A 69,082-nucleotide genomic window follows, 5' to 3' on the forward strand; every position below is an offset into this window, starting at 1 on the left:
GAGTACCCTTGACCTGTTCCAATTGTGATGGGACAATCCCCTCCCCCAATTCTTGGGATCCACTGCCATCCTTCCAAGGCAGGCCCTCAGCAAGCTGGAAGAACAGGAGGCAGCCTTCTGTCATCAGTTCAGAGATGAAAGAGTTTAATCCAGGAACACCTGGCCGTGTGTGTGTGGGTGTGGGGGTGTCTAGTGGACAATTAACTTTCAAGCAGAAGAGGGGGGTCCTTCTCCCGCCCCATCCTCACGGATCCATAGCCCTTACGTTAGTGATGGTGTGGACACACTGGAACCCTTGTTCGTTGCTAGTGGGAATATAAAGCGGCATAGTCGCTGTGGAAAACAGTTTTACATTTCCTCAAAAAGTTAGAAGTAGCAGCAAGTCCACCTTCTAGGCAGGTACCCCCCCCAAAGAATTGAAAACAGGTGTTCAGGCAAATACTTGTCCGTGAATGTTCACAGCAGCGTCATTCATAACGACTACAAGATAGAAGCAAACCCAAATGTCTATCAGCTGATGAAAGGAGAAGCAAAATATAGACTAGCCAGACAGTGGAATAACACGATAATACCCACGCAGAGCAATGAAGTCGAGATACAAGTCATCCCGTGCATTACTGCCAAACCTTGCACATGCTGTGCTAGGTGAAAGAAACTGGACACACAAGGACACCTATTCTATGACTCCGTTTCCATGAGATGTCTAAAATATGTGAATCCACAGAGACAAAAATTAGGGTGGTAGTTGCCCGGGGCTGGAGCAGGTAGGGCTGAGAGGGCATGGGTTTTCTTTTGGGCTGATGAAAGCGTTTTAGGGCTGGATACAGGTGATGTGTGCACAACATCATGAACGTACTCAAGGTCACTGAATTACACACTTTAAAACGGTGCATTAAAATGGTATGTGAATTTCACCTCAAGAAAAAAAAAAAAAAGATAAAGAAAGAGCTACTCCAGGGCACCTGTGTGGCTCAGTCAGTTGAGGGGCCGACTCTTGGTTTAGGCTCAGAGTGTAATCTCAGGTTGTGGGATTGGTCCTCAGGTGGGGCTCTGTGCTCAGGGGGGAGTCTGCTTGAGACTCTCTTCCTCTGCCCCTCCTCCCACTCGCTCCTGCTCTCCTGCTCTCTCTCTCTTTCTAAAATAAATAAATCTTTAAAAAAAGAAAGAAGGGGCACCTAGGTGGCTCAGTGGGTTAAAGCCTCTGCCTTCGGCTCAGGTCTTGATCCCAGGACCCCACATCGGGCTCTCTGCTCGGCAGGGAGCCTGCCTCCCCCTCTCTTTGAGCCTACCTCTCTGCCTACTTGCGATTTCTGTCAAATAAATAAATAAAATCTTAAAAATAAATAAATAAATAAATAAATAAATAAAATCTCTAAAAATAAAAAAATGAAAAAGAAAAAAAGAAAAGAAGGAGCTACCCCAGAAACTAAAAATAAAAAATTCAGTTTCTCAGTCCTACTGCACACATTTCAAGGGCTCAGTAGTCCCGCAGGGCCAGTGGCTACCATACTGGAGAGTACAGATAGAGAACATTTCCATCATCATGGAAGGTTCTGTTGGCTAGTGCTGGTCTAGGGTTTCTTGCAGGCTCCAACCAGGTGACTGTTTTTTCATGGTGTCCTTTATTGTGTTCTTCTGTCCACCGTCTTTCCTATGAATGGATAGTTACAATCTGGAAGTTTGATCAGATTCAGGTTCGGTTATTTTGGTGAAAGGATTTCACTGGCGCTGCTGTGTCCTCCCAACAGGAGGCACGCCATGTTTGGTGGAGTCTTTGGTGTGTGCCTGTTATGACAGCGGCATCTTCCCCCTTTGGTTGGCCCAAACGATGGATGTCACATGACCAAATGGGCCAAGGAGTGTCTGTGATTTACTCAGGAGGGCCTTCACGGTCACATAGTGAAATCAGGAATGTGCAGTTCTGTAAGAAGGAGGAACTGGATCTCAGGAGACAATAATCTAATCTACGCCGGGCAACAGTGTGGTTTTGAATCAAATGCATTTTTTTCAGATACGACTCTACATGTCACAGAGAAGTTAAGTAACTAGCCCAAGTCACACAGCTGATAAGCGAGAGATCCAAGATTTGAACCCAGGCAGGCAGGCTGGGTTCAATAAGGCTACACTACAGGGAAATACCTGATGGGGCTGCCGTGATGTTCTAGTAAGAGCAGGAATGTGAAGGGCTTAGTACAGCACTCGGCACAGGAGCCCTGCATGATACTTACAGCCGTGCTGTTTATTTCCATCACCTAATTCCAGGTTAGTCTTGGCTTGAGTCTGGAGGGATTTTCTGCTCCTGGCAGTTTTCCAAGAATACCAGCTGGCCTTTATAAACCCATGTGATTAGGAGTCAGAACTTGGGGAAGGCAGAGTGGAGAGAGAATCAGATCACAAGAGGTAGCTGTAAAGAGGTTAGGAAAAGGGGCGATGGTGGCTCAGTTGGTTGAGCAACTGCCCTTGGCTTGGGTCATGATCTCTGACTCCCGGGATTGAGTCACGCATTGGGCTCTCCACTTAGCAGGGAGCCTGCTTCTCCTTCTCCCCCTGCCTGCTGCTCCCCCTACTTGTGCACTTGCTCTCTTTCTGTCAAAAAATAAATAAATAAAATCTAAAAAAAAAAAAAAGAAGGTTTGGAGCAACTCCTTCCCATCCCTGGCAGCAGAGAGGGTGAACATAGGGAGGTGAACATGGGATAAAATGTCTGAGCAGATGTACAGGAGAGAGTGGCCAGAGATACTGACTTACCAGATTTGGGTGTGTGCACAGTTGCGGGGACCCTATCCCCCGTCCCTCTCTGGTATCTCAAGGCTCAAGACTCCATCCCCATGGGGCTGCTTCTAGGCAGAGCTCCAAGATACTGTCTTATGAGGAGTTTGGCAGATTTTCCCCTAAACGGCCACAGGAATATTTCAAGTTCTGCATTGTTCTTTCCCATGCAAGCTGGCCCCTTCCCATCAGGAAGTGGAGTCTCTTCCCTCCCTTGGAAGCTGGGCAGGACCTCAGGACTGACTCGAGAAAGGGGCATGCAGGTGACTCTGCATGGCTTCCAAATCCAGGTCATAAAGGAGACATGGCTCCTGCCTGGTTCCTTGCTCCCTCTTTGTCTCCCTTGGCCCCAGCTGCCATGATGTGAGAAGGTCCAAGCGGCCCCATGGAAAGGTCATATGTGGATGTCCCAGCCGCAGCCCACAGGTGAGGTCCCCTCTGGTAGCAGCAACAAGTGCCAGGCCAGTGAGTGGGGAAGCTGCAGATCATTCCAGCCCACCCCTTTGGGCTGCCCCTGCTGATGCCAAGTAGGGTGGACATGGGGTGTCTGCACTGAGCCCTGTCAGATGGCCATTCATGAGCAAAATAAATCTCTCTGTGGGGTGGTTTGTGTTGTAAGCGGGAGAGCTTCCAATTCTTTCCCACCTGAAGGGAACGAGAACTTCTTTCAGACCTAACTCAGATGCCAAGTTCCTGTTCAAAAGCCTCCCATGCTCCCATCTCCCTAAGAGTGAAAGCCACACATAGCCTAAAAACCCATCCTACGTGATCTTCCATACCACTGTCCACCTCAGACCCCACACCACCTTTCCTGACCTCATTTCCTACTCATTTCCTACATCCCCCTGCTCTAACCACACTGGCCTCCCTGCTGATCCCTGAACTTACCGGGCCAGTCCAACCTCAGGACCTTTGCACTTGCTGTTCTCATTGTTTAGCACACTCTTCTCCCAGAAATCCACGGGGTTCCCCCCTCATCTTCAAGTCTTTGCTCAGATGAAAACTTCTTATTAAGCTCTTCCATAACCAAACTGTTTAAAATTATAGCTCCCACTGCCAAAAATCACTATGCCCTCCATTCTCTGGGTTACATCTCTCTATAGCACTTGTCACAATATAACGTACTATATTTCACTTACGTTTCTGTGTATAGTCTCTCTGCCCAAACAGAGTGTAAGTTCCATGAAGGTAGGTCAGGGATCTTGACCTGTCTTGTTCACCACGGCAGTCCCAGTGCCTACAACAGCTCCTCCTGTGTATTTAGCACCATGTCCCCTGAGTCCTTCTACCTGTCTATCAATAATAGTTTGCCCTTCATATTTTTCTATTTTGAGGTAAAACTTACAGACAACAAGAGGCACAAATCTGAAGAGTACGATTTGCTGGGTTTTGACAAATGCATATACCTTTGTAACCCAAACTCCATCAAGATAAGGAACCACTGTCCTGATCTCCCCCACCCCCGCTCCCCCACCCCCCATGATCAGCCTTGCCCATTCTGGAACTTCATGTAATTGAAATCACATAGCGTACTTTGTTTTGTGTGTGGCTTCTTTCATTCAGCATAAGGATCTTGAAATTCGTCCATACTGGATGTTTATCAGTAGTTCATCCTTCTCTTGCTGGGTGTGCCATAGTTGATTGATACTGATATAGTGAGGTGTTCTATGTGAACCTCATCGTCTCTTCAGTCCATCTCCTCTCCTTCACCCTGGCCCCGCTCTTCGTTATGCCCAGCCTCCTTCCTGTTCTCCGACCTCCTGTCTCACTCCATCATGCCTCCACTCTCCATAGAGCAACTAGAGGGATTTTTATAAGTCACCCACTGTATCTCTGTCCTGCTCAAAACTCTGCCATGGCGCCTTAGTGCCTTCAGGAGATCGCTCTATCTTCTTTAATGCCTTTCAGACCCACTTGGGGCTCACCTGTATGCACCACCCCACCATCACCTCCTACCTCTTCTCGTTATGCTCCAGGTGGCAGGTGGTCTCCTACTCAGGTGTCCCCGCGATCCCAACACTCCACATTGTTATATTCTCTTCCCTCTGTCCAGAATAGTTTTCCCCAGCCCTTTCTTTATCTTCCTCACTGCTAATTATCCTATTCTTGAGAGGCTAAGGGAGGCAGCTCCACGGAGCTCCCACAGTCCCTGGTGGCTCAGATCACTCTACCTTTTAATAACAAAAAGGTCTCTGCTAAAGTTGAGTTTCAGGAACAAATCTTGTTTCTCGAAACAAACAACACATCCATTCAGCAAAAAATGAAAACGATTTCAACAAACACATTCCCCCTCTTGCCTTAGCTGCCAGGAACCACTGAGGGAAGCTTAATGCTAACCTAGACCATAGATTCTTGGTGCATCCATGTGTATTTGTAAATTCTGTTGCAGTGTGTGTTTCAGAAGTGCCAGTTTTCCTCAGGTGCTGTAAATCCCCGCATTGACTCTCTGCTATGTCTTGCATAGTCCCTGCTATGCACTGTTTCCCCTGAAGCCCTTTCTAATTTAGGCCTCTAGTTTTCTCATACTCCACTGCCTCCACACTAGAGCGTGGGAGATATTTTCTCTGTTTATCAAGATTCTTTCTTTTGAGTGAAAGCAGCTGAAATCAATCCACACTAATCTAAGCACAAAGTAAATGAATAAAGTAATATTTAACAACAATAGCAACAGCCCAAAAAAACCCCATAATTGTTCTGAGATTAAAGTGTAGTTCAGGTATGGCTGGATCCAGGTACCCAAGTGCTGATGTCAGGAAGTGTCTTGAGCAGATTTTCATTTCTGCTTTCTTCTGTATTGACTTTGATCTCTTAAAGCCTCTTCTTTCCTGGTAACGGACTTACCTCCTACCAGCTGGGAAGCTCCAGCAGAAATAACCTTTTTCTTTAGTTGTAGCAGATGTCTCTGTTGGTTTTCACCAGCTTAGGTTAGGTCACATGTCTTCCCTGAACCAATCATTGTGACCAGGGAGACAGAATAAACTGATTGGCTAGGTTTTGATCCTGTGTGCCTGGAGCTGGTGAGCGGAGTGCTATGGCCAGCCCTATTCAAATTAAATAGAGGAGAACAGAAAGAAGTGGTTCCCCACCAGAAAGCTGAGTGAGGGCAAAGCTGGGGAGGGCAAATCCTACAAACTTTGGCTATCGTATCCTTTTCCCTGTCCAAAGCTGCATCTAGAATACCTGTCCCCTGTGGGTTAGTAAACCGTCCCCTACACACACACATACACGCACACGCACACGCACACTCTGTTCCCTAGCCAATCCTAATGCTTTAGACACTCCTTGGTGACCTTGTACCTCTCTCTTCTTACTTCACTAGTAGAAAGATACCATTTCTCTGCTCTTTTAGAAAATGGGTGTGTTTGGGTTTTACATATTTACTTGACATAAACTTAATCATTCAATGGTGGGAACTTGAAAAGGGAGTTAGGGAGGCAAGGAAGCAGGGCTGAGGTACAAAGGGTGCAGACTGGAAGACTGGGGTCAGATGGGGGTACTTGCTGCAGGGATGGGGGCAGAGGGGCTGCAGACCGAGAGGGAATGTAGCGCTGGGGTGGGGGTGGGGAGAAGCGGGAGTTCTCCGTGGATAAGGGGGAGGAGATGGAGGAGGCAGAGTTGGGCGACTTGCAGGGGGTGGGCCTGGTGGTCTGAGGGGCCCGACCAGGGGTGGGAAAATAGAGAGGTGGGTTGGGGGTGAGGGTTAGAGGGTGCGGTATCAGGGTCAAGTGATCTCGGTGGGTTCGGGAGAGGGCTGGTGTCAGAACTTGGCGAGAGAGGCTGGGCCAGAAGGCGCGGCCGGCAGACCTTGCGGGCGACACTGCGGAGGAAGTCTGCGGCCAGGGGTGTGGCGGAGAGGGGCGGTGTATGCCGCGGTATCCCCCCACTCCGAGAGTTTCAGGTCCTCGCCTGGTCCCGCCTCTTTCTCGGAAGTGACACATCCGTCGTCCAACCGGAGCCGCGGGCCGGGCGCGGCGGGGGGCGGAGCTGGGGAGGGGGCTCGCTGGGCCAGGGGAGGGGGCTAGGGGCCTCGAAGGGCTCGGGAGCACGACGGCGAGCCATGGCTCTGGGGCTACAGCGCGCCAGGTACTGGGGTTCGGGGCAGGAATGATGGGAAGCGGGGGGCTCTCCTTGCAGGGACCCCCGAGCCGGGGGGGATGCACGGGGGAAGCTGAGGAGGCCCCGGGCCGCGCGGTTGGAGGTACATGGCCGCCGCACCCACCATCCTACCGGACTGCAGGCGAGGGGGGTTCCCCAAGTCCCCAGCTGCCCAGCCCCGCCCCTTTAGCCTGGAGTGACTTCGGGGTGGTGATCCCCAATTTCCTGCTGCTCGGGGTTCGCTTTCCCTCCAGGTTAGGGCCCCTACGGAATTGGGGGTGCTTGTGTTCGAGTAGTTCCCGGGCTTCTGAGGAAGGCATTCTCCTTCCACGTATTGAACCTACTGGCCTCCGAATTCCCAGAATTGAGGTTGTTCCTTGTTACGGAACCCGGGGATCCTAGGGTATATGGGGTGCCCCCAGAATAAGCCTTCACAGATCCAGGGAGTCCCTTGGAATGGAAAGTCAGGTTCTGAGTTCAAGAGCAGAGAGAGCCCTTATAACTGGATGGTCCCTGACAGACTTTCAAACCTTGGGTTCCCTAGAGATAAGCAGAGAGGGTCACCTTTCAGCAGCTACCTGGGACCTTTCCCAGGGACCTTTCTGTATCCTTTTGAAAGGTAGATCACCCCTTTCAATAACAGAGAAACAGCCTGACGGACTTCCCAAGGTCTAGTCCCTTACCTCCCTCTCCACCCCCACTCAGTGCCTGTGACTGTGGACAGGGGCACACCATCCAAGCCTTATTTGGGGAATCCCCCATGGAGGGTGCTGTACCCAATTCAGCGCAAGCTCTGATGGGAGCACGCCCTTCCTAAGTGTTCAGCTGGGTCCTCCTGGCCGGAGGGTAGGTTTCTGTGATCACCGCCCAGCAGGTGCAGAGCTGCTGAGTGCTCTGGGTCCAAGGCCAAGGGGTCTATCTGGCCATGTTTTCTTGGGGCCCCAGAAAAATCTTACAGGCCCTTGGTTTCCCTTGTCCAATCTGAGGCATCCAGGAAACCTCACCCCCTTCCCTCCTCCCTGGCTTCCCAGGTCTGATTGGATCTGTCCACACCCTCATGTTTTTGCCCCCCGCCCCACTGCTGTTCCCCCCTTCAGTTCTATTCCAGTCTCTGGCTCTGGGCCTGCCAGGGAACTCCATCCCACCCCTTCTGGGCCAGCCTCAGCCCAGCCCCTCCCAGCACCCCCTCCTGGCTAGGTGGGGGCCCCACTTGGCTGAGCTGGGGCGCTCCCCCCTCCCCACCAAGGCCAGCCCTTTCCTGTGGTGTCATCCCAGTGCCGCGCACCACCCACTCCTAACTCGCACCCGGATCCTGGCCGCGCTCCGTCCCCTCCTGCACCCCTAGGATGGCACTTGGGCCAAAGGGGGCCTGGGTGATGGTGAGTGGGCCCCCGTACGGCCTCACCCCCTTCCCTTCTTCCAACTCAGGCTTCCTGTCATCCCACCCTAGGCAGGGATGTTCTTGGGAAGTCCCTGATGGGTGTAAGGGTCTGGGTGCCCCCCAGATCAGAGGGTTCCAAGGGACGATAGGACTCAGGGTGCAGGCACCCCCACTGGGTAACCATGTCCTTGGGAATGAGCAGAGGCAGAGTCCTCCTGACTAACCTTACCCCAAGTCCTTTCCCAAACCCTGCCTTAGACCTCGTAGTGCCCAGAGGGGTCCCTGCCCAGACACAACCTAAGGCCCCCTGGATCCTTTACACTTTTTTCAAGACACCCCACTACCCAGCTCAGTGTCAGAAGAGAGAGGGCCAGGAGCAGCCCTGACTATGGCTCTGTGTCTTCCTACTTTCTCCTTGCCTTTGCTCTCCGGTGGCAATTTCTGCAGAGGTGGGCTTCTCTGTCTCTTGGTTTGGCCAGGGTTGGGGGGAGGCCACCCGGCCCCAGCCCCCATTCCCAGGCCTCACACTGGGGCCTCCAGGCCCCGGCCCCGCCCCCTGTTCTCTGCTGGAACACAGGGGAAGGGTGGCAGTGTTCCAGCTGCACGTCCCAACCTGGGCAGTGTGCCAGGGGGCTGGACCAGGGTTGGGCATGGGGCCAGCTAGGGAGACTGGCCAGCTGGGGAAATCCGGAGGTAGCAGAGGTAGGACAAGGGAAGGCACTGAGGCTACTGGGCAAAGGAGGGACAGGGCAGGGACTCCTGGGGTGGACATGCCTTCTGATGCATGGCATTTAAGCACACAGGCCCTAAAGTCATGTTCAGATCCAGTTCATCCATCTGCTTTTGGAATGTGTGGCCTGGGGCCCCTGACTGCCTCTCTGAGCCTCAGTGACATATCCTGGAAAATGGGGGGTGGGTGGGTGGGAATCATACCGCCCCTTCCCTGCAGCACATCAAAATAAGGAGCAGTGAGGGAACTGATCTTTGGGGAGCAGGATACCCCACAGGTCACAACAAACTGTGTTCAAGTCGGACAACATTCTGAGTGGAAGTAGCTGCTCCGTGGGACTCTGAGATTGGTGGGCCACAGCTGCCCTGTGGTGGGGGCCCTGATTACCAGCGGGGTAACTTGGGCCAGTGAGGCCATTGCTCAGAGCCTTGGGTTCAGACCCTGCGAAAGGATCATTTTTCCTGCTGCCTTGGGCCATTGGGAGGATTTCAGGGGGTCTCTGGCTCCTTGAGTGCTCAGTACCGCAAAGCGATCTTGATCACTCTCACGACGCTTTGGTCTACGTCCAAGGTGCTTGTGTAAAGGTCGTGTGTGTGATGGCACACATACCACACCACGGGGTTCCCACCAAAGCCCACGCATCTCTCCAGCGTGCAGGAGACTCCAGAGCCTTCCATTCCCGATGTGGACAAAGACGGAGTAATCAGAAGTGTAGCCCTCATGGCACTCATCGATGGCCAGGCCCTGTTCTAAGTCCTTGACATATATGAATTTGTGTAATCTTTACAACAACCCCGTGGGGTCATGTTGTTATGCTCAGGGAGGGCCTGCGGTTTGTCCCAGAGTTAAACAGCTCATACACAGTGGAGCCAAGACACTGGACCTCTGCTCCGGTCGAGCTCGTCCCTACTCCGTTTAACGAAAGGCTGGAGACCCAGGCGTCTCTGAAGCCAGCTGAAGCCAGCGAGAGGCCCACACTTCCTGTCAGAAGAACGTCCCGAGATCAGGCGGGGAGCTGGAAGGAGGGTCCCGCTGCAGCCACCAGCTGGCTCCTTCTATGGAGGGAGAAGTCTGCCACGGAGAGGATTACAGAGCCCAGCTGCCTGGGAGGTGGGGGGCTGGCCCCACCCCCATTCCCGGTCCCACTCCCTCTCCCTCTGTCTGGGCCCCGGCTCCGCTCGGTGAGGCCCGCCCACCCCCACCCTCTGGGCAGGAAGACAAACAGGGCTGGAACAGAACAGGACAGGACGGAATGTCCTCTGGGCAGAGCAGGACTGGAGGCCCCCGCCTCCCACCAGCTAGCAGGGTGGGGATGGGGGTGACCACTGGCTCCTTCCACCCCTCCACTAAGCCTGCCCAACTCTGTGCCTCCCACTACTGGATGCAGGGAGTATTTTCCCTCTGCAGCCTGACAGGACAGCCCCTCCCTCTCCAAATCGCTCTCCCAGTTGTGCCTGTGGGTGGGGCTGCAGGTCTCCTGCTTGATCCCCCCCCCCCCCCAGGTTGATGCCATCCCCAGGAGTGGCCTCTGGTTTTGGAAGGGACAGCCTCTCTTCCTAGAGTTCTGCTTCCCCGGAGTGGGTCACAAGGAAGCAATCAGAGAGAAGGCTTTGGAACCCCACTGCCTGAGTTCACATCTTGGCCCTGCCAGTTAGTTACTAGCTTTGTGACTTTTTGTGCAAAGGACTTTACCTTTCAGAGCCCCGGTGTCCCCTTTGTGGAGTGGAAATTTAAGGTGCCAGGATTGAGTGAGTGCACATAGGTGAAGTACTTAGAACAATGCCAGACACACGCTCAGCAGATCGTAACTTGTTATTAATGGTTTTATCAATATAAATATAAAGAAGATTATGCATACTGTACTATATATAATATACTCCAATTTTTTTTCTTTCAAAAACTGTGTTGTTTGGATTTAGACATTTAAGACAGGGAGAAGCAGTAACCTGAAGATAAACCCAGGGCCATAGGACAGAGAAGGCTGAAGAGTTCAGGAAGACCACAGTCCAAACGTGGCCTCATTCCTTAGGGGCAAACACTGCACCTCTCTGTGCCTTGGTTTCCTCATATGTTCAGTGGGGATAACGTCATTACCTTCTTGCTGGGGTTGTCTGAGCTCTTAGTGCGTTTAATGTGAGTTACTCACTTGGCACAGGGAAGAAGCTGGATACGTGGCAGATATTTCTGACGAAACAATACTCATCCTTCAACCTCCACCTTCCCCCCCCATCCCACCCATAGAAGTCAGGTATTTGAAGCGGATTGAAGGGTAGGGGTGAGTGGTTACCTGTTGGCAGGACAGAACACTGGGGTTGGTTTGCTGTGTCACATCAGTAGGGCCCCTGTTGGTGGGTCGTTGGACTTTGAGATCTGTGTTCTAAGATTCTGAGGATTCAGCTCAGCTGAGGAGGGGAAAGGGCAGGAGACAGGGTTCAGGGAGGCTGGAGGGCAGGGGGCCCAGAGGCTTCTGACATCTTCATGATCCCTCCCTTCCCTGGCTTGGGGCCAGCTCTGCCAGCCCCCTCCCAGCAGGAGGCCTCCCGGTCTCCCAGGCGTCCCCAGCCCAGGGAACAAACAGCAGATAAGTCAGGGAGGGGACAGCGGCCCTGGGCACGCCTCAGAGAGTGAGGCGCTGCGGGCAGCATGGGCTGGCGCAGGGACAGATAAAATCCGCGACTAGGAGCTGCCCCAGAGTATAACCCTCGCAGGCCCAGAGAGCTCCGGAAACGCGCCCGGGCCACACAGCGAGACGTGCACGGTCGCGGCCCTGCCCTCTTTGAGCCCCGGGCCCCATGTGGCAGCGCCCCACGTGCATGTCCCATCCAACTCTTTCCCTTCCGGGGGCGCCGCCAGTAAACGCTGCCGATGCCCGCAGGTCGAGCACCGAGCTGCGCAAGGAAAAGTCCCGGGATGCGGCCCGCAGCCGGCGCAGCCAGGAGACCGAGGTGCTGTACCAGCTGGCGCACACGCTGCCCTTCGCGCGCGGAGTCAGCGCCCACCTGGACAAGGCCTCCATCATGCGCCTCACCATCAGCTACCTGCGCATGCACCGCCTCTGTGCTGCAGGTGAGCCCCGCCCCCGGGAGCGCCCACCTGGGCAAGGCCCCAACCCCTAACGTCTTCCCGGCGGAGGGGGCCCCCTTCCCGCACGAGGCCCCGCCACCTCCTGAGTCGATCACGGGTGATGCCCCGCCCCTTGGGAAGCCCCACCTCCTTCGAGTTGGAATTTTAAGGAATAGGAGGCCCGCTAACTCCCTTAGGTGCTTCAACCCTTAGGATTTGGCCCCCAGGAAGACTTTCTTGCGATAAATATCCCTGGGAGGCTTAGCTGCCCAATATTTAATGACCACCTGAGAGCGTACCCTCCCTAGCTCCTTAGGTCCATCGCCCCTCCCCTCAGAGCCGTCCTCTTGAATTCCCATCCAGTTAGGACTCTACCCTGCAGGGGGTTCTGAGAGAGAGACAGACAGACAGACACACACACACACTCCTTGGTATCTCCAGGACCCTGAAAACATTTTATTTACGAGGAATGTGGAGCCATCTTCTGGCAGGCTCTGCCCATGAGACTTCCTTCCCTGCCCCCTAGAATTTTACTTCTCTGGGACGCTCTGCCCTTTTAGAATCCTCGTCACCTGGGAGTCCCTGCTTCTTTAGAATTCTGCCCATCTACAAGGTCCTGCCCCAAGAATTCTGAAATTCTGAAGCCCTGGGAGGCCTTCCCCACCCCCTTTAGAATTCTCACTCCCTCTAGTCAGAATTTTAACCTTAAATTTTGACCCCTAGGAATCCCATCCTTTTAGAAGTCTGCCTGTCCTCCTAGGAGACCACTCCCCCACCTTAGAATTCGATTCTTGTGGGAGACCCCCACCTCCTTAGAATTCTGTGCCCCTGGGAAAACCCTGCCCCCTTCCTTGGGACTCCCAAACTGCGGGCGGGCGTGTATTCTTGCTCACCTGGGGGCACCTGTAAGTTCTTCAGAGTGAGGGAAGGCAGAGGGAGGCTAGCCAGGGTGGCCCCGTGGCTGGCTGACTAGAGAACCCCCTCCGCCCTGGCCCGGACACCAGGGGAGTGGAACCAGGTGGGAGCAGGGGGCGAAGCTCTGGATGCCTGCTACCTGAAGGCCCTGGAGGGCTTCGTCATGGTGCTCACTGCCGAGGGAGACATGGCTTACCTGTCGGAGAATGTCAGCAAACACCTGGGCCTCAGTCAGGTGAGAGGAGCTGCCTGCTTTGTGCCTGGCCCCGTGCAGGTGATGCCGGGATACGGAGGTGACTGAGACTGGCCTAGCCCTGTCTTTACAGGGCTCCCAGCACAGAGGGGAGACAGATGTGTCACCAGATGGGAAGCTGCAGAAGGGTCAGCGCAGGAATGGGACAGCCTAGGGGGCCATGTGAGCCAGGGGAAGGGGGTTGCCTGAGCCAGCCTCAGGGGGCATTGAGGACTTTCTAGAAAAGAAGGTATCTGAGCTGAAACCTTAATGAAGGACTTAGCCAGTCGGAAGGTTTGGGGAGTGGATGGGAACAGTGAGGAATGGGAATGCGCATGTCTGAGGGAACAGAATATGCAAAGACCCAGAGGTGAGATAAAACAGCATTAGAGTGTGTGTGTGTGTGGGGGATGGGTTAAAGATGTTTATCCTGGTTCAGTGCAGAGTACAGTGAGAAAGGTGAGAGAAAAAGGTCTAGAGAGGTCAACAGAGCTGGGTAATTTAGGGCCAAATTAGGTTTATTGCCAGGGCACTAGGGAACCTTAGATGGATTTTCGGCGGGGGAGAGGCTGTGAGAGAGGCAGAATTGGATTTACCATTGGGAAAGCTCTTCCTCCCGCCACTTGGTGCACACAGAGTTAGAGTTGGAGGGATGAGGCTGGAGGCTGAGGGTCCATCCACAGGGAGGGGTGCAGGACCCTGGATGAGAGGAGTATGAGCAGGGGCCTGGGGACGAGAAGGCAGGACACACAGGTGAGAACTGATTTCAGCTAACCCATACGGCATGCCCCACAGGACAGTTACTGGTTTTTTTCTATTTCACATAAATAGGCTCCACAGTTGTCATCTGTTCCTTTCTCCCACCTTGTTATCCTGCTCCTGGTACCAGTTTCTCTGTTAGCTTGAGCTCTTCTCGGGTTCAGAGAGGGGAATGTCCCAAGGCTCCAAAGCTAGGAAGTGGCAGACCAGGATTTGAACCTAGCTGGAGGAAGTGCTTTCAGCACATCCTCCCGCCAGCACCATGCCCATTTCCTGAACTGAAATAACTTGTCAAATCTTTGGCTTGGAGACCAGGTGGGATTTGAATGGGGTCTCACCTCAGGACCTTTGCACTTGCTGTTCCCTCTTCCAGAACACTCCAGAGAACCACAGGACCACCTCACTGGCTTGGTTCAGCAATTTGTTTCAGTGTCCCCTCAAGACATGGGCTCTGACTATGGTGTCTAAGATAGCATGCTGTCATTTCATGGCCTTATTCCAGTTTTCTTCCTATTATGTACCATATTATTTTATATCTATGTTTTGTTTAATTGGTTTCTTTATTGACCACCTGCTGTGCCACCCAGTAAGCTCTGAGAGGCAGGGATTTTTCCTGTGTGGTCATAGCTTTGCCCACCCATCTGGAAGAGGGCCTGGCTATAGCAGGTGCTAAAGAGAGGGTTGCTTAGTGAGTGTGTAAGTGAATGAATGAATGAATGAATGAATGAATAAACGAACAAACAAACAAACTAGTGAAGTAATCCAGGCTTATAAATCAGGGCAAGGATGGCGAGGCTGAGGAAGGAGGACTCGGTGAAAGTGCTCTAACCCCCAGACTGCCCCTGCTTCCCTCCCTGGCAGCTGGAGCTCATTGGACACAGTATCTTTGATTTCATCCATCCCTGTGACCAAGAGGAGCTACAGGATGCCCTGACCCCCCGGCAGAGTGAGTTCCTTGGAGGCCTCTGACCCCGGTTATAAAAGCTGCGGATCCCCCTTTCCCTCAGCGTGCCCCCTCCTCCTCTGGAGGACCGGACTAAGGAAGCTGGAAGGAGGGGCTATGGTACTGCCCTGGAGGCTCTGAAAGAGCATTGCCCCCACCCCAGGTTCCAGGTCTTTGCTCTGGGAATGAGGCTAGCAGGGGGCGCTGGAGGGAACTGGGCACTGTCCAGAGCCACCTGGTGCCCTACTCACCCCCCTCCCCGGGGCCCTCCCCAGGCCTGTCCAAAAAGAAGCCGGAGGCCCCCACCGAGCGCTGCTTCTCCTTGCGTATGAAGAGCACCCTCACCGGCCGCGGGCGCACCCTCAACCTCAAGGCGGCCACCTGGAAGGTGAGCAGGGCCTGGCCTGGAGGAGGGTCTGGGGTTTCTCCTTCTCAGCTCCCGGTAGGGTCCCCAGAGACCTACCTCCCAGACCCACGGGAGCCCCAGGTCCATGTGCTTCCCCACCTTGCCCCCGCTCACCCCAACCAGGTGCTGCACTGCTCTGGACACATGAGAGCTTACAAGCCTCCTGCACAGACGTCCCCAGCAGGAAGCCCCAACTTGGAGCCCCCCCTGCAATGCCTGGTGCTCATCTGTGAAGCCATCCCCCACCCGGGCAGCCTGGAGCCCCCACTGGGCCGGGGGGCCTTCCTCAGCCGCCACAGCCTGGACATGAAGTTCACCTACTGTGATGAGAGGTGGGCAGCAGCCCCGCTGCACCCCACCCCTCCATTGGCTCGGCTCCTCCTCTTCCTTTCTGCCCCTGGGTCCCTTCCTGGTTTTTCTCTTGCCCCCCAGTTCTCCCTCTGGTCCATCTCCATCTCTCTCTGATGTCATCTATCTCTGTCTTGTGTGGCTGTCCATCTTTGGCATTCTCTGTGGGTCTTTTTACCTTGGGTTCTCTTCCTGTCCGCTTTGAGTCTTCGTTACTCCCTCCCTGTCCTTCTGTTGCTTTCCTTAAACGAGTCAGTGCACCTAAAGCAGTTAGTGCAGTGCCCAACATGGAAGGCAGCGCTCGGCACACCGTCCTTACTCATCGCCCCCCCATCCTTCCCTTTCTCCCTCTCTCTCTCTTCCTCCTTCTTCCCCTCTCTCTTCGGCCCTTCATGTTCCTGCATCTTCCCTCCTTCTCTCGCCCTGAAGTTGTGCTTGGGAATGGCAAGTCTGGGCTCCATTGGCTCGGTTTTAAAGCCTAGCTGTGTGCCCTTGGCCAAACGTGGGCACCTCTCTGTACTGTGCTCTCCTGGTCTGTCCTAGGGAGTGGTACCAGAACCTCCTTAGAGCAGCTGTTCTGACTACCCAGTGCATTACCTGGTGCAGAACGCCATAGAGGTGTGTTAAAACAAAAATAAAAACAACAACAAAAATTTTTTTTTATTAAGTGGGGCTCGAACCCATAACCCGGAGATCAAGAGTCACATGCTCCACCGACTGAGCCGGCCAGGCACCCCAGAAGTGTGTATTTTTAATTATTATCATCATTATTACATTTTATTTTATTCATTTCTTCCTATTTCTCTTTTTCGGATTTTCTTCCTTCCCTTCTCTTACCTGATCCTTTTCTCTCCTGCTTTGCTCTACTCATCCCATCCTCGTCACCCCCATCCATTTCCTGCTGCGGCCGTAACAATCCCCACAAGCCAAGGGGCTCAACACAACACACATTCACCATCTCAGAGCTCTGGAGGCCAGAAGCCTGACATGAGTCCGGTGGAGTTAAAGTCAGGGGCCGCATTCCTCTGGAGTCACCTTGCCTTAAACGCTTCTGGAATCTTTCTACAGTCCTTGGTTTGGAGCCCCTTTCTCCATCTTCAAAACACACGGCCCCGCCCTCTGCCTCCGTGAGAACAGAACAGGACCTGTCCTGTTCTCTGTATCCCTCTATAAGGGCACCGATGGCCACACAGGGCCCACCAGGCTCGTCCATGTGAAGTTTCACATCTCAAGACCCCACCCTTAATCAGCCCCACGGGGTCCCCTTTGCCCTGTGAGGTCACAGTCATCACAGGTCCCTGGGATTAGGAGGCAGACCTCTCTGGGAGCCCTTATTCAGCCTATCATAATCCCTTTTCTGTTTCTTACTCTCCCTTTCCCTCTGTTACCACTGTCTCTGTTCTGCTGAATCCATCCCCATGGCCCCCAGCCCCACTCTCCACCTCAGCCAGTCGAACTGACCAAGCCCCACTGCCCCCACCCCAGGATCGCAGACGTTGCCGGCTACAGCCCCAGTGACCTGATCGGCTGCTCGGCCTACGAGTACATTCACGCTCTGGACTCGGACGCCGTTGGCCAGAGCATCCACACCTGTACGTGGGACCTCCTGGCACTCTGAAACAGGCCCTCCTAGCCCCCCATGCCCCGACACCAGCTCCCTACACCCCATGTCCCAAGGAACCTGCTCTTCCCCGGTCCCCTCATACCCAAGCCCCTGTCCCCAGTGCCTTTTCTTCCCATCTGCCCCTTCTGTGGCCCTGACCCGTCCCGCATCCCCTTCCCCAGTGCTGAGCAAGGGCCAGGCAGTAACGGGGCAGTATCGCTTCCTGGCCCGGAGTGGTGGCTATCTGTGGACCCAGACCCAGGCCACAGTGGTTTCAGGGGGCCGGGGTCCCCAGTCTGAGAGTATCGTCTGCGTCCACTTCCTAATCAGGTAAGTGGGAGGGGGTGTGCAGGGCGTGGGTCTGGTCTGCATGGGTGTGAGAGGCATGTGTGTGTGTGCACATGACTCTGAGAACAAGTGCTCACATGTCTGTGTCTGCAGACCACGCGTGACCGAATGCACACAGGTGTGTCTGCACGTACACACACGGGCGTGGGTGTGCGCACCCACGCCCGTGTGCGTGCTGTTCACTGAAATTGAGAAGGGCTCCATACTCAAATTAAAGTAAGAAATCTAACAGAATCGTGGGGGCTCTTTTGCTTTTTAAAAAATTGAAGTGTAATCTACATATAATAAATTCACTTTTTGGTCTACGGTACTATGAGTTTTGACAAAGGCGTGGGATTGAGGAGTCACTTCCACAGTCAAGCTACAGAGAATCACCCAAAAACATTCTGTTGTAGTGAATCCCAGTGCACCCCACTCCACCCCAGTCCCCGGCAACCACCGAGCTGCCCTCTGACCTTTAGCATTTTGCCCTTTCCAGAATATTCTGTTCATAGAATCCCACAGGATGGAGCCTTTTGAGTCTGGCTTCTTTTACTTAGCATAACATATTTAAAGTGTGTCTCTTCTGTGTGTGTGGGTTGCTCCTTTTTAATGCTGAGTGGTGTCCTCTGGTATGAATATGAACAGACCAGAGTCTGTTTGTCCATTTTCCTTTGGAGGACACTTAGGCTGGTTCCTATTTCGGGTGATGACAAAAAAAGCTACTGTAAACATTCTCATGGAAGCTTTTGTGAGATCATGTTTTCATTTCCCTTGGGTAAACACCTAGGCATGGTCCGTGTGTATTCAACTTCATAAGAAACGCCCAGGTCATTTTCCCAAAAGACTGCGCCATTTTGCCTTTGCACCAGCAATAGTGAGTAAGGGTTCCCGCACACCTGCCAGCATTCTGTGTCCTCTGTTTTTATCTTCTTTGGTTTTAATTTTACCATTCTAATAGATGTGCTGGGGTAAAATCACAGACTCTCCTCCACTGAGTTCAGCATATTCGAAGTTTTTCACCATGACAACATTGTGACGAGGGGCAGCAAATTAGCACAGAAGACAGAGAGAATTACAGGTCTTCTTTGAAAATTCTGTTCCAGGACATGCTCTCAATTTCTAAAGTCTTAGGGGTTTCCCTATGTCTTTCTGATCAAGAACAGATTCTCTTAGGAAACAGAAGTGGGGGGGGGGGGCACCTGGATGGCTCCAGTCGCTTAAGCGTCTGGCTCTTGGTCTCAGGTCAGGTCTGGATCTCACAATCCGGAGTTCAAGCCCTGTGAGAAAACAAGACTAATTATCTGTGGAATGTTCTCACTTTAACACCTTTCCAAATCAGAGCCTTTGAATAACTTGTCCAGGTGGCAAGAGGTCTTGCCATTGTCACTGTGAAAGAGGGGACTTGCCTCCCTCTTCTGGAAACTCCTTTTGCTCATTGTGAAGATTTGCCTTTCTATGGCCAGGCCCTGTGGTTTCAGTCTTCTGTACTCTAAGCAAAGAACAGGCCCAGAGAGTTCACTTTTTTTGGCAGAGATGGTAGAGGAGGGAATGGCTTACTTAATTCCAGTGAAATAAGGAGCTTATGGTATTAATTGTCCTTTTTCTGTGTAGGTGTTGTGTGGTGGGCAGTTGTGTGGCTGTCTGTGTGCTCAGGTGCTTATACTTTGTGGTATAAAAACCCTCCCCTCCCAGACCCAAGCCTTCCTCCATTGCAGTGAGCAATTGCTTTATAAGAATAAAACTGTTTTACATGGCGCACTACTGAATCTTCAGCACCTAGAACAGCGCCTGACACCAAATAGTTGTTCAGGAAATGAGAATCTCAGATACTTAGGTAGCGCTCCCCAGGTGCCTGCTCAGTTGTATGCCTTTTATGTGTATTAGCCCACTTAAGCCTCCTAACAACCTGGGGAGGAGGTATTATTATTTTTTGATTCTATTTATCTGAGAGAGAGAACATGAGCAGTGGGGAGGAGTTGGGGTGGGGGGGAGAAGTAGACTTTCCGATGAGCAGGCAGCCCGATGCGGGACTTGATCCCAGGACCCAGAGATCATGACCTGAGCTGAAGGTAGGCGCTGAACTGACCAAGCCACTCAGGGACCCAGGAGGAGGTATTATTATATTGCCTCTTTACAGAGGAGGAAAATGAGGCACAGAGGTTCAGCCACAGATTTGAGGTCACACGACTTCAAAGTGGCAAGGCCGGTTGACCCCAGACCACTGGCTATAGAGCTGTTGCTCTTTGCCATCAGACAGTACTAGTTGTCTAGGACATGTTTATGGGATGAACGAATGCAGAATATGCACATGTGAGTGCGAGAGTATAGATTGTGCCTGCACGTCTGGGTATATACCTGTTTCTGTGTTCCTGTGTGTGCGGGTGTGAACTGTGCGTATACACGTGGGACATGGACAGGCTTGTGTTTTTCAAAGGGATTGGTGTGGCTTTGGTCCAGCCTAAATTGGGGTGTGTCCAGCCCAGTAGGGGTTTGGTGAGGGTGGGGAAGGGGCATAGCTTCTCAAAGAGCTGGTGGGGGGACCACCCATGTGCCATCCTGGGTATTGTTATGTAAATGAGACACAAATGAGGGCCTGGTTTTCAGCCCCCCTGACTGATTCTCCAAAAGCCAATTGGACTGAGAACATTTGGGTTGTCTCAGCAGCTAGAGACTAGGGGGGAAGGGAGGTGCCGGGGACATAAGAAGGATATATTTATAAATCCATTCCCTTGAATATGAAAAATGTCTATGAATAGAGACTTCATAAATAAAATCTTATTCATTAAAATATATCCCTCTGAATTCTTCATATTTGGTAATGTAAGAATGTTAAATATATATGTTTCATCAATCATTATAAGAATATGTTTATAAGTAAATATAAAGAGAATATTTTGTTCTTATGCCTTTTGACTCTCTCCTTCTCTGTCCCTTGTCTTCCCCCCACACGTTTCCCCTCTCTTCCCAAGCTGTGCTAAATGCCAACTTTTTTTTTTTCTTCTGTTTCCTTCCACAGAGAGAGCTTGGGAAGACACACATAACTTTATTTTAAATGCTATTATGATAAAAAGCATTCAACCAAAATTAAATCCATAAAAGAAATGCATAAATATGGCAAATTATTTTTTGCACAATGCCTTCCTGCCCTGACCGAGATCACCTCCTGTGGCAGGACATCATCTAAGGGGACTGCCTGGGCCAGGGCCCAAGGACCCTCCCTGACTACTGCTCCCCTTTTTGCCCTATACCCCAGCCGGGTGGAAGAGACCGGAGTGGTGCTGTCCCTGGAGCAGACGGAGAGACACTCTCGCAGACCCATTCAGCGGGGCACCCCCTCCCAGAAGGATGCCCCTAATTTCCGGGACAGCCTTGGTATGGGGCAGGGCTGGGGCTGGGAGGGGTTGAGGGAAAAGCCCAAATGCCTTAAGAATGGGGCTCACCAGGCCCTGCGTGACCTGACTCCTGCCTCCCTCCCCTTCTCACTCAGCCTCTGAGCACACCAGCTCCCTTAGTGCTCTTGGAACATGCTAGACTCTCGTGCCTCAGGGCCTGTGCACTGGCAGCTCCCTCTGCGCAGAATGTTTTTCTTTCTTTGGTCCTTCTACTTCTCCTGTGTCCCTGGGATGATCTCTTCAGTTGACGCTCCTCTGCTCCGAATCCTGCTGTGGCTCCCCACTGCTCCCCCCCTTCAGCTGGTTCCCTGCTCCCACTTCACTGCTCGCTGGCATCCGATAATCATCCTCCTGGGGCTCCTTTCTCCCTCTTCCTTTGCCCCCACCTGACCCTCCCCCCAATCCTGGGCGAGCTTTTCTTCCTAATGGTTCCTCAAGGCCGTCTCCTTCTCCAAGCTGTTGCTGGCAGCCCATGCTCCTGGGTGTGGTGTGGGGTCACTGATAGCCTTTACTTTCTGCCTCAGAACTCACCTCCGGGGACCTTAGAACCTCCTCGGGGGCCTGGGGCCTGTCTTTTCTCCCAATATGCAAGTCCCCCCCAATATGCAAGTGCTCCTGCCCCGCGCCCAGAGTGGAGTGGTTGATTGCTGTTCTGTGCCATTGGAGAAGAATCGGGTCAGGCGTGTGCCTTGGTCTAGCCGCGTTGATTTTAAATATTAAAACATTTCCCCATCTTTGGGCAATTGCTACTATCCCAAGCCTACTGTGTGCCTCCCACCCCACATTGGCCCTTGTAGGACCCTCTAGGGTCTCCCCACAATCTAGCAACTGAAGGGATAGAGCAACGGTTCCCCAGAACTCAGTTCCTCAGTGCTATGAGCAGCCTCCACCCTGATCGGTTATGGAAAATGCCAGCGAGGCTCCCTGGGTTGGTGGGGAGGGCTCTGCTGCTGCCGCTCAGCCCTGTGTCCTCCCTATCTGTGTGTCCCGTAGATGCCTCTGGTGCCCGGATCCTGGCCTTCCTGCACCCCCCCGCACTGAGCGAGGCCACCCTGGCCGCTGACCCCCGGCGCTTCTGCAGCCCCGAACTCCGTCGCCTCCTGGCACCCATCCTGGATGGGACTTCAGGAGCCACCACCCCCAGTGCACCCCCAGCCACACAGCGGCCCCAAAGTCCTCTTCCGGTAAGCAGTCCCTCCCAAGTCAACCCTCCGCACTCAGGCTGCTTTGGCCTTTGGCTTGAATCTTGTTCTTCTCTGGGCCTTAGTTTCTCCCTCTGTGCAGTGGGAAGGTTGGGGTGAGATGGGGTTCCTTTAAGATCTAGATCCCAGATTCTTCAACTGTGATCTGGACCAAAACATGGGCTATTTGAGACTGGCACAGGTGACCCTCCCTCCTTGCTTGTGACCAATCATCCAGGCACTCAAAGAGTCAAGAATGTCTGATGTCTTAAATGACAGAGACCAGGATTCAAATCCTGAATCTGCCACTTCCCAGCTGTGTTTCCCTGGACACGTGGGCCCTGAGTGTCTTCATCTATAAAACTAGGATCATAGCAAGTCGTCATCTCATTGATTGCTGGGAGGGTTCATTGAGATCATTCACGGGAAGTGCTTGGTAGACCCCTGATACCCTATAGGGTGCTATATATACCACAGAAGCTACTTTTTGTTTACTTGAGTTTGGATAGTGTGACCATTGACTCAAGGGCCATGTCATCTGCTGTTGACTCTCCTCATTCTTCCCCAGCCGCCCTTCCCCCAAGATCTCCTCTCCATCAGAGAAATAAGACTGTGGCCTATGACCTTTACACCTGGGCTAGCGGACTCTGCATCATTTGACCCAGACTCCAGACTCCCAAGAGGGCCTGAGTATCTTGGCCTTGGGCTTTGGTTTTTGAATCTGAGTTTTTCCTGTCAATCCATCTCTGGCCACTTCCACCTTCCAAACATCCAGGTCCAGAATTCATTTGCTTTTGCCATTTGACCCCCTTGGTGTCCCAGCTGTGTGACATTTAACCCTCACTGCTGCCCCTGATCTCAAATGTCCAGACTGTCTTGCTGTTAACACTTCCTAGACTCAGATTTCCTTAAGCGTCTGCCTCTCCCACAGGCTGATCTCCCAGATGGACCTCACTTGAACATGGAGAACACGCACAAACTCGTGGCTTCAGGGAAGGACCTTGAGTCTGTGGAGTCGGATCTAGATGTAGCTCAGGTAAGGGCTGGCCTGGAAGGAAAAATCTTTACCTCTGTGCTCTGGGGGCTGACATAACTGAGCTTTAGAGAGGGTGGTAGCGTAGTTGAGGGGACCACTGGATGGATGGATGATAGAAAGGCCATTGTATTCTTTAGGTGAATGATGTTGGATAGATGGATGGGTGATGGTTAGACGGATGGATGGATGGATGGATGAATGGATGGACCACTATATTCATTAGGTGGATTATGGGGGATAGATGGATGGGTGATGGTTAGAAGGATGGATAATGGATGTTTGGATGGGTAGTTAGATAGGCCACTGGTTCATTGGGTAGATGATGGGTGGATGGATAATGTTTGGATGATTGAGTGGCTAGATGAATGGCAGTGATATGATGTAGTGGTTTTCTGTTGCTCCAAAACAAATCACCAAACTGAGTACCTTGAAACAACTAACATTGATCGTGTCACACCATTTCTGAGATTCAGGAATCTGGGAGCAGCTCAGCTGGATGGTTTTTGATGAGTCTTTTGTGAGGCTGAAGTCAAGCTTTCTGTCAGGGGTACAGTCGTGTGGGGCTAGAGGAGCCACATCCAAACTCACACACATCGTTATTGACAGGCATCAGTCCCTCACTGGCTCTGGCTGGAGGTCTCAGTTGCTTACCACGTAGGCTCTCTGACTTCCCCCAAAGCCAGGGAACCTAAGAGATAATGAGAGTGAGCCCAAGACAGAAAATGCAGTCTTTTATAAATGAATCTCAGAAGCAACACACCATCACTTCACGATTATATCGGTCATACAGACAACCCTGATACAATGCAGAAGGCATCCGCTTACACCAGAAGGCAAAGATCATTGGGGACCCCCAATAATTTATGCCCTACCCTCATGGAAAATACACTCACCCCCTCCCAAGTGCCCCCAAAGTCTCTTCCCATGACAGTATCAGCCCAACATCTGGAAGCTTGTCACCTGCATCGGGTCTGGGCACGGTGAAGCTCTCCCTCTGTTGGCCCGTGAACTAAAGAGACAAGTGATGCGCCTGCCGCATGCCCCACATACGGTGGTGGACTAGGCACAGAGCAAGGCCATGTATTCCCTGTTCAAAAAGAGGAAGAGGACTGGAGCGCATACAGGAGTCACTAGTCCCCAGGAGTTCTGAAATCCAGTTGGGCACCTGTGAGAAGTTCCTTGATCAGAACTCATCCCTACTACTTCCTAGGGCCTTTCTCCATGGTTCTTGGCTCTGCTGTCTAGATGCTGGGCTCCTCGCTTGGAGGAGTCCTTGCTGTTTCATAAGGGGTAACATGTGTTTGCAGCTGAGAGGGTTTTCCTGACCTGCTTTCTCACTAGGGAACTTTGGTGGCCCAAAGGTCTCTTTTCATTTAGTTCCATCTCTGTCTCCTCCAGTCCAAGCTGACAATGTTTCTCTTTATATAAAAATCTTTAAAAAAAAAAAATGTGTGGGTCTTGCAAGAATCTCTTTGGAGTTCACTCCTTTAGACAAAAGTAAAGCCCACGATCTCTTCAAGATAAGCCTTTCTTTACTTTGGGCTTTTTTTTTTTTTTAAGATTTTATTTATTTATTTGACAGAGAGAGAGAGATCACAAGTAGGCAGAGAGGCAGGCAGAGAGAGGGGAAGGGAAGCAGGCTCCCCGCCAAGCAGAGAGCCCGATGTGGGGCTCGATCCCAGGACCCTGGGATCATGACCTGAGCCGAAGGCAGAGGCTTTAACCACTGGACCACCCAGGTGCCCCTACTTTGGGCTTTTGCTGAGATGTTGAGTGACAGTGCCGAGAAATTTAACAGACGCCCTGTTGTCTGACTGAGAAAATCTGTGAGGCACATCCTTAAACTCCAGAGTGCTGTTGTCTGACTGAGGGATATTCTGGGCAATGCCTTTGATCTTTCTAAAGTCTTAACAAAGAATTTTTTAGTCATACCCTGGGCTTCATCTTTAGACCAGGCCCTCCCAAGAGCGCTCTTCCCTGCTCAATTTTAGCATGCCTTGCCATCTGGGGAGTTCCCAGGCTCAGCCAAACCCAAGGTGAAGGCCACAGTCCTCCTGTCTGCCAAGTGTGTCCAAGACTTCTAACATTAGCTGCAAACTCGTTGGCTGTGGTGCCCAGGGCCGCCCTCACTAGAGACCAGCCACCTATAAATTCAGATTCCCATGAGTTCCTCGGTCTCCGTAATTTGCTGGCAGTAGCTCTAGAACTTAGGACAGCACTGGACTTAAAATGATAGTTATTACTTCAAAAGAATATGATAGCCAAATGAAGAGATGCATAGTGTGGAATCTGGGACTGGGAGGGTCCCAAATGCAAAGCTTTCATGACCTCGGGGACATGTCATGCTCCTGGCAACACGGCATATTGCCACACCAGCAAGCTCATCCAAGCTGTGGTGTCTAGGTTTTTTATTTATTTATTTTTTTTAAGATTTATTATTTATTCGAGAGAGAGAGAAAAAGCGTGAGCTGGGGAGGGGCAGAGGGAGAGATTACCCAAGCAGACTTCCGCTGAACTTGGAGCCTAACATGGGGCTCAATCCCTGAGATCATCACCTGAGCCAAAACCAAGAGGCAGACACAACCCTACTGAGCCAGCCAGGTGCCCCAGACAGTCTAGAGTTTTCACCGAAGGGGCATTATGTAGGCACGACTGAATTATTGCCCATGTAGTTAACCTTGATCTTCACCTCTACCTCCCCAGCACACCACACACTTCCCCCGGAGGTGAGGCTGATCTCATGGGGCCCTGACACTCTCGTCGCATGGTTGGCCATTGGGCATGGCCGGCCTCCAGCCTGAGTCATCTCGTTGGCACACAGTGTCCGGCATGGCCCCAGGGGCTCACCATGAGGAGCAGAGACGCTCCTGTCACTCAGGAAATCCCAAGGAGCCAGGGCAAAGGCCACACCTCATTTTGGGTAAAGTTAATTCTTCACTTCACGGGGAAGTTGAGAATCTTCCAGACCTTCAAGTCCCCTTCAGCTCCTTCGTGTGTAGCCTTTCTCCTTTAGCTCCTTTCTCCTCTTGTCTTTACTCCAAGGGCAAGAAGAAATCAGGCAGCCATTCAGCACTGGGGCTGGGACGCTCCTAGCTGGATGGCCCGGCTCACCAGTTACCTGTTCCGAGTTCCACAAAACCATAGGTGACACTAAACTGTAGCCACCACACAAAAACCCCCTTTCCTCAGGCTTCCGGTCATACGTTCCTCACATCCCTTTATGCCCTCCCTGGCCGGCTCCTTATGCCTCACGTGTCCACTAATTGTTTGCTCAAGGCAGTCTAGGCTCCAACAGCCTCTTCAGAGCCCTTGCGGCCCCCGCCCACTGCCCAGTGCCAAAGCCGCCCCGCATTTCAGGCTTTCGTTAGGGCAGCACCCCACTCTCAGGACGAAGATCTCACCTGTCATTTGTTTGTGGGTAACCCATTCCCCTAGAGCATGTACAACCTCATGTAATTTCTGGGGATCAGGGGCCTGGGGGCCACTTAGCGGCCTGGCCTTTGCTCTGAAGTCACAGTCAAGATGTCATCACCCAGGGTCCCGTCACTGGAAGGCTCGAAAGGGACCAGAGGATGCACTTCCAAGATGGCCAACTTGTCCACTGGCAGGACGTCTCAGTTTCTTGCCATGGGAGCCTCTCTGCAGGGCTTCCCCCACAGCACATGACCCCAGAGAGTTTGCAGCAAAAACAGAAGCCATGGTCTCTTTATTACCTGATGTTGGGAGTCCCACATTATCATCCCCTCGAAATCCTATTGTGCCCAGATCAACCCTTGTCCCTGCAGTAGGGACTACACGAGGGCACAAACAGCAAGAGGCGAGGCTCCTTGGGAGCCATCTTGGTGACTGGCTGCCACAGAGTCCTTCCACCCATTTTACAGATGAGCAAAGTGAAGCTCAGACTCTTGACCTCGGGCACCCGGCTCAGAGACGGCGGAGCTGGGAGTCCAGCTCAGGCCCACCTGAGGCCGAGGCCCTTGCTTTTAACCTCCTCCTGCCTCCCGCAGGACGTCGATGGTCTGGATCTGGAGATGCTGGCCCCCTACATCTCCATGGATGATGACTTCCAGCTCAGCTCCAGCGAGCAGCGGCCCAGGGCCTTCCACAGACCTCCAGGCGCTGTCCTCCGGCCCCGTGCTCGGAGCTTCCATGGCCTGTCGCCCCCAGCCCCTGAGCCCTCCCTGCTGCCCCGCTGGGGGAGTGACCCTCGGCTGAGCTGCTCCAGCCCTTCCAGAGGGGACCCCTTGGCGCCCTCCCCCACGGCTGGGGCTCGGAAGAGGTGAGCCGCAGTAGAGGGAGGATATAAAGGGAGTGAGCTGCGCACCCCCCCCCCCCACTTCTTGCTCCTGCCTCCTGTTTCAGCCCCATCCCGCTTCATTCCTCCTCTGACCTCTGCTCCGGCCAGGCCCTCGGTGTCCACCACCCGTGCCAGTTTGTTCCACCCTCTGTCTTTGTCTTGGCTGTGCCCGGCTGGAGTGGCCTCCACTCTTCTCCTCCAGATCCCACCAGTCCACCGGGGCCCTCTCCTTTAGAACATATTTATATCTGGCCTCGTCACAATTTTTGTCACAGTTAAGAGGACATTGCAACAGTGTCAAAAAAAACTGTCTAGAACCAAGTTTCCTAACGCCTTTGAGAATCTGTTGAAAGCTATGGACTCTTTCCCAAGAACATTTACACATACATACGCATGCACAATTGTGCATATAATTTCAGAGGGTCTACGCCCTCTTTCCAGAGACGTTAAATTACTAATGCTCAAGCTTCTGCTCTCCACCTGGCAGGTGGGCGCCCATTTAGTGTCCAGAATGGTCCCTTGACTGTCCGCGTGAGGTTTTATGGATACATCTCATTATTTCCCAAAGCTCTCAGCTCGATGGTGGATATACAGTGGGTGTCTAATAAAGACTTATTGAATGAGGGAGGGAGGAAATGAATGAATATGGTAGGTGGACGGATGGATGGTAAGTGGGTGGGTGGATGGCCGGATGGATGGATGGGTAGATGGGTGGATGGACGATTGGCGGATGGCTGGGTGGCCGGATTGATGGGTGGATGAATGGACGATGGGCAGAAGGATGGGTGAATGTGTGAGTAAAGGAAAGAACAGGCACTTGGGAGAGTGAACGAGTACCCGTCACCCGCTTACAGCGGGGCCCACACCTGCTCAGGTTTGTCGTGTGCTGAGATTCTGACCTGTTTCCCTCCAGGACCCTGGCTCGGAGCGCAGAGGACGAAGCCGAGGGCGTGGAGCTGCTAGGAGTGAGACCCCCCAAATGGTCCCCCAGCCCAGAAGCCGAAAACTTCCTGCTGCCTCCCCTCAGCCTGGTATTTTGGGGGATTCGTGGGGTTCTCTGGTCCTCAGAACCTAGTGGGCTTAAACCTAGTGTTTTACACGTGGGAAGACCAGAGAGGGGAGGGGGCTGACTGAAGGTCAAATGGAAGGTCAGTCATCCAGGTGAGGCTAGGACCCTGATTGCTAGCTCAGGTCATGGTAGGATAGGGCTCTGCAAATTTATGTAAGTTGGTGGTGAGTTCTAAGCAGAAAAATGACGCAGGGTAAAGGCGAGAAACGACAAAGGTTAGTATGTATAGGAACTTCTCCCGTGGGCCTCCCTCCCAAACCCAGAACGGTTCTTGGCCTTGGATTATTAGTGTAGCATTAAGAGTCCAGACAACAGTCAGACTGACTTGGGGTCAAGTCCCAGGTCTTCCACCTCGTAACTGCGAGACCTTGGGCAGGTGATGGGACTGCCATGAACCTCAGTTTCCTCATCTGGGAAGTGGGATGGTGACATCTCACAGGACTCACGAGAGGCAAGTGAAAACAGGCTGGTCCTTAGTGGCTGTCAATAAATAGTATAAAAACGACGAAGCAAAGGCACGACCCCCCTCCCCTGCCTCCTTCCCCCAACTCCCTGCTTCCATCTCACCCCTGCTGTCCTTTCTGCATGACGGCAACCAGGACGCCCTTTCCAAAACCTGGCCTAGGCTGCGCCCCTGCCACTAGCCTCCCCTAGCACCTTCCATGGCTCTCTGGCTTCTCACACGAAGGAGGGGTTTGAACACGAGCAGTGTGTGGCAGTACCCACAGCTGATAGTTGCCGAGGGCCTACCTTGCGGCAGACGATGCACAGTATTTCTTGCGTGATTACATTTTGCTGAATCCTCACGACTGTTCTTAAGATATTGTCGCCGTGATCATAATGCTTTGCATTCACATTTGCACACGAGAGGACGAGCGGCTGCCCGGGTTAGAGTCCGGGCAGGAAGCAGCACGCTCACATCAGGGCACGAGGAGCATTTGAAAGCAGGACCACCAGCAGAGGGACACTGACGATCCTGACCGTGATAGAGGCAGCTTTGTGTCTCTCCTGCAGAGCTTCCTTCTGACCGGAGGGCCAGCCCCAGGGAGCCAGCAGGACGCCAGCACCCACCTCCTGGGATTGCGTGAGCCCCTGCGTGAGTAGCACTGCCCTGGGTCCCTCTCTCCCCAAGGAGGTGCCCCAGATGGTTGAGAGGGGAGGGGTGGGGCAATCCAGAAGGTGGGAGGGGGATGCCATGGCTGGATCTGACCTTGGTAAAGACAGACAGCCCTTCCCTGTTCTCAGTGGCACTGAGGGGGGAAAGAGAGGCCCCCAGGGAGGCAGGGGCTTGCCAGAGGTGTCCCTTGGGGTGGAAGCTGAGCCGAGACCCACGCGGGGCCTCGCAAAGTCTGTGTCTGATTTTGCTTCGGGCCTGCCCTGCCTTGGTCATCCCCAGCTGTGTGGCTTTGGGAAATAGTTAGGACCCATTATAGTAGTTCTTACCTTAAGGAGATGTTTTCAGGATCTGTGGAGGGGCAGCACAGGAGAGCTTAGCTCAAGACCGGATTGGCAGTAAATGTTCAAGAAATGTCTGATCTCACGTGACGCTGGTGCGGCAGCCCCTCCACAGAGTGAGAACACTGCTGGGCTCATTTAGCTTCCCGTCCTCCCCTTCCAGTACAATCGTCAGTAGCCAGAGCTCCACTCCAAACCTACACACACTCAGCTAGAGGATCTTACCAAAGCACGATTCTGACTCTGGCCTCCCTCTGCTCCCAACTCATCCATGGCTCCCTAGTGCCTTTCCAAGAAAGAGCAAACAAGCTCCTCACTTTATACTCTAGCCTCTGGGGGTCTGATCACTGCCTCCTCTCAGACCACACTCAGCTCCACATCCTCTGTTCCAGCCATGTTTACGGTCTTCTGGTTCATTCTGTCCCTCATACATGTGACAAAGATTTACTGAACACACAGTCAATGCCAAGCACTGTCCTAGGAGCTGGAGACACAACCGTGAACAAAAACAGAAATCCCTGCTGTCACAGGGCTGACATTGTAGTGGGGACACAGTCCAGAATAAAGACACAAATACAAGAAGGGGTGCGAGAGAGGAAGATGAGTGCTTCTGGGAAAATAATAATGCATACAAAGGGAAAGGGAACTTGGGGTGGGGGGATTTCAATTTTAAGTAGTACAATTAAGAGTAGTCTCATTGAGAAGATGACATTTGAGCAAAGACCTGAAGGAAGTGAGGGAGTGAGCAGTGACAGTTTCTGAGGGAGGAGCATTCCAGGCAGAGGTAATAGTAAATGCAAAGGTCCTGAGGTGGGAGTATATCTTAGTTGGGGGACAACAAGGCCAGTATAGCTGCAGCAGAGAGAAGGGTGAGGGGCTAATTGTGGGGGGACTCTATAGGGCATTGTGCTGACTTTGATGTAATCTCACTAGAGGAGACAGCCTCAGGACCTTTGCATATGCTAATCCTTCTGCCTGAATGCTTTTCCTTCTATTCTTTGCTTAATTAATTAAAGCATCCTTTAGATCTCAGATCAAATATTACCCCTTCCATGAAGCCCTCCCTAACTTCCTAAGTTCATGGCCCGTAACACTCATCCTAGAACATATTTATGTGGGTGTTGATGTCATTATTTGATTTTTGGCTGTCCTCTCCCTGTGGGTGTGAGCCATGTGAGGGCAGGGGCCAGGCTTGTCTTGTCATGGCCCTACTCTCCTGTCTCTGGGAGGCAGGGCAGTGGCTGGGCACAGAGCAGGGGCTCAGTACATATTTGTAAAGGAAGAGCTAATATTTATTTAGCACTCACTCTGTGCCAGGTTTTGTGCAAAACCTACTGTGTACATGACAGAACTGATGTCCCTCCCTGGAACCCAGGGCAGGGAGTTTTGTCTGTCCTGTTAACTGCTGTGGCCCCTGTGCCTGGCACACAGCAGGTGCTCAGTATTTTCTGACTGGGTAAATTCTCACGAGTGGGGTATCTCCCAGGTCTAGGTCTAGGTCTCCCTGTTTCCTGGATAAATAGCAAGAGCTCACTTGCTGAGTGCTCACCAATACTATTGTTCAAAGCACTCTACATGGATTCATTCATTTCCTTCCCACAGCAGCCCTGGAAAGGAAGTATTTTTGGCTCCTTTTACATATGAGGTAGCCCAGGCACAGAGAGGTGAAGTTACCTGTCTCAGGTCACACAGCAAGTAAAGAGCAGAGCCTGGATTCAAAGTCAGGCTGCATCTGGCTCCAGCCTTCTTAACTACTGCCTTAAACATCCTGAGCACCTTGAGGTTCAGAGAATAGACTTGCCCAAGATTTTACTATGATCTGAATCCAGGCATGCCTGTCTTATCACCCACACTTTTAATGGTCAGGAGGGGAAGATGGGTTTGGGTAGTAATTCCCCACTGGTTGATCTTCCGTCTTCCCCCCACAGGCCTAGGCCCCTCGCTGCTCTCTCTCTACCCAGATGAGGACACAGCCGAGCCCAGGAGCCACTTCCAGGCAGCAGCAGGCTTGGCCCAGGCCAACTGAGCCAGCCCCTCTCCCTTCTACTCCCCAGAAAGGACCTCAACCACACTCCATGCCGGCAGCCAATGCACAGGATGGGGGCACCAGGAGAGGGGTTCCCTTTCTCCTCTCAGCGGCCCCTGCCCACCTTGGGCCTACCTCAGCCCTAGCCCCTCTGCCCCCCATGTCTGGGGACTTTGGGGTGGTCTCAGCTCAGTGACCTCTGGGAGGGGGCCCCTGGAGCCCTCCTCCTCCTTCTCTCAGGACTTCCCTTGGAGTTCTCAATACTGGTGACCTCATCCCTTTCTCCGACTCTCCTGGCTTGATTTTTGGGTGACTCGGAGTGGGGGACATTGGGGTTCAGATCTGTGTTTCTGGCCTCTGGGGAGTATTGATAACCATAGTCACATTTCTTTTCCATCCATCTTTTATTATTTTTTTGTTGTTGTTGATTTCATGATAGGTTTTGAATCACTATGAATGGCCTGGGGTCCGTAAGAATGCGGAACTCTGATCTCCCCTCCTCCCTGCGGTGGTGGGGGGAGCTCTGGGGCAGACCTCACCCCCAGCAACTTCTTATCAGTCTCTTAGCCTTCCAAGTGGCCAACCCTCTCTGCCTGCTCCTCCAATGGGGACTTTTGCTGCCCCAGCCTTGCCTGGACACTGGTTTTATTTCCGGGGGTAGCCTCCAGCTTCCTCTGCTCCCAGACCAGGCAACCTCCTGCTCTCTGTGGTTCTAGACCACACAACTTCTGACCTGCTCTTCTAGCCTGCCCCTCTCCCAACACATCCTCCAAACCTGATTCCAGACCTCACACCTCCAGGGCTGTCTCTTTTTGTACCTCCATGGTCTCCCAAGTTGTCTGGTTCTAGGTCTCACAGCTTCAGAGCTGACACCCACCGGAGCCCTCCAGTTCTAGCATTCACTCTGACTTCCTCTGGTTCTAGACCTTTCTCTGTAAATAAGTCTCCCTTGTACCAGATGTCACATGCTCTGACTCCTGCTGATTCCAGCTCTTACAACCAGCAACTGCCTCTGACTCTGGACCCCAAAACCCAGGCTTCGTATTGGGTCTAGTCTTCCTGATCTGGAATACGCCTGGCTCCAATTCCAGACTTCCTAATTTCTGAATCGTTTTGGTGGTACGTGTCACAATGCCCAGCTCCTTCCTTTTCAACTTTTACCCTCAAGACTTGTTTTTCCCATCAAAAAGAAGTAAAGTGAGTGGTATGTAAATCTTCTAACCATTATAGTACTTTCAGGCCAGACTCTGTGCTCTAGGTCTCTTCTGCTCTAGACCTCGTGACCGCCACCATCCACTGGTTCGAGACCACACAGCCTTTAGAACTTGCAGTTCCCAGGACCCTCTGATTCCCGATCTGCTGATATCATTTCTCTCTGATTCTTGAACTTGGCTTCAGAAGTCTTCCTATTCCAGAACTTACCCTATCAATTCCCTTGGTTCTAGACCTCACAATCTCCAGTTTGCTCTCCAGATCTTATGACTCCAAATTACTCTAGATTTAGAACTCAGCATTCAGACTTCTGATTATATAGAGCTTGCCTTTACAAATTTTTCTGGTTCTCGACCCTGTAGGGGTAATGCCCAGCTCCTGATTTTAGGTCTTGTGACTCCCAAAATCTCTCTAGTTCTAGAACTCATCCTCACAGTTTTTCAAATTCTATTCTTATTCTATAAATTCCTCTGATTCTAGGCCTCACAGCCTCCAACTGTCTCTGATTTCAGATCCAAATTCTTTTGGTCCAAGAACTCAGCCTCCAGGTGCTTCTGATTCTAGAATCTGGATGTCACCCTCTGGATTCCTCTGGTTCAGAATCTTATGACCCTTGACTTTCTGATTCCAGACCCCATCCTAACTTTATTCTGGGCTTCCTACACTACCCAGCTTGCCGCAGTTCCTCCTCTATCTGTAGTCTTCCCATTCCAGGTCCCTCGCTAGTGGACCTCATGCTCAAGCCTCGCTATCCCTACAGTTTCACTATCTTGGAATCCCCCTCCTCCCCGCCCTCAGCTCTCCAGGGATGCACTTACCTTTACTTTACCCCAGGTACCTGGGGGACCTGGGTCTCCCTTAAAATCCAGGAGACTTCCCCAGCCGCACAGACACACGCACAGCCCTATCTGCATATCACAGGTGGGGAGAGAGGCCAGGACTCCTCAGAACTCCTGCCACCACCTGTGTGTCGCTTACCCTCCAACCCTGTTTCTACGATGGTGCTACTCTTGGGTCTCCCACACGAAAAGCGCCCCCCTCCCCCGCCAGCCCAATCCATCCCCTTTTTGGAAGGCACTTCTCACTCTCTTTTGTCATGGGATGGCCTATCCAGACTGGTGCTATGGGGAAGAAGGGTCAGGTCGCTCCTTCCCTCGGGGGTGACCTGGGCTCTTAATGGAGGGAGCTGGGCTGGGCTGGGTTGGGAAGGGAAAGGGACTGGACCAGCCGCTCAGGCTCTGAAACCCATTAATCTCTATACCACGATAAAGACCTCGCCTTGGTAGGCACCAGAGCTCTGTGTGTTGACTCATCTGTGGGGTCGCTTCAGGGTGTGTGGGTACCCTGGCTGTCCTGTGTGGCGGTGATTCTGTGTGTATGCGTGACTCTGTGTTCCTGCAAGGGTCTAGGTAACATTGTGGGTCTGGTGATGTAATTCTACGTAAGTGTCTTTGTGATATAATTCTATGAACTGGTGGGGGTGGGAAGTTGTAATTCCATCTACCTGTACGTTGTTAGTATCCTCCGAGTGAAATGATTCTGCTTTATGTGTGTTTCTGGTGACTTTGGGTTTCCGTGTTCCTGAGTATGGGAGGTTTGTGGTGTTGCAATTATCCTTACACATATGAGACTGTTTTGACACTATCATTCTATCATTCTGTACTGATAACTATGTGACATGTTCCCTGTACTTGTGTGTAAGATCGTGTGTCTACAGATTCATGTGTAGATGGGTATGCCTGTTGCGTCCTGTCTCAAGATCACTCTTATAACCCCTCTTTTATGTTGCATGTAGGAATCTTTTTGTGTTGTTCTTTTTCTTATTTTTAAGTAATCTCTGTGCCAATGTGGGGCTTGAACTCATGACCCCGAGGTCAAGAGCCACATGCTGTATGGGCTCAGCCATGCACGCCATCATGTAGGAATCTTTTCAAAAAAAGAAAACACTTTCAAGCCTTGACACTGTTCCCTTGCCTTCAGTGCCTTTCTCCCTTCCTCCTCCTCACTTGGGTCCTCATACTTTACTCATACTTTAGATCTTGGTTCAGATATCCCCTCCTCCAGGAAACCTTCCCTGCCCACCCAGCAGAGTGAGCCCCTCCCCTTGAAGCTCCAGGCACTCAGTTGCACTCTGGGTATTTAAAAAGTACTTACTCTGGGTCAGGCCCTCTGCCAAACACTTTATCCTTATGATCTTATCAAACCTTCTTCTAATCACCTATAATAGGCACAGTTATTGTCCCCATTTTAGAGAGGAGGAAACTGAGGTTCAGAGAGGATGATTCTCCCCAAGGTCACACAGCAGGGAAGGACTTAGCTGGATTCAAATCTGGGATTCAAATCCATTACATACACACCCCTAAAAATCTCAAAAATCTAACTCACAAGGTGGGCTATGGAGTGTAGAGACAGTAAGTAGAGTACGACTTAAGAGCACAGAATCAGGTGGGACAAGGTGAAATCCTGGCTCTGCCACTCTCACTGTATGACCTTGGTCAAGTTTGTTGACCTCTACAAATCTGTGTCCTCAGTGGTGAAATGGAGCTGATATTGGTATCTACCTTCTAGGCTGACTGTTGGCTATGACAGGAGGTGGTGGGATCAGGCTGCCCAGACAAGAATGGGGAGTGGGATAGCTTGAGCTTCCGTGAGGGGAGCCACAGCAGGTTCTTAAAGGATTTAGTGCTACAGTCCCACAGGAGTAGAAGCTGAGGGTTTGGAAAGAACAGCCTGCATGGCTGTACAGTGGGCAGTGGGTGGTAGGTAAGGGTGGGGGTGGGGCATCTGGACATGTTGGCTGAGGCTATACCATTCCGGGTTTCCTAGGTCATTAGAAATAGTTCAGATGTTATTTCTTTTTTTTTTATTATTTATTTATTTATTTATTTATTTATTTATTTATTTGACAGACAGAGATCACAAGTAGGCAGAGAGACGGGCAGAGAGAGAGGAAGGGAAGCAGGCTCCCTGCTGAGCAGAGAGCCTGATGCTGGGCTCGATCCTAGGACTCTGGGATCATGACCCGAGCCGAAGGCAGAGGCTTTAACCCACTGAGCCACCCAGGCGCCACAGGTGTTATTTCTAAGGGCACTGAGGCACCCTGGCAGGCTGGGGACCCGGGGATGAGGGTGAAGAAAGGAGACGGCGTAACAAACTTCTCTGCCTTGCTCAAGGACTAGCGGATCCAGGGCGCCTTCAGTTAACAGTCAGAAGCACCTCAAGGCTGGAACTTTAATCTCTTGGTTTGAGAAACCACTCATTTTTCAGAGGGGGATAACTGCCCCTAATTGCTCAAGGTCACACAAATAATTGGCACGAAGGCTAGTCTCGGGGCTCTAGTTATGTGTTGGGCACGGGGCTGCCCTGCAGCCACACCCACCCACTCACCCGAGAAGACCGCGGGGAAACCCCACCGTGAAAACCCTCTCCAACCCACCGTGAAACCCACCTCCATCCCCTCAACTTCTGCAGCCTTGGAATACTGTAACTTTGAGAGCGGGGGACCAGGCCAGAACCTCATCCCCACCCCCTCACCCCCCAGTCCCGCGCGCCCCCTCTCGCCCTCCCCATTGGCTCGTTCTAGGAAGGGCGCTGTCTGGGGGCCCTCTGGTCACCTTGTCCTCCGCGCGCTCTATGGCGAGAGAACCCTGCGCAGGCGCGCCAAGGGCGCCTTTGGGGCCCGCGCTTTACGACACTTGTGCAGCAGCGGCAGCAACAACTCGGCACTCCTTCGCGACGATTCGGCCGGGTGCCGCTGGCGGCCGTTGCCAGGGTGGGGGTCGCTTTGCGGCATGGCGATGGCGGAGGGCGAGCGGACTGAGTGTGCTGAGCCCCCCCGAGACGAGCCCCCGGCTGATGGCGCTCTGAAGCGGGCGGAGGAGCTCAAGACTCAGGCTAACGACTACTTCAAAGGTGAGCCCGCCCCGGAGAGGGGCCAGGGAGGGTGGAGAGCTGCCCAGGGCAAGGGGTGCCCGGCCCGCGCGGAACCATGGCAACGCGGAGCGGCAGCCTGGGCGCGGGGCAGACACTACCAAGTGACCTGGCGTGGGGAGGCCCAGGATGGCGCTACGAGGGGGCGACAGAGGGGGCTTCTGACAGAAGGAGTGATGCCTAGAAGTGGCACTCGGAGCGGGTGCTCCTAAGTGGGGAGACTGGGGAGGGCGCTACCAAGTGTGGGGAGGGAGGGGGACGGGAACGAGGGCTTTTCCATATGTGAGATTCTTGAGAGGTGCTAGCTATGGTGAGACCTGAAGAGGGCGCTGCCAAGTAGTGACGGGGCTGGGGAGTGATGGTGCTACCAAGTGGGGAGATCTGGGGTGGGTGGCACCAAGTGGAGCGTGGGGGGCAATGTCCCAATAGAGTAGGGAATTGGGGGGGGTGGGGAGATCATGAGGAGGGAGGGCAAGGTGACAGGAGATTTGGGGTTGCAAGAGGAAAAGGGATGCGTGGGAGGCCCTGGGAGTAAAGGTGGGGAAATCCCAAGAATAGTATGACATAAGAGCTTGGGAAAGAGTAAAATGTGGGGGCACTCATTCATTCACTAATTCAGCATGTTCATTGAGTCCCTGCTTTGTGCTGAGAACTGTGCTAGACTCTGGGGATATAGCAGCGAATGAAGCAGATATGGCCCTGCCCTTTTATCGGATGTAATTGAGCAGGAGAATCAGACATTGAGCAAAAACACAAGAAATGATAAAATACTTAGAAGTTGTGAGGAATGCTTTGGGAAAAAAATCCCACAGGGTGTGAAGTAGAGAACAAGGGCTGGAGGCTGCTTTAGAAAGCGGGGTCAGGGAAGGTCTTACTGAGGAGAAGGCATTTAAATCGAGAAGAATCGCAACCAAGCGTTCCAGGTGGGTGCAGCCACATATGCAAAGGCCCTGAGGTAGGAAATGAAAAGACCAGCATGGCTGAAACTTGAGCAAGTTAGCGGGGAGACTGATACAAGATAAGTTTAGAACAGGGTCCAGATCAGGTAGGGTTCCAAGAGTCACTGCAAAGGTAGTTTGGGTTTTACTCCAAGAGAAGACATTGAGTAGATAGATGGGCCAGTCTGGAGCTCCAAGGAGAGGAATTTGAGCATGGTCAGCCTATGAATGAAATAGAACACCTGGGAATGTATGAGGCTATATAGGGAGCGAAGAGACCAGAACCTTGAGACATTCTAAGGTAAGAAAAGAAGAAGAGGCTGAGGAGGGGTAATCAGTGAAGGGGAAGGGAAGTTGGGAAAGATGTCAGGAAAAATGAGAGAAGGGCGTGCTTCTAGAAGGGAGGGCTGTGCTTTGGGTCAGGTTCTGCCAGGGTGAGCACTGAGTGTTGGCCATTGGGTTTGGCTCCACGAATGTTGGCGGTAGCCTTAACAAGAACAGTTTACAAGAGCAGTTTCTGGGGAACAATGAAAGTGGTAGTCAGCTAGAAGGACACCCAAAAGTGAACAGGAAGTGAGGAAGTAGAGACAGCAGATGTTGACAAAGTGCTTTGAGTATTTTGGGCCTAAAAGGGAGTGGAGAAACAGGGAGGGGGAGCTGCTGCCTTCTTTTTTTTTTTTTTTTTTTTTTTTTTTAAAGGATGGAGGAGTCCAAGAGTTTGGTCCAATAGCCAGAATTGATCCTGCAGGAGAGGCAGGGGACTTACAGGACCAAAGCCGGGGAGAAGGAAGCAGGGGAGGAATCTAGAGCCTCAGTAGCCTTCAGTGGGCGCCTTTGGTCAGGCTGCAGCAACAAGGAGGCAGGGCCTGTGAGTGATGAGGCTGGTGGTGGAGCCTTGGAGGCCCAGTCAGGGAGTGGGTGTCATCCTCAGGGTGGTGGGGACACATGGTAAGAGCTCGAGCCAGGATGGAGACCAGGGTAGTGGACAGGTGAGAGGTGGTGGCGTTGCTGACTAGAGACAGAAACCAACTAAAGAAATGTTTCAGAGAGGAAATGAGGGCTGGAGAGAGAGAGGAGGGAATGCCAGGCAGAAAGAACGGGATGGCAAAGGCCTATCCTGGCAAAGGTGAGCAGAGCCTGGCACCGAGGAAGTGAGTGGGGCTGGAGTGTAAAAGGCAAGGGAGGAGCCTGAGCTTTCTGCTGGGGACTCCGGGGAGCCATGGATAGTTCTGAGAAAGGGAAGGACGGGGCCAGGTTTGTGCTTTAGCCGGACCCCTGCAGAGGGGCAGGACTGGAGGCTGGGAGAGCAGGGAGGAGGCTGGGGTAGGAACCTGGGCCCAACAGGATGAAGGCCAGACCCGGGCAGGGCAGGGCTGTAGGGATGGAAGTGGATGAATAGATCTGAGATGTTGGGAGGCTGACTTGACAGAACATGGCCACTGCCTGGCACTGGGGGGTTGACCCAGAAGTGTCCAGGACAAGGCACGGTCTCCATCTGGGGGATGGCGAGGAAGGTGGGGCTGTCCCTGCAATGGGACGAGTCAAGGGTTGATGCTGAGTGGAGGTAAGAATCCTGGGAAACAGCCATGGGGAGGGGCCCCCTGCCCCCCAGGACCTGGGCGCTCAGAAGCCCTGAGGTTGGGCAGGCAGCCAGAGGTGCTCACATTGAGCTGGCACAGAGGAGAAAGCTCCTCCTGGTCCAGGCCCCTCACTGTCTGGCAGGCAGTGGCAGGCACAGAGCCTCAGCCTCAGGGGCTGTGGGAATAACAATAAAAAGAATAATTACAGCTCTCCTTAATTGAGCCCCTGTGGTGGCCAGGTACACCACTTTGCTTAATCTTTCCTGAGGCGCTGGGAGGTAGGTAGGAGCAGCGCTGTTTGTTTTATAGAGGAAGCTGAGGCTCAGAGAAGTGAAACCGCCAGCCCAAGGTCAGAGCGTGAGCAGCAGAGCCCGGATATCCCCCTTCCTCACCACGTGCTTGGCTCCCATGTTCAGACTCCTTACCTGGAGCCTGCGGGGAGAAGAGGATACCGCCCCCACCCCCCCCCCCACCCCCTGCTGCAAACCCCTCTGTGAGCTCAGAGCTTGGTCCCCTCTCTCTGGGCCTCATCGCCCCCCTTCTGTAAAATGGGAGGAGTTGTCTCAAACCCCCAAAGAGGCCTCTGCGTCCTAAGACTTTGCAGATGTGGTTAGGACCTCAGGCTTCCTAGATCCAAATCTTGTTTCTTTGTCTTGTGTACTGCGTGACCCCAGGCAAATGACTTAACCTCTCTGTGCCTTTGTGTCCTCATCTCTAAAATGGGGACTCTCTCCAGGGTTAGATGCACCTGATTTGTAAGGCAGGTAGAACAGGGCCCGGAGTCAGTGTCATTGGGTAGATGCTGCGGGAAGTACAGTCCCCTCCCATTTCCTCTGCTTGGTTCTCCTCTTCTGGGTTAGTCATGTATTCTCTTCTGCAACTATCTGCTGTGGCCACATTCCGAATGAGAGTTTATTTAGCCCTCCCAGCTTGGCGAGGCAGGGCACGGCCAAGCATGATTCCTGCATTTTCAGATGAGCCAGCGGAGATGCAGGGAGGAAAGGCTATTTGCCTGAGGCCTCGTGGACAGCATCCGCAGAGCCAGGTGTCAAGCTTGGACACACCAGGCTGCCCACCCTAGGCCAGACGGCCTCTTGAGTAACACCTCAGCCATCCAGAGAGCTGGCCAGAGGGCCTCTGGAACGCAGCCAGGAGGCTGGAGGTAGTCCTCGAAGGCACTGGCATTCCAGGGAGGGTCTGTCAGACTTGGGCTGTCTGGTTCTGCCCTTGCTCGTTTCTGGGAAGTCCTAGGCATGCCCTCCGGGGCTCCCAGTCCTGAGGAAGACACATTCATCACTGAATGGTGACAAACCTGGACCCAGTGGGGCTGGGATAGGTGAGCCCAGAGGCTGGGGCAGCCCGAAGGAGTGCCTGACCCAGCCTGGGGATCAAGGAGGGCTTCCCAGAAGAGGGGACATCCGAGCCATTTGAAAGATTGCCAGGTATTAGGCTGCAGGAGGAATTGTTATATTGTTCCTGGACATCTCCCCGGGACCTGACTTCTCCTTCTCCTACTGTCAGTCTGTTTCCGTCTTCCTTCCTTCCTTCCTTCCTTCCTTCCTTTATTCATTGAAGAACTATTCAGGGAGCCTGGAACCCTCTTCCATTTTCTTCACCTGACTCACTCTTTCTCATCCTCCAGATCTCCCGGTCTGTCTCTGTGCTAAACACTCTGGGTCATCGGTGTCTGGAGGGGTGTGTGTGTGTGTGTGTGTGTGTGTGTGTGTCCTGCAGGACTGTGAGCCCCAGAAGGGTGGGGCAGAGGGGGTGCACATCATAGTTCCCCAAATCGGGCAAGTCTCTGAGCCTTAGCCTCCTGCCTGTTGAATGGGCACATGGGACAGGTCCAGGCCTGGCTCTGCAGATACAGACGGGTGTTTGACCTTGAACAAGACCTCTGTGACTCATCTATAAAGTAAGTGTCAGACGGGGCCTGTGCCATGGAGAGATGTGAGGATTCTGTAGGTCAGCATGTAAAGTGCACACCCATAACTCATTTCAGATAAAAGGAACCTCTCTGTGGCCAGATGACCCATCCTGCTGCTCTACACTTAGAACCTCGGTGTCCACACCCTGCTGCGGCTGTGGCCTTTGGGATTTGTCTTGCCGACCTCCCTGCCCTCATCCCTTCCATCCTCTCACTAGTTATACTCCAGCCACAGCAGCCTCTCACTGGTCCTGGAACACAAGGCTTGTGCTGACAGCACACCCCTTCCATCCCCATCTCAGGGCCTTTGCACCTCCTGTTCCTTCTGTTGGGAATGCTTTTCGTCTTGTCCAGTTTGTTGCTTCTTTTGGGTCTCTGCTGGTGTGTCCCCCTCTCCTTGAGGCCTAAGTAGATTCCTTCTCGTTTCCCACTTCCTGTTCTCCTATTGGGCTCCCTCTTTGGGCTTGTTTACTTGCTTTGGGGGGGCTGGACAACCAAGGGACTCAGGGCAGTCACATTTGCTGATTCACAACATCTCAGCTCTGGTACTCGAATAAATCTCCCCTGGGCCATAGGAGTGGAGGAAGACCCTCCAAGGTTCTGGAAGAAGTATCACCCAGGTTGGGGCCTTAAGGGGTGATGGCTGGGCATGTGTGTGGAAGTGACTTCGAATCCTGGGATTTTATTTTTTGATTTTATTTATTTATTTGACAGAGAGAGATCACAAGTAGGCAGAGAGGCAGGCAGAGAGAGAGAGAGAGGAGGAAGCAGGCTCCCTGCTGAGCAGAGAGCCTGATGCGGGACTCGATCCCAGGACCCTGAGATCATGACCTGAGCCGAAGGCAGCGGCTTAACCCACTGAGCCACCCAGGCGCCCGAGTCCTGGGATTTTAAACCTGAGGAGACAAAAGCGTGGGACAGTTGGGAGGGGAAAGAGGGAATGAGCTGAGTAGACATTCCTGAGCTCAGCTGCAGACCTCGGTGTCCCCAGCAGTAGACAGGGAGAGCCAGCCTGGGGCCTGTTCTTACTGGGTGGCAGCAGCCCTGCCTCATGACGCCTCCTCCTCCATCTCCACAGCCAAGGACTACGAGAACGCCATCAAGTTCTACAGCCAGGCCATCGAGCTGAACCCCAGCAATGCCATCTACTACGGCAACCGCAGCCTGGCCTATCTGCGCACCGAGTGCTATGGCTACGCGCTGGCCGACGCCACACGGGCCATCGAGATCGACAAGAAGTACATTAAGGGCTACTACCGCCGGGCGGCCAGCAACATGGCGCTGGGCAAGTTCCGGGCGGCCCTGCGGGACTACGAGACGGTGAGCTGGACCTCGGGGAGGGGGCCGCCTGCCGGCAACCAAGCCCAGTGAATGCTGTCTAGGGCCAGGTCGGGGCAGGCCGGGGAAGGACGGCCTCTGGGTGCGTGGCTGGCAGGGGAGGCTGCATTCATCTGCCCCTCACCCACCTGACAGATAAATGCCTGAGAGGCCCTTGGCCTGAAGCACACTTTGTGGGTTCACATCCCAGCTCTGCCATCACTTGCTTGATGACACTGGATGAGTCACCTGGCCTTTCTGTGCCGCCTGCTCCACAGCAGTTGGAGCACTGAGACCTGCCTCTAAGGGTTGGCATGAAGACTAAATGAGTTTCTGCTTTTTAAGCATTCAGACCAGTGCCTGGCCCATAGCCTGTGCCCTATATTGCACTGTTGGGGTTTTTGTCGCTGTTAGTGACCAAGATCCATGCAGCCTGTCTTGCAGAGGAGCTCTAATTTGGAGGAGGGCAAAACCCAAACCTGTGACTTAGAGTAGGCAAACAGAGTCGTGGCAGGGGTTGGATATGTGCTTGGAAGAAGGCAGAGAGGGCCATATGCCGTAGGGGGCAGCAGACAGGGCATGTGTTGTGACAAGGAGACGAGGGAGGGGACCTAGAGCACGGCAGGTCACTAGTTCACCTGCTCATCGGCCACCCCCATCCCTGTGATTCGCCCTGATGGGCACGATAGGCATGGGGATGTCAGTCACGTGTGTTCGCACCAGGGATGCCCCATGCCCTCTGCGGACTGGCAGAATGAGTTGTTGTGGCAGCCCTGTGGGAGGGGGACCGATGATTAACCCCATTGTGCAGATCGGGAGGCTGAGGCCCAGGGAGTTAGGTCACCTGTCTGCCAACATGTGGTGGGCAAGTGGCAAAGCCGGGGTTTGAACCCCTGGCACCTGTGTCTCCTGCTTCGGAGACCCTGAGAGGAGGGGTTTTGCTTGTTCTGTTCATTGAGTCATTGCTTGGCACCAACAGGGGCTCAGTCAGAATGTGTTGCGTTATTATTCTGCCCCCTCAGTCGCCCCCATACTCCCTCCTTTTGTTTCATTCACCACCAGGTGCTGAGGATCTTCTGTTGTGCGGGGAGGGGCGCCCAGGGGGCTGAGAGCCCTGGTCTGCTCTTGGAGGGAGTGTGGCTGGCTGCTGGCCAGGGGCAGAGGGTGGATTTTAGGTCAAGTGAAGTCTTGAGCCAAGCCCTTGGCCCCGGGACATCTGTGTCCGGGTGGGGGCAGAGGCATGGAAAAGGCGGTAATTTAGAGACTGGGGGCAAAGTAGGGGTGGGAGTGGGGTGACCTCTGGGAGGGCAGGGGAAGGAACCATGGGACAGAGTCCTTAGGAAGGAGCTTCAGATCCCAGGCCGCTCCCCAGCCTAACCTCCCCCTGTGGTCCCCTGGTGTCCACATCTAGAGAATAGGGGCAATAGGAGTAGCCACCTCCTAGGTGGCTGTGGTATGAGTAGAGGTCCCTGGGGTGAAGGCCCATTAATAAGTAACCCAGGAGGGCCCTCAGGGTGGGACAGGGGCAGGGGTTTTCAGGGCTCCGGGTGTGGGGAGGGGCCTGGAGGAGATGGGGCAGGGCAGAGGACTGTCGAGCCTGAGCACAGGTCTGTGGCCATGTCTTCTCCGTGCCTGGAGTTGCAGGGAACTCTTTTCCTGGGGGTACAGACCCCTTCTCCTCATGGCTCTGCCTCCAGATCAGGCAGGGGCCTAACACCTCATACTTCATGAGGCTGAGATGGTTGGTTCTAGCCGTCTTGTGGACATGATCACATCTGAGCTTCTTCCCAGGCCTTTTGGATGCCATGGAAGGCTGGTGGCGGGGGTCCACAGCCTTTTGGGAACCAACCTGAGGTGGGGCCACACTCAGCATTTACGTTGTCACAGCCTGTTTCCCTGTGGAGGCTTTGCCAGGAGCAGTGGGGGAGTCCCCACATGAGGCTGGGGTCCTTGCCCGTGTGGCTGTTCCCCATGCCTTTGGGCGGTCCACTTCTCCACTCTGACATTTCCTCAGGCTCTGTGAGTGCCGGGCAGCCCCCATCCAGAGTGTCTGCCTCCTGGCCTCCTGCCGTCTGGAGGAGCCCTGCAACTTGCTAGCGCTTTAGGCTCCCGTTTGGATCTGAATCGCAGTTTCCGCAGAGGCAGAGCCCAGATGTGGCCTGGGGTGAACACAGGACTGAGGCTCTGCCTTTGGTTGAAGGGTCTTCCCTTTCTTGGCCTCTCTCCTCATCTGCACGCTCACCGTGGCCTTGCTCTGTTGTGAGCTCTTCACGAGCGTGGATTTGGTCCACTGTGCAGGTAGGACGCAGAGGTCTGAGGGGGCACCCCTCCTCCAAGCTCTCCTGGTGGAGTTGGAACTGGAACCCAGAGTCCCATCTTGTGACTCTTAGTGGGCCGTGAGGTCAGCCCAGTGGTTTGAGACCAGCACCTCTGTGTTCCTCAAATAGAATAGAGCAGAATAAAGCAGTTCCTTTGGAGGAAGTGTGTACATATTTGTGAAAAAATGTTTCTCACGTATGTGTATATGGGTGTGTGGTAGAAAACCTATCTTTCCTTACCCTGAGTCATAATCAAAAGCCTCAAGGTCACTGATGTAGGAGCTGGCACCGGCTGCACAGTCAGGACACCCAGCCATGGGCTGGGTAGCTCTGAGTGCTTTGGCTCTCTGCCCTCGTGTCCTCATCTGTAGAAGCGGGGACAGTACCAGGGCCTGCCCGAGTGTTCATGTGAGGAATAAATGAGATTTGTACATTGAGTGGGGCCTGCCCCCACTTAGCATTCGTGGCCTTTTCCTCCTGGGGGTGTCTGGGGGAGAGCCCGTGGCCCGCAGGAAGGGCTGTTGCCCCTCCAGAGGCCTCCGCAGGAATCGGCCTCCCTTTGCCATGGGTCCATGTTGAACCCCGCTCCCCGCATCCCTCTCACCTCTGAGTAAATCCTTTCAGAGGGACCTTTGCTCCAGGATCCCTTGTCCCTTTTTTTGGGTCCTCTTCTCAGAGGACCGCTCTTCCCCTGCCGTGTTCTTTCCTGTTTGTGGTGGGAATGCATCTGGTCATCTGGGCTCAAGCTGGTCCCGGGGACTCCTTCTACACTCCCGACCTTGGATCTTGGAGGTTTGGTGTATAATAGGGTTTGCATTTGGGTTTCTTCTTCCAGCGTCGTCCAGCCTTGCAAGCCCTCACAGAACGCGGACACCCATGGGATGACTGGCCCGTAGTGCCAGGAGTGCCCAGAGCTCATTCCTCGTACGGCTCCCACCGTGGGCCGGGTACAACAGTGACCCTCCTGCCCTAGTAACTGGTAGTCTTCACACCAACCCTGCACCGTGGGGCCTGTCCTTATCCCTGATTTACAGATGAGGAAACTGAGGCTCAGAGTGTGGTTTGCTCCCTCAAGGTCCCACAGCCAGGAAGTGACAGGCTGGTACCCGAGTCAGGCTTGTGACCACCAGCCCTATGCAGCAGGCAGAGCGTCTTGGCACAGCCTCTTCCGTGGCTTGGCTCTGCTCCAACGGTCTCTCTTCTCTTCTGTTGCATTGTAAAGGGAACGTTGAGTATAACTTAGTGACTTAATTAAGTCACTAGAGGGTCTTACCCTGGAGGGTGACAACCCCAGTGTCGTGCTTGAGACCGTCACTGTGCAGTGCCTGCCCGAGACGTTGTCACAGCCTGTCAATGTCCTATCAATTGACAGGTCCCTCCTATCAATGTGCCCAGCCCAGCCCAGCCCAGCCCCTCTCCGGCCACATCCCGTCACACTTGTAGTGATGTTCTGACAACTCGTTTGGCGGCCCGCTCTGACCTGAACTTACGAGAGGCCGTCAGTGGTCTGGTCACTTGCGGTGACCAGAGCTTCCACTGCCCAGTGCTATACTGTCATCCGGAGGTGCCGCTCGGACCTGCCGGGGGCGTCACGGAGGGATCGCGAGCCCAGCTCACTGTGCCATCAGCCGGAGCATTGTGGTTCTTGGGTGTGAGCGCCCCCAGCGGAGTGGCGCTTGTCAAAACAGCGTCTTGAGGGCATCGTGGCTTCACCTGCTGTTGTGAGAAGTGAAGTGAGACCGTGCTCCCGGCTTCCCCCGTAACCACACAGACGCCACGGTCAGGATCCGCACCGTGATACAACCCCACACCCCTCTTTCTAAAGACAAGTCCAGTGTTGAGTTCTGACTCCCCAGGCCCTCCAGTCAGGCACGAATGACCTTCCCCTGGAGCAGGGGGGCCCGGCAGAGCCACTTCCCCTTTCGCAGCCTGGCTGGTAGTAAGTCGTGGCGGCAGCCGCGGCCGCTGCCAGGCCCACAATGAGCACGTGCTGGCTGCCAGTCCCTGTGACAGGCCCTCCGCAGGGGTGCTGGCACCCTGCCCTCTTCCTTGGAGCTGAGGGGGCTCGGGACAGGGACAGGAGGCCACAGGCTGGGAGAGGCGCGGCCCAGCATGTGTGCTGCAAGGCGGGATCCTGTGCAGGCAGAGAACAGAATCCTGGCTTCTGGGGCCTCAGTTTCTCTACCTCATGTCTCTGGGCCTCGGTTTCCTTATCCATCAAGGGGGGGTTTGTGGTAACACCCAGCAGAGCTGCTTGGAGGATTAAATGAGCAAGTTCAGTGCGTACGATGACGTCAGGCACAAAGGAATAAGGGCTCAGAAAATTAGCCGCGTACTGTTACTGCCACTGCTTTCTTTTCCCTGCCTTGTTAGTGTTCGTCCCCATCCTCTGCCCACCCTGGGAGCTCTCAGAACGGGGACCAGCCAGAGGAAACTCTCAGTGGTTCATCCATCCAGTGGGACATACTCAGTCCCTTGGGGGACCATCTTCCTGTGGGGAGACACCCATGTCCAGCCCGGGGGGTGCTCCTGGAGGACAGCTGGGGGAGGAGGAGCTAGGAGGGAGTTGGAGGAGGGAGGGAGGTGTCCTGGGCTGGGGGCGGCGAGTGCAAGGTGAGGGGAGCTGGCACATTGGACTTACGGGTTTGGTCTGGCCGGGTTGTGCCGGGCAAACAGAAAGTAGGAGGGTGGGCAGGCCCGTGTGGGCCAAGCCGAGTGGCGGTTTGGACTTGATCCCAGGGTGTGGACTCGTACCCTCTCCCTGTCGGGAAGGACTCCAGGGGATGTCTGGGGCCGCCTCCCTCCAGAGCCTCACACCGCACCCACACCCCAGGTGGAGCCGCCTGGCAGGCTGCCCGAGCCCGAGCCTGCCCAGACAAGGAGGAAGCAATCGCCTGCCACGACCCGGCTTCCTGCCATCTGCTGGGTCTGTGCACCCGTCCCCAGGGTGGATGAGCCCCCGTGATCCGCGGGTGTAAGGAGGTGCCTCTGCACAGGCTTCTGACCCCCCCTGCCAGCCTTTCCCAGGGGTAGTGGCATCCCCGTACTTGAGGGCTCTCTCTGGGCCCGCAGCACAGGATCTGGGGGAGCTGCTCTTCGGGCGACCCGTGGGGTGGGCAGGTGAGGCAGGGTCCACTCATAGCAAGTACAGTTACAGATAAGGAAACTGAGGACGGGGTGGGGTGATGTCCTTGCCTAAGGTGACACAGTAAGAAGGTGGCAGAGCCCTCTCTGTTTCCAAGCAGGAGGGTCAGAGTTTACAGAAAGTGGGATAGAAAGGGGGGTGGGAGGTGCTCCTTTTACTGAGAACTTACTGTACCTCCACATCACGGGCCTGGTGCTTGTTTGCGAGTGACCCCATTTCAAGCGCAGTGGCCCGTGGAAGGGGCCATGAGGTGCATCCGCGGCTGGTGTGGACTTTACTCTTGCCGGCACCACAGCGCACGCTTTGTGCAAGTCTGCTCCTGTGACCCGGCTGGCCTCTGAAGCGGAGACAGTTACCGCTTCCTCCCACGGAGAGGCTGACCCGCCGCTCCGCGGTTGCTCGGCTGAGGGGTGGTGGCGCTGGGGCTTGAACCCAGGCGGCCAGCCTCTGCCCACAGTCTCGCTGCCCTTCAGGGGCGGAGACGGAGGGGACACCACGCTGTGCTGGCTGCGGCCTGCTGACTTGTGCTTCCCCACGGCCCTACCAGGTAGAGTCTGTCATGTGTGCCCCCTGCTGCCCTTTTATAGATGAGAAAATGGAGGCCCCGGGGGTCGGGTTATCCAGCAGGTCATTGGTTCTGTTGAGTCTGTTCCTCGTGCTTGTGGGCCCAGCCCACCCTTTCCTGTTCATCCCACTTGGTGCTGGTGTGGACTGTCATGTCGGTAAAGCAAGCCTCAGCCTGCTGGGGTCCCCCGGAGGAACTCCAAGCTGAGCATGTGCTCCGAAGCTGGGAGACTTATTTTAATGACAGAGCTAAGATTTTTGTAAGAAATCCCACCTGTTGGGACGCCTGGGTGGCTCAGTTGGTTAAGCAGCTGCCTTCGGCTCGGGTCATGATCACAGCGTCCTGGGATCAAGTCCCACATCGGGCTCCTTGCTCAGCAGGGAGCCTGCTTCTCCCTCTGCCTCTGCCTGCCATTCTGTCTGCCTGTGCTCGCTCTCTCCCCCCCCCTCTCTGATAAATAAATAAAATCTTTAAAAAAAAAAAAAAAAAGAAATCCCACCTGCTTGGGTTAACAGTGTGTCCCAAACCTCAGGACTGCCCTGGGTGGGTAGCTCTCCTGGCCCAGTTTTGGGATGCACAGACTGTCGTCTGGAGGTGACAAAGGGTGGGGTCGCACCACTGGCGCATGGAGGCCGGGGGTCTGGGTCCAGGTTCACGGCACCCAGGGCCAGACCGGCCAAGCGCAGCCGCGGCGCCCCCTTTTTTGCCCACTCCTCTGCCCCAGGCCAGCTGTGCCTGGGCGCTGATGCCTCTTTTCTCCCTCCCTCCCTCTGCCCACCTACCTGCCCAGGTGGTGAAGGTGAAGCCCCATGACAAGGATGCCAAAATGAAGTACCAGGAGTGCAACAAGATCGTGAAGCAGAAAGCCTTCGAGCGGGCCATCGCCGGCGATGAGCACAAGCGCTCCGTGGTCGACTCGCTGGACATCGAGAGCATGAGTGAGTCAAGCCTGGGGTCCCTGCCACGCCCAGCACCGAGCATTCCACACCCCTGCACAGGCACTGTCCATCCTCCGCTCTCCATTCCCGTGCAGCGCACACTGGGGAGTGGGGGGCGGGGGGGTGGAGCTATTTCCTGGCCCAGTACCAGGGCCACGGTCTGTTGCTCTTCTGCCTGCGTTCCTGGGAACTCTACAATCCTGCACTGGGGCTTGCGTCCCCCAGTTCAGGCGAGGTGGGTGAGTCCTTCCCACCCCCCGCCGGGGCCTAGCTCCCTATCTGCATCTGTACCGCCCAGCCCACCCCTCACGGGTCTCCCTGTGGGATTTGTCTAGGTCCTCCAGGCCCTCTGAGGAGTCAGTCATTCATTCCACAGTGAATTACTGAGCACCCCAGGCACTGGGGATACAGCTGTGAATAAAATAGTCTCTGCCCTCCTTGAGCTGATGCCTGGTAGGGAGAGCAATGATTAACAAGTCAGCAAATGAATTAACCATGTTAAGTGCTATAAAACCAAGTAGGCGGTGGGGAGAGAAGGTGCTGGAAAAGGGGGACCCACTGGACAGAGAGGTCAGCAGAGTCGTCCGAACAGAAGGAGCGGGCAGGGAAAGGACCTGGCTGGGAAGCAGGACCTTCTCCATCCATCTTCCTCTCGCCCTGTGCCCGGGAGCCAGCCCTGTGCCGCACCCCCCCATCCCCCCACCCCACCCCCGCCCCATGGTGACTGGCCACTGACTCCCGCCCCCGCTCACACACCAGCCATTGAGGACGAGTACAGCGGGCCCAAGCTTGAGGATGGCAAAGTGACAATCACCTTCATGAAGGAGCTCATGCAGTGGTACAAGGACCAGAAGAAACTGCACCGGAAATGCGCCTACCAGGTAACACCCCCGCCAGGTGCTGCTCACACTTGGGACCCCCCAATAGCATCCGCCACAAAGGGCGGGTCGAGGGAAAGAGGGGCCCCGGCGGCCAGCACTGCCGAGTGGGGAGTGTGCTGAGCACGGCGCAAAGGAAGCCTTTATTTCTGATGCTGCGTTTTCGTTTCTGGCATTTCCATCTAGTTATTTTTATTAATAGTTTTCATCTCCCTGCCCCATATGTTCATGCATGTTGTCTTTTCCACTAGATCTTTTACACATTTATCATAGTTATTTTAAAGTCTCTGGTAATTCCACCATCTGGGTCATCTCTGGGTCTGCTTCTGTTGCCTGTTCTTCGTGTGGTTCATCGTTTTTTTCATCTGCTAGACATTTGGGGTAGAAGAACAGTAGAGACTGAGCTAAGTAAGCATTGTGCGCAGGAGATGGCGGCCCTGTCTTCTGTCAGACCACTGGCGTGAGGGGCCCCATCCATCTGGTCCACAGTTGTGCGGCTCTTGCTGGAGTTCAGCCCTGGCTCATGGTATTTTCAGACTGGAATCCAGACCCTCCCGTCAGCCCTGGCAGGATCCCAGGGATGTCTTTATGCTACAAAGTCTCCAGCTTCTGGAACTTTGGGAGCACTCTCTGATTTTCAGCCCCACAGCCAGATTTTTGGGCTGCGAGTTCTATGCTGTCCAGTGTAGGCCTCACTCCTGTGCCTGGGGAGGCTCCCCCCTTACACACACACCGTGCTGCCTCATGCCTCCCTTTGTGTGACGGCAGCGGCAATGGGTTGACGGGTGAGAGCAAAGGCACTGGGTGGCGGGGGCTGCTCGGGGCTCTCGGCTGTCACCAGCCCGCACACGGCCTGAGCGCCCTGCCAGCTGCCCTCGCTCTGGGCCTTGAGGAGCCCCATGGCCTCCTGCCTCATGCCTTGCGCCTGGGAAGCCCCACTGAAGGGCCTGTTGCCGCCACAGCTGATGGATTTAGGTTTCTTTGTGAGCACCCTCGGCTCTCAGATGGTTTTCATGAAATTGGGTTTTATGGGTTTGGGGTTTGTTGTCATTGGGACAAGAGTGACAGTCTTTTGTAACCTCCTCATTCTGACCAGAGGTGGTGGACATATTCTGCTTTTTTTTTTTTTTTTTTTTTTTGATAGTTTGGGGTATTTTCTTCCCCAGCTTTTATTTTGAAAATTGTCAAACCTACAGAAACATGGAAAGAACAGTACAGCTAATATCCATGCCTCCTTCACCTGGATGTTAACACTTTGACACATTTACCTTCGTTTTCTACACACGTGTGCGCGCGCATTCACACAGCAGGCTTTCTCTTCTCGTTTTTTTCCTAAACCAGAAAGGTATTGCATCATAACTGTATCTCCTAAAAGCAGGACATTCTCCTGTGTGACCACAGGTCAGGTGTCCCCCCTCAGAAGTTAGTAAATAATGCCTAGTGCAGACAGTCCACAGGCTGTCCACAAGATCTGGAAACATTGTCAAATATACATAGCAACGCCAAGGTCATCTTAGATCTTCTCTTAGCAAAAATTAGTATTATCTACATTTCTAGACATACTTTAAAATACTTTAATACCTGCCCCCCCCCCAATTCTCCCAAAAATGTCCTTTTAAGCTATTTTGTGGTTTTGGTTTTTATGGTGTTTTTTTGTTTTTTTTTAAATCCAGACTCCACTGAAAGAGCAGATGTTGCATTTCTATCTTCCTTCATCTAGAACAGTCTCGTGCCCTTTTGGGGAGACTCTTTCATGACACATGTACACATGTCTGGGCCAGTTGGGTTAGAAAATGTTTCACATCTGGATTCTCCCTTGTTTCTTCATGACGCTGATTATTTTAAGGGGAACCCAGAATCTCGGTTTTCACATGACATAATCCTGACGTTGCCAAAGAGGCTGCTGGGGTCACAGCTTGGGGGCTGCCTGTGGCTCCCGCTAGCACTCGCTCAGCCGGCCTCCACTGCCCAGCCATCTCCCCTCCCAGCCTCTCCCTCACCCTCCATGCAGCAGTGTTTGCTGGTCAGCCCAGGCTCGCCGGGGCCTGGGATGGGCGACAGGTCCTCCCTCCAGCTGTGCTCACAGCCCACCCTGCCTTCCAGATCCTGGTACAGGTCAAAGAGGCCCTCTCTAAGCTGAGCACGCTTGTGGAGACGACGCTCAAAGAGGTGCGCGCCGTGGGGCAGTGTGTGGACGGCCAGAGGTGGGAGCTCCCCGGCTGGGGAGGGGCTGTGGAGCTCAGAAACTCACAGACCCACCTGGCTTGATCTGCCTTTTCTTCCCCCCTCCCACCCCGCTTCTCTGGGCCTCCTGGTCTCTGTCCCACCCCCTTCATTTCTGTGCCCCCTGCCTGTGTCTTTTGCATGCTTCTTCTTGGTCTGCTGTGACCTCTTGCCCCTCCCCTCACCTCTGCCCCCTCCCCACGTCTCTCTCTGGGCCCCTCCCTCTCCGGTGGCCTCTTTTCTTCCAGACAGAGAAGATTACGGTGTGCGGGGACACCCATGGCCAGTTCTATGACCTCCTCAACATCTTTGAGCTCAATGGTTTACCCTCGGAGACCAATCCCTATGTATCCTTCCTCAGCAGAGCACACCCTCCCTGTTCCTCCAGCGGGCTTTGAGAAAGGCACCCCTGCCTGCAAGCAGGGCCCGGACCTGCAAAGGGAGAAGCCAGAGCAATTGCTCAGGCGAGGGCATGTGGGAGATGTGGCTGGCTGGCACCAGATAGGCCAGGGTCGCCCCCGCATGCTGTGCAACCTGGGCTGGTGGCTCAGTCTCTCTGGGCCCCTGTCCCTCTTCGTCTGCAGATGAGGCCGCTGTCAGCACATGTGGAGCAACCTCTTCTCTTGGGCCTCAGATGCCTCTTTAGCAAAGTGGGCATCGTAGGGTCTGCCTCCTAGGAGTGTCGAGAGGCCTCGAGGAGCTGAGGAGCCCGCAGTCAGAGCTGTAGAAGTATTTGCTGAGGTTACGACCATAGCTTGATAAAGGCCACGGTGTGGGGCCACCAGGCCTGTGCAGTGCTGGGTGGGAGGGTCTGTGTTCTGTTTCCCCTGTGGCTTGAGGGCTTGTACTGGGAGGGGGAGTGGAGCAAGCTGACCACCCCACATCCCCCTCCACCGTCCATTTTCCTGAGAAACAGGTGCGTTGGGGACCTTCAATACTGTCCTGCTGAGGCTCGGAGAGGCCCAGCTGCCGGGCCAGAGCCAAACAGCCAGGAGAGACAGCAGCGCAGACCCCTGGCCCTTTTGACACCCCCACTCTAGGAAGGAACAGGCAGGAGCCTGGGATGTGGGGAGGCTGAGGAGGGAGGCAGTGTCCGCCCTGCCATGTTTCCCTTAGCAGGACAGATATTTAATGGTGACTTTGTGGACCGCGGCTCCTTCTCCGTAGAAGTGATCCTCACCCTGTTTGGCTTTAAGCTCCTGTACCCAGACCACTTTCACCTACTTCGAGGTAAGCTGGGTGGCAGCTGGGTCTGGGGTCGGTGCGGCCTTGTACAGGATGAGCCCCCCGGGGTGGGGGTGGGGGGCCTTGTCCATGAAGAGATGGAGACATGAGCGGCAGGAGGGAACGAGGCAGTGGGCAGGGTTGGGGGCTCCTGGGGGCCCAAGTGCCAGATTCGTGGCCAGGTTCAGGGGTTGACCCAGCAGCACTCGGTACTTGGTAGGTGTTGGGTAACCACCTGCTGCGGGCTTCCCTGTAGGAGGTGCTAAAGGGCTGGCTGCGGCTTACATGGGGGTCTGGCGGCTGCCTCGTCTCCTCCAAGCCCCAGGAGCCCTGGGAGAGAGGAAGGAGGTTGCATGTGGGGAGCTGGCGGCACAGCACGGGGCCGGCCCACACTGCATGTTCCATAGTGGGCCCCTTTTTTCCTTAAGACTTGTGCCCTCCTTGGTCCTTCTACCCTGGAAGGCACGCAGCTTCTCCAGACGGGAGCTCAAGGCCCACGGGGGCAAAGGACACAGCCATGGTCACTTGGGGCCGCACCAGGCCTGTGCCTTGTGGCCTGACGCCCAGTGTGAGCCCCTCAGACTGTTTATCTCTCCAGAAAAGGGGCCGAGAACAGTATCTGTGCCTCCTCGGGTTTCTGGGGGGCCGACCAGCTGATGGTGATGTGGGCTTGGGGCCCCTGGACATGGGCCCTGAGGGCACCCAGGCAGGGCTGCTGAGGCCCCTCTTCATCCTGCTGCTGCCCAGGCAACCACGAGACAGACAACATGAACCAGATCTATGGCTTTGAGGGCGAGGTGAAGGCCAAATACACAGCCCAGATGTATGAACTCTTCAGCGAGGTGTTCGAGTGGCTCCCGCTGGCCCAGTGTATCAACGGCAAAGTGCTGGTGAGGGCGGCAGCAGGACCCTGCGGGCCCCTCCACCTCCCGCACCCCTGGGGGCTGCATGTGGCCACGTGCTGAGGAAGCACGTCGGAGAGTTGGGGTGTGGCCCACGCCTCCACTCATACAGCTTTCCCCCCCCCCCCACCCCCGCACCCCAGATCATGCATGGAGGCTTGTTCAGTGAGGATGGCGTCACCCTGGACGATATCAGGAAAATTGAGCGGAACCGGCAGCCCCCAGATTCAGGTGACCAGGGCGGGCCAGGTGGCACCTCCTTCCCTCCCAGAGCTGCAGCATTTCCGGCGGAGAGGGGTGGCTCTGCCCCGGTGGGCCTTCTGGCCCTTGGTAAGGACGGCAAGGCCGAGCCTCCGTGTCCTCTCTCACGGGGCTGTGCTGGCAAGGGAGCCTCGTGTTCACCACAGGGAGCATGCATCCATCGCTTCCTTGTGAGTTCGGCTGCTGAGCCCAGAGAATGACATACCGGGGCTCCTGTTGTAGCCATGAGCACAGATGGAGAAGACTCACACGGGCGCACACGCACACCCAACTGTGGGAGGCGTGGCACGGGGCCCGGAGAGGGTGGGTAGATGCCCTCTCGGAGGACACCACATGGGAACTGATGGGGATGGAGGCACCCGCCACACAGAAGAACGTCCCAGGCAAGCACAGGGCTTCCCACGTCAGGGGTGAGCTCCGCAGCTGGGAGGAACAGTTGGTGGCCAGTGGTTTTGGGGTGAGCAGGGATGTGCTTTTTAAAGGGGTAGATGGGCCAGACCCTGCAGAGCCTCACAGGCCTGGGTAAAGAGCATGGGCTTTGTTTTTGTTCCTAGGGCGGTGGGAGCCACAGCAGGCTCTGAGCAGCAGAGGGCTGTGATCTAAACTGCTCTGTTAGAAGTTCTCCCATTGCGGGGCCAGAACACATTGAACGGGTCTGGAGGGGAGATCACGGGGCTCCCAAGCCCACTTCACGAGCCCCTGCTCAGGAATGCCCTGCCTAGCCCCCACCCCAACTGCTGTGGGGTGGGCCAGTCCCTGATGTCCCCTCTCCTCCCCCCCAGGTCCCATGTGCGACCTGCTCTGGTCAGACCCACAGCCGCAGGTCAGTGTGCCCAGGGCTGTGGCCGGCAGGTGCGGGCTGTGGGCAGAGAGGGTGGGACGGTGAGCACCCTGAGCTCCCTGTCTCCCCAGAACGGACGCTCAGTCAGCAAGCGGGGCGTGAGCTGCCAGTTTGGCCCTGATGTCACCAAGGCCTTCTTGGAGGAGAACCACCTGGACTACATCATCCGCAGCCATGAAGTCAAGGCCGAGGGCTACGAGGTGGCACATGGTGGCCGCTGTGTCACCGTCTTCTCCGCCCCCAACTACTGGTGGGTCCCACCTCCCCAACAGGTCTGGGCTTCTCTTCCCTACCTACTGCTTTTTGTGCTGGGGGGTTTTGTTTTTGTTTTTTAATTTTATGATCAGAAAATGTCAAAGACAGTCAGGCGGAGGTAAAGTCGTACAATGCCCACGTGGTCATCACCCAGATTCACCAGTTCCCAACTACCCGGGCTCTTCTAAAGCAAACCCCAGTCATCCCCTTTTCCATGCACTGATACCCCTGTATGCTTCAGGAAGAAAGAACTCTTCTCTGCGCAAGCAGAAGACCACTGTCCCACTATCAGGTGTCAGGAGAAGTCCCCTGAATCCAGCGCCCTTTCCTCATGTCTCATAAATGTCTCTTTCCAGTCTGATGCCTTCCAAGTAGGACCTGAACAAGGGCCACACTCCGTCTCCTTGTGTTCCCGTTCCCCGTCCCTCCTTCCCTGCCTCTTGCCAGGTTTTGGGTGAAGAAACCAGGCCCCTCGTCTTGCAGTTGCCTGTGCTCTGAACCAGGCTGCCCATATCCCCCGGGTGCCGGGCACCACATTCCTCTGTCCCTTGTGTTTCAGGGCAGAGTTTAGGTTCTGGCAAGAGCCCTGCCTCCATGGGGCCGTGTGTCCCCCTGCCTGTGGGGTCAGGAGGGCCCTCTACTGCCCCGGGCCCCACCTTCACCTCCTTCCCCTCATCCCCCCTCCTCCTACCCAAGCCTCCCCAGGGGGCAGAGTGGGGGGTGGGGGTGGGAATCCTTTCTCCTGGATTTCTGCCTTTCCGGTTGGCTTGTCACTTGTGTCTCCCTGTCCTGCATCCATGACTCTCTCCCTCTCCCAGCCCTTAAGCCTCTCTGTCCCTCTCTTTTTATCAGTATCTCCCATGGGTTCTGTCCATCTGTCTCCCCCTCTTCTCTGAGACTTTCTGCCATCCAGCCTCCTTGGGTATCTTCCCCACCACCTCCCCAGCCCTGGTCCCCATGGGCCCTGCCACACTCCTGACTGGCCCCTCTGCCTCTGTTCGCACAGTGACCAGATGGGGAATAAAGCCTCCTACATCCACCTCCGGGGTTCCGACCTGCGGCCCCAGTTCCACCAGTTCACAGCAGTGGTGAGTCACCTGCGCAGTCCCCTGCCCTCCCCCCCCCTCCCCCGGCCTGGACCTGGGGAGGACGCGGCTGAGCGGTCTAGGCAGGGGCAGAGCTCAGTGCCTAGCAGCACTTGCCGGGAGGGCTGTTGTGTGCATCTGGTGCTCTGAAGATGCCCCATTTCTATCTCCCTGGCCCCGTGTGATCTTGTCCCCAGCCTCACCCCGACGTCAAGCCCATGGCCTACGCCAGCACGCTGCTGCAGTTAGGGATGATGTGAGGCCCGCGCAACCCAGGGCCTGCTCCCCGTGTGACCCCAGGCCCGGCCCAGGGCAACGTTGGACCCCCTTTTACTTTGTAAAGTTTGTATTTATTCCCCTTTAGGTTTGCAGAGGGGGTGGGGAGCCGACCAGAAGGTCCGCTCCCCAGAGAAAGTGGAAGGAGGTGGAGAGGCTGGGGTTGGGGCACATCCGGGCATTGTGGAGGGAGGCCTCAGCCTGTGGGGTGGGCGGGGCCCGATGCTTCCCCGCCTCCCTTGTTTGCATGGCCCCTCCCCCTGAAGCAATAGGGCCCCGCCATAGGAAGACCCCCTGGAAGGAGGGTCATCAGGGAGGCCTCGCCTGCATCCCCCTCTCCTGGCGGCCCCGAGACGGGGCGAGGCTGGGGCTCACCCCCTCCCCCAGCTATTTTATGTCTGTAATTAAATATGTTAAAATAAAGTCATTATTGTAAGTCAGCTGGTGTCAGATGGTGGAGCTGCTGGGATTGGGATAATCACAGCATCCCGAGTAGGGGGACCACCGAGCCCCACACCCCTTCTCTTCCATCTCCTGGGGGCTAGATCGGCTGGATGGCTGGGCTTGGGGCTGACCAGCCAGGCTGCCCCAGTGTCTGCACTTACAGCGGCCCCTGGAGAGGGAAACCGCAGCTACCGCCCAGGGCGCACACAGGAAACAAGGCACAAGCTGGCCTGGGGAGGCCAGGCCCAAGCAGAACGCTGGAAAGACTGGTCCTTCCTCGGAACAGGCCCTCGCTGAGGCTGCCGTGTGCTCTCAGTTGCTCAGAGTGTCCTGGCATTTACAGCATCCAGGGAAGCAGATACTTCCCCCACCAGGGAAGACCAGAGGTGTTTTCTGCCGCTCCTTCATCCTCCATCAGAGATTAGTACCGAGTCCTGTCCAGGCTGCTTTGCCTACCCCTGGCTCTGTGGAGACATTTCCGTTTTCAAGTTCGAGCTTCTCTTGACCCACCTTTTTCCGGGGAGGTGCAGACCTTGGGTGCTGTCCGTCTGTGGGCAGGTGACCACAGCAGGAGGGCTTGAGCTCAAGATGTCAGAATTAACTTCAAGCCCAGAGCTGCAGTTTTTCCTGTAGAAAGAGGCCCCTAGCTAGCGTTTAATAGCTGCAGTTTTTCCTGTAGAAAGAGGCCCCTAGCTAGCATTTAATAGCTGCTTGGTGCTGCGTGTTAGGGATGACTTGGTTCCAGATTGTATGTGCCTGGCAGTCCTCATAAAACCCTGATTGGTGTCTTTTTTAACTTGTTATTTGGGAACAGTTCTTAACTGCACAAAAAGCTGCAGGAGAAATGCAAAGAACACTCGTCCACCGTTTACCTGGGCTCACCTGTGAACAAACTGTTTTGTTCTGTTTGATGCCATGCGCGCGTGCCCACCAGTGTTTTCCTCAGCCGCTTGGAAGACCGCAGCCCAGCGTGGATCATGGCCCTTGACCCCTGTGTCCTTCAGTGTGTTCTTCCTACAAGTCAGGCTTCTCTCACGAAACCACATGACCCACACCCGCTAGGAGAGCCTCGCGGTAGCATGTCTGCTTGCGTCCACCTGCCGTGTGTCCGTCCGTATCCGTGGAACCCGGTGCCCGCTGTATTATACTTAGTCCTCTTTGGTTCGCTTCGATCGGGAACATGTGCTCAGCCTTTTTGTGCTCTTTCAGGACATTGACAGATGCAATGAGTACAGTCCTTCCCCCTTTAGAAAAGTTTATGTGGGGTTGTCTGGCGTTTTCTTCATGAGATTCAGGTCGGGGACCTCTAGCTGGAACAGCATGTAAGGCAATAGTGGGAGACCCTGTGTTTGGAAGAATGCTGCAGAGAATTTCCTCAGGGCTTTCTTTCCTTTTTTTTTTTTTTTTTTTTTTTTTCCCCTTAAACTGTAAAGATTTGCTTATGTTCTGTGTGAGTTTAACCGTGTTTCAGTTTATATGCCAGTCCTTTCTTTTTAGCCTTGGCTTGGGCTGCTGTGGCCAGGCAAAAGCTGATTTTGATGAGGTTGAACTCACTGGTGTTTCTCTCAAGATCTCCACATTGTGAGTCGGGGTCAGACCTCTTCTCTACACGCAGGTTCCACAGACATCCCGACAGGCTTTCTTCCCACATTTGTGCAATTTTGTGCTTTCCATCTGGATCTCAGGTCTGTTTGGAGTTTATTCCGGTATGTGGGGTGTTCTCTTTCCGAGTGACTACTAGAGGAATTTTTTAAATGAAAAGAGAAACCACTTCAGGAGATGTTGTGAGGGATGTGAGGAAACATCAGCATGACGGAGCCGGGGTGGTGGGGCAGGAAGGACAGGGGAGGAGAGGGACTTGTTAGGGGAAGGTCTTAGTATGTCTGTAAGGTTTTTTGTTTTAAGATTTTATTTATTTATTTGACAGAGAGATCACCAAGTAGGCAGAGAGGCAGGCAGAGCCCGGTTGGGGGAAGCAGGCTCCCTGCTGAGCAGAGAGCCCCATGCGGGGCTCGATCCCAGGACTCTGAGACCATGACCTGAGCCGAAGGCAGAGGCCTAACCCACTGAACCACTCAGCCTCCCCTCAGTACATCCATTAATTTTAAAGAACTCAGTAGGGACAGACCTGTATGAGCTTGGGTCTGAGGTTCAACGCAATTGACCAACCACAGAAACAACCAACGTCTAAATTCTGAAAGGGAGTTTGGCCAAGAGATGTCTGTGAAAACAGGAAATTAAGAAGCAGGGCTGCAGATGCTGGGATGTGGGAACCCACCCTGGTTAGAGTTTAGGTCAGGGTCACCAAGCTAGGGACATGGGAGGTGCACAGGGGTGGCAGAGCGGGGAGACACGGAGATCAGATGTAGACACCATGTTGCAGAGTCTGGTCAAAGGCCACTGGAAGGTCTAGGGTCTGAGCAGGAGCAAATGTAGGGATCCCCAGAGTCTGGGCAAGAATGAGGGGCCCTAAGATACCTCACTACCTGAGGAGGGCTTGCTGGAGAAACAGGAGAGGTCTTAGAAGCCTCCCACCCCCACTGGCCGTGATGGACCCAGGCAGCTGCCCTACTGGACAGAGCCGACATTTGGAGGTACACGGACTGGGGGTCTTGGGTCACAGCGTGTCACCCCATCTTACAAATGAGGGGATGGGCACGGAGGCAGCCAGCCACCTGCCTGAGAACACCGCCAGGAAGTGGATCCTGACCCGGGAAATGAAAACCTTTGATGCAAATGCGAAGAGCAGAACATCTGGGGGGAAGCTTTTGACCCTTTCAGCAAACAAAAGAGATGTCATTTTCAGGGAAGTGCCTCAGTGAAGGGAGTGACTTTTTCCTACTGCACCTGATTGGTCCGAATCCTCATGATCTGTACAGGATACGCGTTATTTCTCACTAGTGTAATTGGGCTCCAACTCCCAATTTTAACAAAGCCTGGATCAACGTATTCGGGGACGGCGAGGGTGGGGGGGTCTCTCGCACAGCTGCCCCATGACTCCTGTGGGCCGGTTTCTCCCCAGAGCCTAAAGCTGGTTCCAAGACACTGGCTGCTGGGTCCCCAGGTGGCAGGGCGCACACCTTCCTCCTTCCCTTCCTTACTGTTAGTGTTCCTGCCCTCGCTCCCTCAGTTCTCTCTAGCTCCCTCCTCGTTCCCAGGCTCCAAAGCCCTGATTCTAAAATAGTTGCAGGCACATGAAAGGGAGGGAGGTGGGCACTGGACCACTGTCAACACGCACAGGCAAACAGGATTTAAACGAGAGGAAAAGGCGAGAACCCTGCAGTCTGGGAACAAGATTTGTTTCTACATTTGGGGGCACAAAATGATTATTACCCAGAAGTTGGGAACGAGCAGGTTAACAATTGCAGGATATTTAGGATTTTCTGGAAAAGCTTGAGAGTTCAGCTGCGGAGCGTTTTGGGGGGAGGCTGGGCCCTTGGCACCTGCAGTGACGCCCCACAGTCAGCCCGGGCTGGCTCCGGTCCTTCGTCGATCTAGATTCTTTCTTTCTGTCTGTGCCGTCGGCCACAGCCACATCTGTGCCCGCCGACACCCGCCTCCCCTGCTAGCTGCGTGGGTGCCTATCCTCAGCCACTGCCGGGTCTGCAGCCAGAGCCTATCTTGATCTGGATCCACAGTGATCATCCTGCCACCTTCAGGCCCGTCTTTGTTCCTGTCCCAGGGCGGGACAGGAACCCCACGAGCTGGGGGCGTAAAGCAACAGAAACAATTTATTATTTTTTTTCTTCTGCTCCCAATGCTGGAGGCCAGAGATTCAAAATCAAAGTAGCAGCAGGGTCACATTGCATCCCAGGGCTCTAGGGGACCATCTGCTTGTCTCCCCCGACTCCCGGGGGCTCCTGGCATTTCGTGGCTCCCACCTCTGCCACTTCCCCACCCCCCCTTCGCTGTGCCTCCTCTCTCATGATGGCGCTTGTCATTGGATTTAGCCCTGACTCGGATAATCCAGGATGATCTCATCTCAAAATCCTTTATTACATTTGCAAAGACTTTTACTCCACATGAGGTCCCCAGTGAAGTTTCTAGGGGTTGGGTTAGGATGTGGACACATTTTGGGGGGCTGTCATTCACCCCACCATAGCATCTATGCCTCTTTTCCATCTATAGCGGCTTCTACATCCTTATCTCTATCCTCATATAGATCTACAGCTGTATCTGTATGTCTAACCACATCCCTATCTCTGTGCATATCCCTAACTGCCTCTATCTGTATCTATGTAACCAAGATTATAAGGATATGATCAAATCACAAGAGGAATTCTCTTACTCTGGGTGGAAGCATCCTAGCCGATTTTTACTGTGCATGATTTTGTATTTCTCTAAGTCGTTTCAAAGAGCATAGATTAGTTTCGTAATAAAAAAGAAGAAATCTATCACCATGTTGAGGAATACAGGGAAATCTTCACAGTGCGTAAAGCCAGCCTTATTACCCTCTCCTTCCAAGCCACGGCCTCCTCCTTCTCCCCTTCCTCCTCTCTTGCCCACCTGGGCGTGGTTCGTGGAAGACCCCGTCCCAGCTTCTCATCAGAGCAACTTTACCGCAGGGGCCCACAGTCTGAACCCTTTGTGAACTCTACAGGTTCCGATCCAAGCGAACCTCTTGCCACAGTTTATTATAGTAACTAGAAAACACCTTTCTCATTAGAAAATATAATCTGGGAGCGCCTGGGTGGCTCAGTGGGTTAAGCCTCTGCCTTCAGCTCAGGTCATGATCTATCCCAGGGTCCTGGGATAGACCCCTGCATCGGGCTCTCTGCTCAGCAGGGAGCCTGCTTCCTCCTCTCCCTCTGCCTGCCTCTGCCTGCCTCTACTTGTGATATCTGTCTGTCAAATAAATAAATAAACAAAATCTTAAAAAAAAAAAGGAAAAAGAAAATATAATCCGTGCCCAGCTGCCTGCCAACATTGCTGCGGAGTCCTCCCCTGCCTGTATGTATGTGCATGTCACTCCTCCCACCACTAGAGGCAGCCTCCTTCCTACCCTTGAGGCCCACAGGGCCTTGAGACTCCTTTTGACCAAGAGTGCTGTGGGGGACACTGTGTCTGTGTGGGGCTCGGGCTTTACTCTTGAAAACTTGGAAAGAGAGGCCATCTGGCGGGGAACCAGCCCAGGTGTCCTGGTCCCTAGCCCCAGCTGACAACAGCCACAGGTGAGGCCAACGGAGGACTCAGCCAGTGACCCCAACTGCAGTGGGAGTAGTAATTGGATAAAGTAAATGTGATGATAATAATCATCACTGAGGCCAAAAACTATGACGGGTGGTTATAACAGGACAGAGTTGAAGCTGACGACCCCCCCCAACCATGCGAGCCCCCCAGCCCCGGAAAGGGACGCCCCTAACATTTCGATGTAGGTTCTTCCAGATTTCTTTCTCCTATGCTCGTACATGTAATTAAAAAACTAACAGGAATATGTGCAATCTACAAAGTAAGCATCTTGGCATTATTTTTGTCTATCAGGAAAATTGTCCAAAATGACTTTATTAATAGACTGTAGCGGGAATAAGAATTATGGCAAAGTTCTCCTCTTGGCTGCCAGGAGGATTGCTGAGCCTTTCATAGCTATGAAAATCAAACCCAGATTCACAAGCTTAACACATTTATGCCGAGTTCCTTTAACACTTGGTCCGCAAGGTCCGCAGGGCAGGAGCTCTCTTTGGAGCACCTCCCCCAAAATGTCTGAACCCGGGGCGGGGGGAGTATCTGTGCCCTAAATACAGAAAGAAACTAGCAAAACTGAAGTTAGCTAATGCTTCTTTCAACGTCTCGACAGTGAGTCAAGTTGAGTAACTGTTAAATAAGCCTACATGTCTCTACATTTGAAAACAATGTAGGTTAGCTTTGTCTACATTCACAAGGATTCTTGCGAGGGCAGGATGAGTGCAGAGAAAATGCAGCAACATTTAAATTAAAACGCTGCTGTCGGGGGCTCCTGGGTGGCTCAGTCAGTTAAGCGTCTGCCTTCGGCTCAGTTTATGATCTCAGGTTCCCTGGCTCGAGCCTGCACTGAGGTCCCTGCTCGGTGGGAAGCCTGCTTCTCCCTCTCCCTCTGCCCCCTCCCCTGCTCGTGCTCTCTCTCTCAAGTAAATAAAATCTTTAAAAATAAAATTTGAAAAGAATGCTGCTGGGAAAACCGTCTGGCAGTTTACCCCACAAGTAAAACAGAGTTACCCCATGGGACAGCCTAAATTGCATCCCCTCCAAGTTCTTATGTTAAAACCCCATCCGCCCACCCCCCGCCCCCATTACCTCCAAATGTGAGCGAACTCGGACACAAAGAGGTGGTTACATGAGGTCAGTAGGATGTGTCCATAGGACACAGAGGCACACAGAGGAAAGGCCAGGTGAAGACAGCGAGACAAGGAGAGAGGCCTCAGAAAAAGTCCCCTTGAGGGGCGCCTGGGTGGCTCAGTGGATTAAGCCTGTGCCTTCAGCTCAGGTCATGATCTCAGGGTCCTGGGATTGAGCCCTGCATTGGACTCTCTGCTCAGCAGGGAGCCTGCCCTCCTCTCTCTCTGCCTGCCTCTCTGCCTACTTGTGCACACTGTCAAATAAATAAATAAAATCTTTAAAAAAAAATAAAAAATGAAGAAGAAGTCACCTCAGCCCCAGATCCCAGACTTGGAGCCTCCAGAATGATGAGAAAATGCCTTTCTGTTGTTGAAGCCACCCAGTCTGTGGTAAGCTGTGATCAGGCAGCCTGAGCAGACTAATACCCGCTATGACCCAGCAGTCCTGTCCTAGATCTCTACCCAAGCGAAATGAAAACATCTGTCTGCACAAAACCCTGTACATGAACACTCACCACAGCATTATTTGTATTTGTCAAAATACAGAAACAACCCTATGTACATACGCTGATGAATGGGTAACCCCAGTGGGGTAGACCCAGGAAATGGGAGTATTATTTGGCCATAAAAATAAACGAAGAACTAACACGCACTACAACATGATTAAACCTTTAAAACATTATGCTAAGTTGGGTCACCTGGGTGGCTCAGTCCGTTGAGCGTCTGACTCTTGGTTTCGGCTCAGGTTGTGATCGCAGGGTCGTGGGATCAAGCCCTGCACTGGGCTCCACACTCAGCGGGAAGTCTGCTTGAGAGTCTCTCTCCCTCTGTCCCTCCCCTCACTCACATTCTCTCTTTCTGTAAGATCTTTAAAGAAAACGGTATACTAAGTCAAAGAAGCTAGTCGCAAAGGACCACTTACTCTCAATCTGTCTGTATGAGCTTTCCAGAACAGAGAAATCCATAGAGACAGGAAGCAGGTAAGTGCTTATCAGGAGCTGGGAGAGCAGAGGGAGGGGACGAGGTGGGGACTGGCTGCTAACCAGAATGCGGTTTCTTTTGGGGCCATGAAAACGTTAAAAAATTGATTGTGGTGATGTTGCACGACTCTGTGAATGTCCTCAAAGCCACTGAACCGTGTGCTTTAAATCGGTGAAATGCATGGTGTGTTCATTGTGTCTCAATAAAACCATTACTGAAGAAAAAGGAAGGAAGGAAGTGGGGGGAGAGGGAGGGAGGGAGGAAGGAAAAAGGAAAAGAGAAAAATAAAAGAGAAAGTTGGTCAAGGCACAGCTCTAAATGACCTGATAAGAAATCAGCTCTGAGGTGGCGCCTGGGTGGCTCAGTGGGTTAAGCTGCTGCCTTCAGCTCAGGTCATGATCCCGGGGTCCTTGGATCTAGCCCCGCATCGGGCTCTCTGCTCAGCAGGGAGCCTGCTTCCTCCTCTCTCTCTCTCTCTCTCTCTCTGCCAGCCTCTCTGCCTACTTGTAATCTCTGTCTGTCAAATAAATAAATAGAATATTAAAAAAAAAATCAACTCTGAGATGTGCCTGGTATAAGGGCAAAACACAAGGAGTAGGAAGGTGTGTGGAGTGTGACGCCGTTTACATGGCAGAAAGAAGATACCACATTGTACATGTGTGTGTGTTCCTGTGTGTATCCCTCTGGAAGGACACACAAGACAGCTGGAGGGTTCCCTTGCTCCCCTGCTCCCCTGATCCCCTGCTCAGGTCGAGCCTGCCCCAGCCCACCCTTAGCCCTTTCCCTTGACCTTGGCTTAATCACTGCAGGTCTTTGGTCAGAGCAAGCTTCTCCTGCTCCATCTATCTGGGGGATTTCCTTCCTGCTAAGGATTGTGTCCGGTGCTTCTGTCCCCCTTTAAGTTAAGTAAGAAGAACATTTATAGTAAATGAAAGTCACCCAGGATGGTGGACTTCAAGCTTTATTTTCTTTTTGTGCCCCCTAAAAAAGTATTTTTGAAAACCTATCTTCTGGGGCGCCTGGGTGGCTCAGTGGGTTAAAGGCTCTGCCTTCGGCTCAGGTCATGATCCCAGGGTCCTGGGATTGAGCCCCACATCGGGCTCTCTGCTCAGCAACAAGCCTGCTTCCCTTCCTCTCCCTCTGCCTGCCTCTCTGCCTACTGTGATCCCTGTCTCTCCGTCAAATAAATAAATAAAATCTTAAAAAAAAAAAAAAAAAGAAAACCTATCTTCCAGGGTGCCTGGGTGGCTCAATTGGTTAGGTACCCGACCGACTCTTGGTGTTAGCTCAGGTCATGGTCTCAGGGTTACTGAGCCCCAACGTGGGGCTCAGTAATAAATAAAACCTTCTTCCCATCACATCTAAATATTTTCATCATATGAGTTGAAAGGTTTTTTTTATTTTTAATTAGGGGGAGAAAATGCATACATCTTCTAAATAACTTGACAGGTCGTTGGCTAAGAAGGTTGGCTGCCATTGATTGATACGAGTGCCTGCACTAGATCTCTTCCCCCATAACTCATTTATCCCCAGTTGACAGATCAGTGCTTTGGGACACGGCCTGTGATTTTTAATGGTCATGGAACAGTCTGTGGAGTTGACAGGTAGTAATTAAACAGCTCATTGTGTGATTAACATTGTCAGCTCAAAGCAGACCTATCTTCATCTCAATGGTGTCTCTCAATGGTGGGTGCTCTCTTGGATGGATGGATGGATGGTTGGACAAACTGATAGAAGAATGAATGAATCACTGAGCAAATGAATGAATGGGAGGGATGATGATGCTGAAGGCTGACTGACATAGTGGTTAAGAGTTTGGGGTTTTGGGCTCCTGGGTGGCTCAGTTATTAAGCAGCTGCCTTTGGCTCAGGTCATGATCCCAGGGTCCTGGGATCGAGCCCTGCATCAGGCTCCCCGCTCAGTGGGAAGCCTGCTTCTCCCTCTCCCACTCCCCCACTTGTTTCCTCTCTCTCTCTCTGTCAAATAAATAAATAAAATCTTAAAAAAAAAAAAAAAAGAGTTTGGGGTTTGAGGTATGAGAGACCAATGACTTCCTGTCCTTCTACTTCCCAGCTTGTGGGACTTGGCAAGGTCCCCCAAGACCTCCCCACCAAGCCCCAGATTTCTTTTCTGGAAAATGGGTACCTTAATAGCATTATCCAGCTTTCTCATTTCTCCAGCCTCACAGGTGTAAATCAGTAGCTTGTTGTTACTTGCCTTCGTATATCTCTAATTTCAATTATTTTTGAGCATCTAATCAGGTGCAGATGAGCCTTTGAGCTGCTCTCGCTTCCACACTGCCTGTTTGGGTTCTCGCCCATTTTTCTCTTGTATTTGCCTTCTTTTTCTCCCTGATTTGCATGAATACTATGTACATTTCTCATCATGTGTTCCCAACATGTGGCAATTTGCAGTGCTCCTCTTCCATTCTCTGTGTCTTTACTTTGTCTATGATGATGTGTTAACAGAAACCCTTTAAAAATCCTTTCCAGCTTGGGGTACCTGGGTGGCTCCGTTGGTTGGGCATTTGCCTTCGGCTCAGGTCATGATCTCAGGGTCCTGGGATCAAGTGCTATGTTGGACTCCTTGTACTGGGGGGAGTCTGCTTCTCCTTTTCCCCCTGCTCATGCTCTTTCTCTCAAATAAACAAAGTCCTTAAAATAAATAAATAAACAAACAAACAAATAAATAAATAACCAAACCTCTTTCCAGCTTTTGATCTGTAACTGACAACATTGTGCAAGTTTGAGGCTTAGCGTGGGATGATCTGGTATGTGTATATACTGTGAAGCCATTACCCCAATAAGGTTAGTTAACACACCTATCACTTCACATAGTTACCATTTATTTTATCGTGAGTGTGTAGTGAAAACTTAAGAGCTGCTCTCTTAGAAACCCTTAATTTTGATTTAATCAGATTCACCTGGATTTTGCCTGATGGTTTATATTTTTGAAGTTTTGTTTAAGATGTACTCTGTGCTTAGCCCAAACCCACAAGTTCATCGGATAGCTCCCTACACCCTAGTCTGAGCTGGATGGGCTGCGCGTGTGCTCGCGTGTGTGTGTAGTTTTTTTGTTTTACGTAGAGCTCTAGACCTCATTTTTGTGCATAGCAGTGTGAATTAGACATTGTTTTCGTTTCCTATATATATTTACTCAGCTTTTCGTGAACCGTCTGTGCTTTTCAAATAAAAACCTGCTCTGGGGCGCCTGGGTGGCTCAGTGGGTTAAGCCGCTGCCTTCGGCTCAGGTCATGATCTCGGGGTCCTGGGATCGAGTCCCGCATCGGGCTCTCTGCTCAGCAGGGAGCCTGCTTCCTCCTCCCTCTCTCTCTCTGCCTGCCTCTCCATCTACTTGTGATTTCTCTCTGTCAAATAAATAAATAAAATCTTTAAAAACAACAACAACAACAACAAAAAAAAAAAACCTGCTCTGACAGTCACCTGTTCATATGTCAAAAAACACTAGGGGCACCTGGGTGGCTCAGTGGGTTAAGCCGCT

The 69,082-nt window shown here is 53.5% G+C and overlaps 2 protein-coding genes and 1 long non-coding RNA gene across 10 annotated transcripts; 2 read left to right on the forward strand and 1 right to left on the reverse strand.

Moving 5' to 3' along the window:
* Positions 1–6,748: 6,748 nt before the first annotated feature.
* HIF3A (hypoxia inducible factor 3 subunit alpha) lies at positions 6,749–34,536 on the forward strand. Of its 8 annotated transcripts, none has more exons than XM_032323544.1 (15): positions 6,749–6,852; positions 11,851–12,041; positions 13,043–13,188; positions 14,806–14,890; positions 15,163–15,275; positions 15,417–15,625; positions 17,127–17,233; positions 17,427–17,574; positions 20,828–20,946; positions 21,960–22,150; positions 23,079–23,183; positions 27,191–27,462; positions 28,394–28,511; positions 29,564–29,645; positions 31,933–34,536. In XM_032323544.1, the coding sequence occupies exons 1-15, from the start codon at positions 6,827–6,829 to the stop codon at positions 32,028–32,030; spliced, it is 2,010 nt and encodes a 669-aa protein (XP_032179435.1). In that variant the 5' UTR covers positions 6,749–6,826; the 3' UTR covers positions 32,031–34,536. The 8 variants fall into 8 exon arrangements, with proteins under 8 accessions (XP_032179435.1, XP_032179436.1, XP_032179437.1 ...); XM_032323545.1 differs by having other exon boundaries at positions 15,465–15,625; XM_032323546.1 differs by having other exon boundaries at positions 29,545–29,645; positions 31,933–32,028.
* Positions 34,537–36,867: 2,331 nt separating this feature from the next.
* PPP5C (protein phosphatase 5 catalytic subunit) lies at positions 36,868–58,285 on the forward strand. Its single transcript, XM_032323553.1, has 13 exons — positions 36,868–37,154; positions 42,696–42,937; positions 49,753–49,900; positions 50,660–50,781; positions 52,882–52,947; positions 53,250–53,348; positions 54,126–54,231; positions 54,973–55,115; positions 55,271–55,358; positions 56,171–56,211; positions 56,301–56,479; positions 57,491–57,572; positions 57,767–58,285. Exons 1-13 carry the CDS (start codon positions 37,034–37,036, stop codon positions 57,827–57,829), a joined length of 1,500 nt encoding a protein of 499 aa, XP_032179444.1. The 5' UTR covers positions 36,868–37,033; the 3' UTR covers positions 57,830–58,285.
* On the reverse strand, positions 46,932–49,758 carry LOC116578921. The gene is made up of 3 exons (XR_004281091.1): positions 49,462–49,758; positions 48,572–49,235; positions 46,932–46,968 (listed from the first exon to the last, which is right to left on the reverse strand). It is a non-coding gene; the product is annotated as an uncharacterized LOC116578921 (long non-coding RNA).
* Positions 58,286–69,082: the final 10,797 nt, after the last annotated feature.

The sequence above is a fragment of the Mustela erminea genome, chromosome 19 (genome assembly GCF_009829155.1).
Source record: "Mustela erminea isolate mMusErm1 chromosome 19, mMusErm1.Pri, whole genome shotgun sequence".
NCBI lineage: Eukaryota > Metazoa > Chordata > Mammalia > Carnivora > Mustelidae > Mustela > Mustela erminea.

Excerpts from the sequence above, each read along its gene's own strand:
- HIF3A (XM_032323544.1), top strand. The coding sequence starts at position 6,827 with ATGGCTCTGGGGCTACAGCGCGCCAG. Across the intron at positions 13,189-14,805 it reads AACACCTGGGCCTCAGTCAG|CTGGAGCTCATTGGACACAG; the intron begins GTGAGAGGAGCT and ends CCTCCCTGGCAG. Across the intron at positions 15,626-17,126 it reads TTCACCTACTGTGATGAGAG|GATCGCAGACGTTGCCGGCT; the intron begins GTGGGCAGCAGC and ends CCCCCACCCCAG.
- PPP5C (XM_032323553.1), top strand. The coding sequence starts at position 37,034 with ATGGCGATGGCGGAGGGCGAGCGGACTGAGTGTGCTGAGCCCCCCCGA. Across the intron at positions 52,948-53,249 it reads TGGAGACGACGCTCAAAGAG|ACAGAGAAGATTACGGTGTG; the intron begins GTGCGCGCCGTG and ends CTTTTCTTCCAG. Across the intron at positions 57,573-57,766 it reads TCCACCAGTTCACAGCAGTG|CCTCACCCCGACGTCAAGCC; the intron begins GTGAGTCACCTG and ends TCTTGTCCCCAG.